The 60,948-nt window shown below is 42.8% G+C and overlaps 1 protein-coding gene across 1 annotated transcript; it reads right to left on the reverse strand.

The window, feature by feature from the left end:
• Nucleotides 1-36,164: 36,164 nt before the first annotated feature.
• On the reverse strand, nt 36,165-43,144 carry LOC129821204 (NADH dehydrogenase [ubiquinone] 1 alpha subcomplex subunit 10, mitochondrial-like). Its single transcript, XM_055878579.1, has 10 exons — nt 42,980-43,144; nt 42,371-42,539; nt 41,960-42,175; nt 41,653-41,739; nt 40,681-40,802; nt 38,806-38,873; nt 38,584-38,638; nt 38,292-38,377; nt 38,044-38,152; nt 36,165-36,472 (listed from the first exon to the last, which is right to left on the reverse strand). The coding sequence occupies exons 1-10, from the start codon at nt 43,052-43,054 to the stop codon at nt 36,404-36,406; spliced, it is 1,056 nt and encodes a 351-aa protein (XP_055734554.1). The 5' UTR covers nt 43,055-43,144; the 3' UTR covers nt 36,165-36,403.
• Between the last annotated feature and the right edge of the window lie 17,804 nt (nt 43,145-60,948).

Below are 60,948 nucleotides of genomic sequence, written 5' to 3' on the forward strand. Positions count from 1 at the left end.
CCTCCACAAGTCTGGTTCATCCTTGGGAGCAATTTCCAAACTCCTGAAGGTACCACGTTCATCTGTACAAACAATAGAATGCAAGTATAAACACCATGGGACCACGTCATAATGCTCAGGAAGGAGACGCGTTCTGTCTTCTAGAGATTAACGTACTTTGGTGCGAAAAGTGCAAATCAATCCCAGAACAACAGCAAAGGACCTTGTGAAGATGCTGGAGGAAACAGGAACAAAATTATCTATATCCACAGTAAAACAAGTCCAAAATCAACATAACCTGAAAGGTTGCTTAGCAAGGAAGAAGCCACTGCTCCAAAACGCCATAAAAAAGCCAGACCACGGTTTGCAACTGCACATGGAGACAATGATCGTACTTTTTGGAGAAATGGCCTCTGGTCTAATGAAACAAAAATAGAACTGTTTGGCCATAATGACCATCATTATGTTTGGAGGAAAAAGGGGGATGCTTGCAAGTCGAAGAACACCATCCCAACCGTGAAGCACGGGGGTGGCAGCATCATGTTGTGGGGGTGCTTTGCTGCAGGAGGGACTGGTGCACTTCACAAAATAGATGGCATCATGAGGGAGGTAAATTATGTGGATATTTTGAAGCAACATCTCAAGACATCAGTCAGGAAGTTAAAGCTTGGTCGCAAATGGGTCTTCCAAATGACCCCAAGCATACTTCCAAAGTTGTGGCAAAATGGCTTAAGGACAGCAAAGTCAAGGTATTGTTGTTGCCATCACAAAGCCCTGACCTCAATCCTATAGAGAATTTGTGGGCAGAACTGAAAAAGTGTGTGCGAGCAAGGAGGCCTACAAACCTGACTCAGTTACACCAGCTCTGTCAGGAGGAATGGAAGGCTACCCGAAACGTTTGACCCAGGTTAAACAATTTAAAGTCAATGCTACCAAACATCAAATGAGTGTATGTAAACTTCTGACCCACTGGGAATGTGATGAAAGAAATAAAAGCTGAAATAAATAATTCTCTCTACTATTATTCTGACATTTCACATTCTTAAAATAAAGTGGTGATCCTAACTGTCCTATCCTATCCTAATTTTTACTAGGATTACATGTCAGGAATTGTGAAAATGTAGAGTTTTAATGTATTTGGCTAAGGTGTATGTAAACTTCCGACTTCAACTGTTGGTACTGCCTATCTACCTAGGCTCATTTGTACGGTCTTATCATTTTGCAAAGGTTAAGGGTTATGCCAAATTTCTTTCTATTAGGCTAGATATTGTTGTAAATTTAATCTCTGTAAAGCCTGCGCACATTGTATGCATGTTCAACTATTCTACCCTAATGTTGATGTCATGCTGGCACAGGTCAACTGTTGTTCAAACTGTACAATAGAGTATACAATACCAGTTAAAAGTTTGGACACACTTACTCATTCAAAGGTTTGTCTTTACTTTTACTATTTTCTACATTGTAATATAATATTGAAGACATCAGAACTGTGAAATAACACATATGTAATCATGTAGTAACCAAAAATGTGTTTAACAAATCAAAAAATAATTTATATTTTAGATTCTTCAAAGTAGCCACACCTTGATGACAGCTTTGCACACTCTTCGCATTTTTTCAAACAGCTTCACCTGGAATGCTTTTCCAACAGTCTTGAAGGAGTTCCCACATATGCTGAGCACTTGTTGGCTGCATTTCCTTCACTCTGCGGTCCAACTCATCTCAAACCATCTCAATTGGGTTGTTGTCGGTTAATTGTGGAGTCCAGGTCATCTGATGCAGCACTCACTCTCCTTCTTGGTCAAATAGCCTTTACACAGCCTGGAGGTGTGTTGCGTCATTTTCCTGTTGAAAAACAAATGATAGTCCACTATGCACAAACCAGATGGCATGGCATATCGCTGCAGAATGCTGTGGTTGCCATGATGTTTAAGTGTGCCTTGAATTCTAAATAAATAATTTACAGTGTCACCAGCAAAGCACCCCCACTTCATCACACCACCTCCTCCATGCTTCACGGTGGGAACCACACATGCGGATATCATCCGTTCAACTACTTCACGTATCACAAATACACGGCCGTTGAAACCAGAAATCTCAAATTTGGACTCGTCAAGACCAAAGGACAGATTTCCACTGGTCTAATATCCATTGCTCATGTTTTTTGGCCCATACTAGTCTCTTCTTATTATTGGTGTCCATTAGTAGAAATGTCTTTGCAGCAATTCAACCATTAAGGCCTGATTCATGTGGTTTCCTCTGAACAGTTGATGTTGAAATGTGTCTGTTACTTGAACTCTGTGAAGCATTTATTTGGGCTGCAATTTCTGAGGTTGGTAAATCTAATGAAATGATCCTCTGCAGCAGAGGTAAACCTGGGTCTTCCTTTCCTGTGGTGGTCCTCATGAGAGAAAGTTTCATCATAGCGCTTGATGGTTTTTGCGACTGCACTTGCAGAAACTTTCGAAGTTCTTGAAATGTTCCAGATTGACTGACCTTCATGTCTTAAAGTAATGATGGACTGTAGTTTCTCTTTGCTTATTTGAGCTGTTCTTGCCATAATATGGACTTGGTCTTTTACCAAAATGGCTATCTTCTGTATACCACCCCTACCTTGTCACAACACAACTGACTGGCTCAAACCCATTAACTTCTTATTGCTGGGGGTGCTATTTTCATGTTCCCGATGAAAAGCGTTCCCAGAGTAAACTGCCTGCTACTCAGGCCCAGAAGCTAAGATATGCATATTATTAGTAGATTTGGGTAGAAAACACTCTGACGTTTCTAAAACTGTTTGAATGATGCCTGTGTGTATAACAGAACTCATATGGCAGGCAAAAACCTGATAAAAAAATCTAACCAGGAAGTGGGAAATCTGAGGTTTGTAGGTTTTCAAGTCTTTGCCTATCCAAGATACAGTGTAAATTTGGTCCGATTGCACTTCCTAAGGCTTCCACTAGATGTCAACAAACTTTAGAACCTTGTTTCAGGCCTCTACTCTGAAGGGGGAGAGAATAAGAGCTGGCAGAATGCCATGAGCTAAGTCAGGCGCGCGGCCGTGAGAGCGAACTCTGTTCCTTTTCATTTTTAAAGACAAAGGAATTGTCCGGTTCAAACATTATTGAAGATTTATGATAAAAACACCCTAAAGATTGATTCTATACATCATTTGACATGTTTCTACAAACTGTAATAGAACTTTTTTGACTTTTCGTCTGGACTTAGTGCTCGCGCCTTGTGCATTTGGATTACTGAACTAAATGCGCGAACATAAAGGAGGTTTTGGACATAAATTATGGACTTTATCGAACAAAACAAACATTTATTGTGGAACTGGGATTTCTGGGAGTGCATTCCGATGAAGATCGTCAAAGGTAAGTGAATATTTATAATGCTATTTCTGACTTTTGTTTACTCCACAACATGGCAGGTATCTGTATGGTGGCTGAGCGCTGTACTCAGATTATCGCATGGTGTGCTTATGCCATAAAGCTTTTTTTAAATCTGACACAGCGGTTGCATCAAGGAGAAGTATATCTTTAATTCTATTCATAACACTTGTATCTTTTATCAACGTTTATGATGAGTATTCCTGTAAATTGAGGTGGCTCTCTGCAAAATCACTGGATGTTTTGGAGGCAAAACATTACTGAACATAACGCGCCAATGTAAACTGAGATATATGGATATAAATATGAACTTTATCGAACAAAACATACATGTATTGTGTAACATGAAGTCCTATGAGTTCCATCTGATGAAGATCATCAAAGGTTAGGTATTAATTTGATCTCTATTTCTGCTTTTTGTGACTCCTCTCTTTGGCTGGAAATTGGCTGTGTTTTTCTGTGACTAGGCGCTGACCTAACATAATCAGATGGTGTGCTTTCGTCGTAAAGCCTTTTTGAAATCGGACACTGTGGTGGGATGAACAACAAGTTATGCAAATGTTGTATAATACTTGTATGTTTGAGGAATTTTAATTATGAGATTTCTGTTGTTTGAATTTGGCGCCCTGCACTTTCACTGGCTGTTGTCAAATAGATCCCGTTAACGGGATTTCAGCCGTAAGAAGTTTTAAGAAGGAAAGAAATTCCACAAATTAACTTTTAACATGGCACACCTGTTAATTGAAACACATTCCAGGTGACCACCTCATGAAGCTATTTGAATGAATGCCAAGAGTGTGCAAAGCTGTCATCAAGGCAAAGGGTGGCTACTTTGAAGAATGTAAAATATATTTTTATCTGTTTAACACTTTTTTGGTTACTACATGATTCCATATGTGTTATTTCATACTTTTAATGTCTTCACTGTTCTTCTAAAATGTAGAAAACATTTTTAATAAAGAAAAACCCTTGAATAAGTAGGTGTCCAAAATGTTTACTGGTACATTATTTTTTAGTTATTTCTTCTTATAGAAAATACTGTGTGGTACCTGGGCTTCTTCCTGGAGTGGATTCTAGATACAGAAACATAATTCCTTTACCTCTGTGTTTCATTGTAGCAAAACTGTATCCTGTGAACTCTATCCCTATCAAGGAATTAGACATTGTGCTAGATTTGAAGAAGATGACTCATGAGGAACTGAAGGGCAGTTTTATCACGACAACACTCCTCCCACAGCTTTACAAGTATTCCCTGAACTTACTGTATGTTTCTTTTGAATGCCAATTTCATTACGACCACCTTTCCCATCTGTTGATCACCAGTTCTCTTAGATACAGATTGTTAGACCAGATAATGTGATTTAACCAAAGATTTTTGGTATCCATTCCTGGGAGTTACAGGATTGGTACTGTATATTGTAGCACAGAGAATTTTCGACAAACCTTAGCGATGCCGTCTTTGTCCTTGATCTGGGGAAACAGGAGTCTCATAAAATGTCTGTGTCCAGTTGCAGGGGGTCAGTTTGAATTTAGAAAATGCTCCGTAATGTAATCCAACAATATGTGCGCTACCATCATGTCTATTTCAAGTCTTCTCACTCATTGATCAAAACAGGTCTCTGTCATCATAACATGCAGCATTTTGGGGTGGACACCCACCTGTCTCGATCAATGAGGGAAGACTTGAAATAGACAAGATGTTGGCAAAAATCTTTGGGTAAATCACATTATCTGGTGTAACAATCTGTAGCTACAGTACTCTGCACTTGTGTGTTTCTACACCTGAGACACACCTGGACACACCGAACTACACTGTTCATACAAAAGAAAAAGATGTTACTTTTACCATATAACATTCTTGTTGAATACTCAGTTCTCTTGAGTTAGCATTAAATAGTTAAATTAAACACAACCCCTGTATTTTAGAATTTTATAAATAAACAAACATTCTTTGGCTATCTGAATGTCTATCATCTGTTTGATGCTACAGAGCCCTGTACAGTTTATATACATATATTCTGTGAATCCACAAGGGCAGACAAATTTCAAAGATTAATAGAAAATATCCATATTTATTTTATGATGGTTCTAAGTCAAGGCTCTCCAAACCTGTTCCCGGAGAGCTATAGTACTGTAGGTTTTCACTCCAACCCTAATCTAGCACACCTGTTTCTAATAATTAGCTGGTTGATAAGCTCAAGCAGGTTAGTTAAAACTGGGGTAGCTCTCCGGGATCAGGGTTGGAGACCCCTGTTCTACCACAGGAGGTTGGTGGCACCTTAATTGGGGAGGATGAGCTCGTGGTAATGGCTAGAGTGGAATAAGTGGAATAGTATCAAATACATCAAACACATGTTTGATGCCGTTCCATTCTCTCCGTTCCGGGCCATTATTATGAACCGTCCTCCTCTCAGCAGCCTCTTCTGGGTTTCTTTATTTAATTTTTTTATTTAACCTTTATGTAACTTCTACATAGTTCTACATGGTCTTATGCTGAGCAACACTGGCTGCGTTACACAGGCAGCCCAATTCTGATAATTTTTTTCACAAATTGGTCTTAATCACATCAGGTCTTTTTCAGAACTGATCTGATTGGTCAAAAGACCAATTAGTGAAAAAAATATCAGAATTGAGCTGCCTGTGTAAATGCAGCCAGAGTCCTTTACTTAAGGATGAACCTATTTTTTTCAATTTTCGCCTAAAATGACATACCCAAATCTAACTGCCTGTAGCTGAGGCTTTGAAACAAGGACATGCATATTCTTGGTACCATTTGAAAGGAAACACTTTGAAGTTATGGAACAGTGAAAGGAATGTAGTATAATATAACACAATAGATCTGGTAAAAGATAATACAAAGAAAAAACTAAACGTTGTTTTTTATTTATTTTGTACCATCATCTTTGGAATGAAAGAAAAAGGCCATAATGTATTATTCCAGCCCAGGTGCAATTTAGATTTTGGCTACTAGATGGCATCAGTGTATGTGCAAAGTTTTAGACTGATCCACTGAAGCATTGTATTTCTGTTCAAAATGTTGTATCAAGACATCCCAAATGTGCCAAATGTATTTATTAATAACTTTTCATGTTCAAATTGTACACTCTCCTCAAACAATAGCATGGTTTTCTTTCACTGTAATAGCTACTGTAAATTGGACTGTGCAGTTAGATTAACAAGAATTTAAGCTTTCTGCCAATATCAGATATGTCTATGTCCTGGGAAATTGTCTTGATACTTACAACCTCATTCTAATCACATTAGCCTATGTTAGGTCAACCGTTCCATGGAAGGGACCTGCTTCGGTACACTGTCAATTGTGTTCGGCTTGGTGTGCTGGGGAAGCTGAGACTCTGTGCTTATGGCGAAGGGCTTGTCCTGTCTGCGATGAACGGCCAGCTGGATGAGACTGACAAAAGTGGTGTAGGGCTTCTTAACCACCAACTGTTTGGTCCTCTTGCAGAAGATTTTCTAGTACTGCACGTCTCCTGGAAAGACATGGTTGTGGGGTTAGCGTTTTACACTTTTTGTGGAAGGAACGTAGGGCAACATGCCTTTCCTTGGTAAAGGTATCAACCGATTGGGACTGGCTAGTGTATTGTTTAGGGACAATGAGGGGACATTGGGAGCGGAAAGATTCGGAGAGGAAAGATGTAGTCGTGTTGTGGTGTCTCTCTTGTCATGATGTGTGTTTTGTCAGACTTTTTTTTTTTTTTCCCATTCCCCATCCTCACAGGATGCCTTTTGCCTCTTGGTAGGCCATCATTGTAAATAAGAATTTGTTCTTAACTGACTTGCCTAGTTAAAAAAAATAAAAAATCAGTCAACAAAGTGAATGGGCTGGGGAGGCTAAAGAAGGTGTCTTAGGAAGGCAGTTCTTACACAGTATGAATTGTTGTGTATGGAAGATTGAGGAAAAATGGCACCTCAATCGCTCTCATACACAACAATACATTTACTGTCTAAGCACAACCCCGCACAACCAAAACCCCCTTCCTCATCTCAAAGTACTGTCTGTAAACCTCCTCCAGCCCATTGACTTTGACAGATTATTCTTGTCAATAATAGCCCTTTGCAGGCGGAACAATGTCTTTGTAATGTGTTTTGAGAATCTACAGGGAAGAATGACGTGGTTGAGGTGGTTGTGTACGTCTTGAGGTGGTTGTGTCAGTCTTGATTTTGTACCTTTCAGTATCCGTTGTTGGTTTCTATACCAGGGACATATTGGAGAGGAAATTATTCTGAAATGACAGCTATTTACCTGGGACACCTTTAAGGGCAATGAGATGCCACATTGTCATATCTCAAAGGATGTCTTCAAAGGATGTCTTCAAGGCTCTGTGACCAATGTTGATTCCACTCGCCTTCATTTCAATACAATGGATCACATTCGCTACAAAGCACTTTTATTTTTCCTGTCACCCACTAACAGGCCATGGCCTTATTATTTGTGTAGATGTACCTTATGCCCCCGCATTGAAGGCAAAGCAAGCAAAGTATGTGGAACTATTATAAGGAATTCAAAGGCAGTGAAATCATTATTTTCGTTAAAAACAATAGGATGCACATTATATGCTACATTTAAGAATAATGCAGGATGGAGAGTCCTTTCTTTTACATGATTCACTCTGCAGCTGAAAAAAATATTACTTCTGTCAGGGGAAGTGGGTAGGCAATACAAAACTACTGCATTTGAATAAAAATTTTGCATCAGCTCTCAAGCCCATCCAAAATATAAATGTATCATGAGTAAACATGACAGACACCAAGATGATTCTCTTTAAGCCGGTCTAAGGCAGGGATGGGGTCAATTCTATTTAAATTCCAGTCAATTCAGGAAGTGAACTGAAATTCCAACTCTCAATGATTTTCAATGAGATAAATGTGGAATTGGAATTTGGTTAACTTCCTGAATTGACTGAAATTGAAAAAGAATCGACCCCAACCCTGGTCTAAGGTATACAAAAACTTTTCCTTATAGTGTCAAAGTCATCTATATTCAATTGACCACAGGATCAGCACTGTTTGACCCAACTTTCCAAGTAGGCTGTTTATAAGATTGTTTCTAGAACAGGGGTGATACATAATGGAATGTATAATGAGCCAGTCGAACAATAACTGTATAGTATATACAGTGATCTCCAAAAGTATTGGGACAGTGACACATTTGTTGTTGTTTTGGCTCTGTACTCCAGAACTTTGGATTTGAAATGATACAATGACTATGAAGTTAAAGTGACTATCCGTAATCATGGTAGCATCCACATTAATGTAGAAGTGTATAGAAACATATTCTATTCTCATTTACAATAACAATGACACCATTCATTTCTGTTGGTGTCACGACTTCCGCCGAAGTCGGCCCTTCTCCTTGTTCGGGTGGTGTTCGGCGGTCGACGTCACCGGCTTTCTAGTCACCATCGATCCATTTTTCAGTTTTGTTTTGTTTTGTCTGTATTATACACACCTGGTTTCAATTCCCCCATGTTCCCTATTTAACCCTCTGGCTTTCATTTCTGTTTTGTCCGTGATTGTTTGTGCGTTAGGTGTTGTAGTTGATACGTGTATGTATCTGTTTATTTTCCATTTGTGGAATTGTGCATTTAATTTGAGTAAAACACTGTGGTTTCGCTCAACACTGTGTCCTGCGTTTGACTCCAAATATTCTCCGCACACAACCCTGACAGAATCACGGACCTTAACTTCAAATGGAGTCAGCAGGCGCAGCCAGCCCTTCTCTCCCAGTAGAGGAGCAGGTTCAACAGCACGCGACCATGGATCGCGTGCTGCAAACTATGGAAAGATGGGAGAGAGGAGGTCTCCCGGTAAATCATAACCCAGCACCAACACCCGCACCTCAACCTACACCACCATCCATCCCTCCACCCTTCGGAACCAGTGGAATTCGGCTCTCGCTCCCGGGAGCGTATGACGGAACAGCAGCCGGGTGTCAGGGTTTCCTCCTACAGCTGGAGCTATACCTGGCATCTGTTCATCCGTCCCCTTCGGGACACGAGAAGGTGGGCGCTCTCATCTCCTGTCTGACTGGTAAAGCCCTGGAGTGGGCCAACGCCATCTGGGGAAGAGAGGGATCTACCCTGGATAATTATGATGACTTCTCTCGCCGCTTCCGGGCAGTCTTTGACCATCCACCTGAAGGGAGAGCGGCGGGAGAGCGATTGTTCCATCTCAGGCAGGGGATGAGGAGCGCTCAAGATTTCGCTTTGGACTTCCGTACTCTGGCCGCTGGTGCGGGATGGAATGAGCGGGCCCTGATCGACCACTACAGGTGTAGTCTACGAGAGGACGTTCGTAGGGAGCTAGCCTGCAGGGACACCACTCTCAACCTGGACCAGCTGGTGGATTTATCTATCCGGCTGGATAACCTGTTGGCCTCCCGCGGGCGTCTAGATCGGGGTCCGCCCATTCCATTACCCAGCTCCTTGGATCCAACCCCTATGGAGTTGGGAGGGGCTGCTAGGAGGGAGAACGGAGGGGGAACCACTCCATGTACCAACTGTGGACGCAGAGGGCACACTGCTGTCTGGTGCTGGGGTGTTTCTCCTGGGAGTCGAGGTAGCAGGCGGAGCACTGGTTGGTCGTCTCAGGTGAGCAGGCACATAACTCACCCAGAGCCTTCTGTTGCACTCATGTGGTTATCTATAGAATTTCCTGGGTTTTCCCCACATTCCCAGCATAAGGCGCTAGTAGATTCAGGCGCAGCTGGGAACTTTATTGACCGCTCTTTGGCTCATAGCTTAGGGATCCCTATTATTCCGGTTGATGTTCAGTTCCCTGTACATGCCCTAGATAGTCGTCCTTTGGGGTCGGGGCTGGTTGGGGAGGTCACAGTGCCCATCGCTATGAGAACGCGGGAGGATCACGAGGAGAGAATTAGTCTCTTCCTGATCGACTCTCCTGCGTTTCCTGTTGTGTTGGGTCTTCCCTGGTTGGCCTCTCATGATCCGATTATTTCGTGGCAACAGAGGGCTCTCAAGGGATGGTCCTGTCAGTGTTCAGGGAGGTGTGTAGGTGTTTCCTTAGGTGCCACTACGGTGGAAAGTCCAAACCAGGTTTCCACCATGCACATTCCTCCCGAATATGCCGATTTGGCACTCGCCTTCTGTAAGAAGAAGGCGTCTCAATTACCACCCCATCGACCGGGGGATTGTGTGATAGATCTCTTGGTAGACGCTAAACTTCCCAGGAGTCACGTGTATCCCCTGTCACAGGAGGAGACGGTGGCTATGGAGACATATGTCACCGAATCTCTGGGACAGGGATACATTCGGCCTTCCATCTCACCTGTCTCCTCGAGTTTCTTTTTTGTGAAGAAGAAGGATGGAGGTTTGCGCCCGTGTATTGATTATCGCGGATTAAATAAGATCACGGTAAAATACAGTTACCCGCTACCACTTATAGTGAGTATGACCGAGTCATTACACGGGGCGCGCTTCTTCACAAAATTGGACCTCAGGAGCGCTTACAACCTGGTGCGTATCAAGGGGGAGATGAGTGGAAGACAGCATTTAGCACCACTTCTGGGCATTATGAGTACCTCGTCATGCAGTATGGGTTAATGAATGCTCCATCAGTCTTCCAATCCTTTGTGGATGAGATCTTTAGGGACCTGCACGGTCAGGGTGTAGTGGTGTATATAGATGACATTCTAATATATTCCGCTACACGCGCCGAGCATGTGTCCCTAGTGCGCAGGTTGCTTGGTCGACTGTTGGAGCATGACCTGTACGTCAAGGCTGAGAACTGTCTGTTCTTCCAACAGTCCATCCCCTTCCTAGGGTACCGCTTTTCAGCGTCAGGGGTAGAGATGGAGAATGACCGCATTTCAGCAGTGCGTAATTGGCCGACTCCAACCACGGTAAAGGAAGTGCAGCGGTTTTTAGGGTTTGCCAACTACTACCGGAGATTTATCCGGGGTTTTGGTCAGGTAGTGGCTCCCATTACCTCACTGCTGAAGGGAGGACCGGTGCGACTGCAGTGGACAGCTGGAGCGGACAGGGCGTTTGGTCACCTGAAGGCTCTGTTTACTTCAGCTCCCGTGCTGGCTCATCCTGATCCTTCCTTAGCATTCATAGTTGAGGTGGACGCGTCCGAGGCAGGGATAGGGGCTGTGCTGTCTCAGCGTTCGGGTATGCCACTAAAGCTCCGCCCCTGTGCATTCTTTTCGAAGAAGCTCAGCCCGGCGGAGCGAAACTATGATGTGGGGGACCGGGAGTTGCTGGCTGTTGTCATGGCTCTGAAAGCGTGGAGACACTGGCTTGAGGGGGCTAGACACCCTTTTCTCATTTGGACTGACCACCGCAATCTGGAGTACATACGGGCAGCGAGGAGAATGAACCCTCGCCAGGCAAGGTGGGCCATGTTTTTCACCCGTTTTGATTTCACCCTTTCCTACAAACCAGGTTCCCAGAACGTTAAGGCAGACGCACTGTCCCGGCTGTATGATACAGAGGAGAGGTCCTCAGATCCCACTCCCATCATTCCAGCCTCTCGCCTGGTGGCACCGGTGGTATGGGAGGTGGACGCGGACATCGAACGGGCGTCACGTTCAGAGCCCATTCCACCTGACTGTCCAGCTGGGCGTATGTACGTTCCGTTTGATGTCCGCGATCGTTTGATCTGTTGGGCTCATACGTCACCCTCCTCTGGTCATCCTGGTATCGGTCGGACGGTGCGCTGCCTTGCTGGGAAGTACTGGTGGCCCACTTTAGCTAAGGACGTGCGGGTTTATGTGTCCTCCTGTTCGGTATGTGCACAGTGCAAGGCACCTAGACATCTGCCCAGAGGGAAATTACAACCCCTTCCCGTTCCACAGCGACCGTGGTCACACCTATCGGTCGATTTTGTGACGGATCTTCCGCCGTCGCAGGGTAACACCACGATCCTGGTCGTTGTGGATCGGTTTTCTAAGTCCTGCCTTCTCCTTCCTTTGCCCGGTCTCCCTACGGCTTTACAAACTGCGGAGGCTCTGTTCACCCACGTATTCCGGCACTACGGGGTGCCTGAGGATATAGTTTCTGATCGGGGTCCCCAATTTACGTCTAGAGTCTGGAGGGCGTTTATGGAACGCCTGGGGATCTCGGTCAGCCTTACCTCAGGTTTCCACCCCGAGAGTAACGGGCAGGTGGAAAGAGTAAACCAGGATGTGGGTAGGTTTCTGAGGTCCTATTGCCAGGACCGGCCGGGGGAGTGGGCAGTTTACATCCCCTGGGCGGAGATGGCCCAAAACTCCCTCCGCCACTCCTCTACCAACCTATCACCGTTTCAGTGTGTGCTAGGTTACCAGCCGGTCCTGGCACCATGGCATCAGAGCCAGATTGAGGCTCCTGCAGTGGATGAATGGTTTCGGCACTCAGAGGAGACTTGGAACGCTGCCCATGTGCGGTTACAACGGGCCATCAGGAGACAAAAGGCGAGTGCCGACCGCCACCGCAGTGAGGCCCCGGTGTATGCACCGGGGGATCGGGTCTGGCTCTCGACCCGAAACCTACCCCTTCACCTGCCCTGCCGGAAGCTGGGTCCGCGGTTTGTGGGGCCATTTAAAGTCCTGAGGAGACTGAACGAGGTTTGTTATAGGTTACAACTCCCCCCTGATTACCGTATTAATCCCTCGTTCCATGCGTCTCTCCTCAGGCCGGTGGTGGCTGGTCCGCTCCAGCAGTCTGAGGTGCGGGAGGTCCCTCCGCCTCCTCTTGACATCGAGGGGGTCCCGGCGTATACCGTAAGGGCCATCATGGATTCTAGACGTCGGGCGAGGGGCCTTCAGTACCTCGTGGAGTGGGAGGGGTACGGTCCGGAGGAGAGATGCTGGGTACCGGTGGAGGACATTCTAGATCCATCCATGTTACAAGAGTTTCACCGTCTCCACCTGGATCGCCCTGCACCTCGCCCTCCGGGTCGTCCCCGAGGCCGGTGTCGTCGCGCTGCTGGAGCCGCGCGTCAGGGGAGCGGTACTGTCACGACTTCCGCCGAAGTCTGCCCTTCTCCTTGTTCGGGTGGTGTTCGGCGGTCGACGTCACCGGCTTTCTAGTCACCATCGATCCATTTTTCAGTTTCGTTTTGTTTTGTCTGTGTTATACACACCTGGTTTCAATTCCCCCATCATGTTCCCTATTTAACGCTCTGGCTTTCATTTCTGTTTTGTCCGTGATTGTTTGTGCGTTAGGTGTTGTAGTTGATACGTGTATGTATCTGTTTATTTTCCATTTGTGGAATTGTGCATTTAATTTGAGTAAAACACTGTGGTTTCGCTCAACACTGTGTCCTGCGTTTGACTCCAAATATTCTCCGCACACAACCCTGACAGTTGGGCACAAAATAATCTGAAACACAACAAAAGCAAACAGAAAATGTGTGTAGTCACAAGCTTGATGTAATCATTGCATGCTAGGAATATGGGACCAAAAACTAAACTTTTAACTACTTTAATACACATATAAGTGAATTTGTCCCAATACTTTTGGTCCCCTAAAATGCAGGAACTATGTACAAAAAGCTATTTAATTTTTAAATGGTTCCCCCGATACGAATGAAAATACCCTCAAATGACATCCGACAGACATGGGAGCTCTGCTTCTAGCTCCTAAGCAACTTCACAGTATTTCGTTTTTTTGTGTGTTATTTCTGACATTATTAGCCCAGAACATTTTTTTTGTTATTACATACAGCTGGAAATAACGTTTGGATATCAGAGTGGATCCTTTGTTCGTACCCCCTAGGGCAATTGAACTTATCCCAGAGACTGCTCCAAGACGCCGCCAGCGGAGAAGAGGTATTTGGAATGGACTTCTAGTCCGACTCAGGAGGCGTGCACACCATCCACCGCTTCTGAGTATATTACTCGCTAATGTTCAGTCTCTGGACAATAAGTAGACGAGCTCAGGGCGAGGATCTCCTTCCAGGAAGACATCAGGGACTGTGAAATATTCTGTTTCACGGAATCATGGCTCTCTTGGGATATACTGTCCCCATCCATAAAGCCAGCTGGGTTCACAGTAAATCTTGCAGGGCGGTGGTGTATGTTTCCTGATTAACTACTAATGGTGGGATTGTGATAACATACAGAAACTCAAGTCATTTTGTTCACCTGACCTAGAGTTCCTCACAATCAAATGCCCACCGTATTACCTCCCAAGAGAATTTTCTTCGGTTATAGTCACAGCCGTGAATATTACCCCTCAAGTCGATGCCAAGACAGTCCTCAAGGAACTACACTGGACTTTATGCAAACTGGAAACCACATATCCTGAGGCCGCATTTATTGTAGCTGGGGATTTTAAAAAAAAAAGCAAATTTGAGGAAAACGCTACAGAAAGTTCTATCAACACATTGACTGTAGTACTCGCTCTGGAAATACACTCGACAACTGCTACTCCCCCTTTTAAGGTGCCTACAAGGCCCTTCCCCGCTCTCTTTTCAGAAAATCAGATCATGAATCCATTTTGCTCCTCCCTTCCTATAGGCAGAAACTGAAACAGGAAGTACCCGTGCTAAGGTCTATTTCTGACCAATCGTAATCCATGCTTCATAATTGTTTTGATCACGTGGACTGGAATATGTTCCGGGTTTCCTCTGAGAATAAGATTGACGTATACACGGACACAGTGACTGAGTTCATCAGGAAGTGCATAGGGGATGTTGTTCACACTGTGACTATTAAAACCTACCCAAACCAGAAACCGTGTATAGATGGCAGCATTTGCGCAAAACTGAAAGAGCGAACCACCTGATTTAACCATGGCAAGGTGACTGGGAATATGGTCGAAATGTGGCAAAATTGTGGCAAAATGGCTTAAGGACAACAAAGTCAAGGTATTGGAGTGGCCATCACAAAGCCCTGACCTCAATCCTATAGAAAATGTGTGGGCAGAACTGAAAAAGCGTGTGCGAGCAAGGAGGCATACAAACCTGATTCAGTTACACCAGCTCTGTCAGGAGGAATGGGCCAAAATTCACCCAACTTATTGTGGGAAGCTTGTGGAAGGCTACCCGAAACATTTGACCCAAGTTAAACAATTTAAAGGCAATGCTACCAAATAGTAATTGAGTGTATGTAAACTTCTTACCCACTGGGAATGTGATGAAAGAAATATAAGAGGAAATAAATCATTCTCTCTACTATTATTCCGACATTTCCCATTGTTAAAATAAAGTGGTGATCCTAATTGACCTAAAACAGGGAATTCTTACTAGGATTAAATGTCAGGAATTGTGAAAAACTGAGTTTAAATGTATTTGGCTAAAGTGTATGTAAACTTACAACTTCAAAATGTACATAGACATGGAATCACTGGACACTTTAATAATGGAACACTAGTCACTTTGAAAATGTGTCACGCCCTGACCTAAGAGAGCCTTTTTATGTCTCTATTTTGTTTGGTCAGGGTGTGATTTGGAGTGGGCATTCTATGCTTTGTTTTCTATGTTTCTTTATTTCTATGTTTTGGCCGGGTATGGTTCTCAAGCAGGGACAGCTGTCTATTGTTGTCTCTGATTGGGAATCATACTTAGGTAGCCCTTTTTCCCTCCTTTCAGTGTGGGTAGTTATCTTTGTTAGTGGCACTATAGCCCTGTAAGCTTCACGGTTGTTTTCTTCGTTTGTTGTTTTGTTGGCGTCATTTTCTATAATAAAAGGAATATGTACGCTCACCACGCTGCACTTTGGTCCACTTCTTTCGACGGCCGTGACAAAATGTGACCTTCTGTATTCTATTCTACTGTATTTTAGTCAATGCCACTCCGACATTGCTTGTCCTAATATTTATATATTTCTTAATTCCATTCTTTTACTTAAATCGTTTTTTTTTGTATTGTTGTGAATTGTTAGATACTACTGCACTGTTGGAACTAGGAACTCAAGCATTTCACTACACCCACAATAACATCTGCTAAATATGTGTATGTGAGCAATACAATTTGATTTGATTTGATAATCATTGTATCATTTCACAAAGTGCTGGAGTATAGAGCCAAAACAAAACACAAAAAAATCCTTGTCCCAATACTTTTGGAGCTCACTGTAGAACTACAGATACAGGAAAGGAGATGTACCCCGGAAATGAGAATAATAGAAGTGACTCCCTGAGGCTCTGTGTGCTGACTCAGTCTCTGATCTAGCACCACTCAAATGTGGTGTGTTTCAGAAGGGCAATTATCCACAAACCATCAATCCCCTGAAGGCACAATTATCAGAAGAAAGATCTGATGTATCATCCTTTATTTGGCATGGTTATTTCACCACAGTTATATCACAACCAGGATCCATTTCAGTTATTTCACAACTAGCACACATTTCAGCTCCAGCTGCTTTCGGTCGGAGAGCAGGGAGCTGTGACTGTGAGGACTTGAAATTATACTAAAATCACAATATTATCTGTTGTTTGCCAAATATCACTAAACAGCTATGAATGTGTTCTTTCTCCTACTGGACAATATTAAACAACAAACAAAATGTTGCAGTTGGTTATTAACTTTCCAGTACACTGAGCATGTTTAATGGTTGGTACTTGGGGATTAATTTATATGATTAATGTTCATATTAATTAAAAAGACACGTCCTTTCACTGTCAACTGCGTTTATTTTCAGAAAACTTAACATGTGTAAATATGTGTATGAACATAACAAGATTCAACAACTGAGACATGAACTGAACAAGTTCCACAGACATGTGACTAACAGAAATGGAGTAATGTGTCCCTGAAAAAAGGGGGGATCAAATCAAAAGTAACAGTCAGTATCTGTTGTGCCAACAAGCTGCATTAAGTACTGCAGTGCATCTCCTCCTCATGGACTGCACCAGATTTGCCAGTTCTTGCTGTGAGATGTTACCCCACTCTTCCATCAAGGCACCTGCAAGCACCCGGACATTTATGTGGGGGAATGGCCCTAGCCCTCACCCTCCGATCCAACAGGTCCCAGATGTGCTCAATGGGATTGAGATCCGGGCTCAATGGGATTGAGATCCGGGCTCCTTGCTGGCCATGGCAGAACGCTGACATTCCTGTCTTGCAGGAATTCACGCACAGAACGAGCAGTATGGCTGGTGGCATTGTCATACTGTAGGGTCATGTCAGGATGAGCCTGCAGGAAGGGTACCACATGAGGGAAGAGGATGTCTTCCATGTAACGCATAGCCTTGAGATTGCCTGCAATGACAACAAGCTCAGTCCGATGATGCTGTGACACACCGCCCCAGACCATGACGGACCCTCCACCTCCAAATCGATCCCGCTCCAGATTACAGGCCTCAGTGTAACGCTCATTCCTTTGACGATAAACGCGAATCCAACCATCACCCCTGGTGAGACAAAACCCTGACTCGTCAGTGAAGAGCACTTTTTGCCAGTCCTGTCTGGTCCAGCAATGGTGAGTTTGTGCCCATAGGCGACATTGTAGCCGGTGATGTCTGGTGAGGACCTGCCTTACAACAGGCCTACGAGCCCTCAGTCCAGCGAGGACCTGCCTTACAACAGGCCTACGAGCCCTCAGTCCAGCCTCTCAGCCTATTGCGGACAGTCTGAGCACTGATGGAGGGATTGTGCGTTCCTGGTGTAACTCGGGCAGTTATTGTTCCCATCCTGTACCTGTCCCACAGGTGTGATGTTCGGATGTACCGATCCTGTGCAGGTGTTGTTACATGTGGTCTGCCACTGCGAGGACGATCAGCTGTCCGTCCTGTCTCCCTGTAGCGCTGTCTTAGGCGTCTCACAGTATGGACATTGCAATTTATTGCCCTGGCCACATCTGCAGTCCTCATGCCACCTTGCAGCATGCCTAAGACACGTTCACACAGATGAGCAGGGACCCTGTGCATCTTTCTTTTGAGTCAGTAGAAAGGCCTCTTTAGTGTCCTAAGTTTTCATAACTGTGACCTTAATTGCCTTTCGTCTGTAAGCTGTTAGTGTCTTAACGACCCTTCCACAGGTGCATGTTCATTAATTGTTTATGCTTCATTGAACACGCATGGGAAACAGTGTTTAAATCCTTTACAATGAAGATCTGTGAAGTTATTTGGATTTTTACGAATTATCTTTCAAAGACAGGGTTTATTACAGTTGGCCATTGGTATTTAGAGGCGTCATGCCCATAGGGGGCACAAGGGCATGGGCCCCTCCTTGTCCTGTATTTTGTTCTTCTTCAGAAGTTCAATTAATTACTCAACTTAATTTTATAAAAAAATATCTGTCAGTGGTATTTTGAGGAGGGGGCACACTGACAGGAACAGGCAATGAGTTATTCTCCCTAGTAAGTGGTTACTTCCAAGGTGCACCACAGAGCAAAGTTATGCTGGGCAGGATGCTAGATACTCGAGTGCGTGCAGACAGTATCGTCAGTGGAGGAGAAGAGAGAGAATGTAGAGTGACCCACGCAGTGCTAGATTTGATTTTAGCTGCCGGTGATGGGAAGGACTCGCAGAAGGTATGTTTGTATATTAATTTGATCAAGCTATGTAGCCTATTGATTCCTTGATGAATAAAAAAACATGTTTGTTGTTTCTCTGTAATACTAGCCACCTAACAATGTTATGAAATTAGCTTTAGCTAGACAGGTTATCAATCTCCCAACCTCATAACTAGCTACCATTTCAGGCTATCAATCAAGTTAAAGTAGCTTGTCTAACTATCTTAGCTGGCATGCCGGCTGGCAAGGTTGGTAGACTTTAGAAAAGCAAGCACTAAATGTTGGCCTACTGAATAAGACTCACATTCCTTTATCCACATTTTAGCATAGATGCAGAGTAGCATATTTAGGGTTAGATACTACTGCATATACCAGTGTGGCAGTTGTACTAAACTCTTAAGGCATACAAGTTCTTTAAAAAATCTATGTACATCATTCATTTAAATGACAATTGAACAGGTAAATAGGTATGCTTAAATAATCTATGCAGAAAAATATAAAACATATTTTTACATAGAATTAGGCATAATGATTAATAGCTCTAGATTGCAAGAGTTTGAAAAATGCTACATTTTCCAACTTCCCAAGAGTAGATCAGCCCCCATCCAGAGCACACCCCCCATCCATCCACACATACTTCGTGCCCCCTCTAAAATAATGACTGTTGGTATTTATTGTGCTCATGCTGAACTCATTGCTGTACATTCACTCATAGTATGTACGGCAAATACCATCCTTACGCCAGACCTCAGAAAAAAACTCAGCAATTAGTGTGTATTCTTCACAAGGTTAACTGCTTTGTAAGTGAAGACATAGATATGTTCACAGTAGTAAAAACAGTGTGCTTCGCTCCAGATGAAGCCTCTGGCAATTACCATTAAGTTGTTAGCCTTGAGGTGTGAATAGACAGCTAGCTACCAAGCTGCGTGCATCAAAATTGACTTTTCTGCCTTAGGGCAATATAGCACTGCAGTTTCCTCTCCTCACCACTAGAGGCCGAGAGTCATAAAATACACACATGAACCCAGAAAGTAATCATGATTCATAATAGATGATCCAGATCTCACAATCAACATCAACACAAGGTCACCTACACAGCATTACAAAATCATTTGAGGATCCTTTCACTCACATTTAGTGAGTCTAGTACTGATCTATAAAGATGAAAAGGGGGAATAAGGATGACAGAACCATAGAACTCTCAGAAAGTGGATAGATAGAGTCGGCAGACGTTAAGAGTAATGTAATGTAGACCTCAGGGCACCGGACATGTCTGAGGCTGATACAACCACTTCAAACACCTCGTCTCATTAACATTCATCGCTGGGCTCTAATTGGTGGAAGGAACGGATGTAAAAGGGAGGAGGAGAGGAAGGGAGAGAGGGAGGGAAGAGCCCAGCTCTGTGGCCATTAGCCAAAATGAATTAGTGTGGCCAAGCCATAAGGGACCGCATGCTGCTTACAGTGGCAAAACTTGGCTTCCGGGTTTTACAGAGATCAATATCAGGGATCATTACACTGTCCTTCCCACAGGCATATAAGGAGATGGTGTGTGTGATGTCCCTCCTCACATAAGAGAGCACTAACTGAAGAAATGTGAGGTCTTCAAGCTACAGTCAACACGTGTCATACTGTAGTATGGTACAGTGGAGTACTATGGGTACTAACCATGTAAAGGATGAGATATTCACAATTTTTAGCACAACCTACCCACACATGTAGAATCATAAAAATAAAATAAATAGAATGGATGTCCCCATTCAAGTCAATAATGGCATAATGGGTGGACTGGCGGCCATTTTGAGTGTACCCATAAGAGCAAAGCAGGAAGGTAAAGCAGGAAGTAAAAGCAGGAAGTGTACCCATCAATCTGTGCTGTGATTTATTTAATAATTTAAACTGACATTACACAAAATATATACCATTGCATGAGCCACATCAGTTAGCAACATTTGAGTGAACTTTCTACATACCATGGAGATCATTGTATCACAATGCCAGGCAGCCATTGCGAGTGTTCCCATGAGTTTGCCAGTCAAATTGTCAGGGTCAGAGGTTTCAAGACTATTCTATTCATTATATTTTCATGTGTAGAATACTAACACTGCACAGATGGTTGACATGTGATTTCATATAGATTGCATGTGTACATTTCTGCCTGTGCCGTGTAGAGAACTCATTTAGATGAGTTGTTATGTAGTCATTTTGAACACAATACAACGCATGACTCAAGATGACAGGAGAACCTACACTCCTAGAACATGGTTAAAGTTGCACATTTACAATTTACAAACAGCAGAGGCCTATTCAAATTCCTTTGCCAACCATACCACGGGGGCAAGGCTGCTTTCCTCTACAGTGCCTTTGGAATGGGATTCTGGGGCTTGTTACAGGCATAAGGGAACATGGCAGATGGAAGCTTCTTAGGCTGGGGAGGGGAAATCACCATCCCTCAGACACCTTGTATTTGTTATCCTGGTGTCTGTCCCTGGAAGTGAGCAAATGTATCAAAGTGGGTGAGGTGTTCCTGGGCATTCTAAAACCATTTACACAGTGATGCTGTACAGCTGGTGGAAAGCGTGCCAAGGAATGAAAGAAAAGGTTCTGCATCTGACTACATAACATTAAGCTTGCATGGTAGCCACTCAGTGGAACTCACACACACCTACAGAAATCGCATACACCTACATACCAGAGGAGGCTGGTGGGAGGAGCTATATGAGGATGGGCTCATTATAATGGCTGGAATGGAATCAATGGAACAGAGTCAAATATGTGGTTTCCATATATGTTTGATACCATTATATTTATTCCATTCCAGCCATTTCAATGAGCCTGTCCTCCTAGAGCTCCTCCCACCAGCCTCCTCTGCTACAGACATGCACACGTGCATGCATGTGCACGCATACACACACACACACACGTGCGCACGCATACACGGGCACACATGTACGAGCAGACACGCACGCACACAGTCACACACATTCAAACACGCCAACTTACAACAGAAGAACAATAATTGACCCTGACCTCTTCCTGTTGCTCTCCATCCGACACAGGTGTTGAATATGAGCCGTTGAATATGCCATCCTGAAGGGTTGTGAAAAGTAATGACATTTAAGAAACAGGGGCATAGAGCTGGGAGGAGATAAGAGGTGAGGAGAGACTCTACAGAGAGACAGGATAGGTTCTGACACTGTGACTAAGTGTGAAATGGTATCCTCTGGGTCTCGGTTATGGAGAGCCTGGGTTTCATTACATTCATTTCTGTGGAAGGTAAACAACAAGAAGGAGAGAGGAGCCAGAAGTGGGCTTTTTGTTCCTGCTCATGAAGGATATCCTTCTTTCAGCAGAGCTACCTTTCAGGTGCACTCATTATCAGTTAAGACAAATAGGCCTTTATGCTGCCGCCCCTCATTTGTTTAAGACAAAGTCATGTAATTAAAATCTAATCAGAGACGGGGCCAGAGTGCCAAAGAATACATGAATAGTTAAATCTGTTTTGCTTCTGAATCCTAATGAAATGGTAATTTATGAAAGCTGCGGGCTTAATTTTGGCCAGGGAGCAAATTAACTGGATTTCAAGAGATTCCCTAAAGTATTTTCCCCTCCCAGCTTTTCCTCCTCAATGTGTGTTACATATGGAAATCGGAATAAAAGTTCTATTTAAAGCTTGCCCGAACAGCTTATCCAACAAATTCATGCAATTTTTTCCCTCCAAAAAATGTAATCAATGTATATTCTCAGAAAAATGATGTTTTCTTGGTGGTGTAGGAGTTGTTGCTATTTAATATTATGGCCAAGAGGGAGGTTCAAATCATGTTTTGAGGCAATGCCGATTTTACACCCTTCAGTGAGTGCCTTAATCTGCGTTGGCTCAGAGTATCTCCAGCTCTATAAATGGAGGAGTTAAAAGTCTTAAGTTATGTAACCATCCCAGGGCAGAGGACTCGGCTGGCCTTGTAAATTATGGAAGATGTTGAAGGGCAACTGCACTTCCTGATTTGGCCTCATTTTTTAAGAAATGCTAGCAGCCATGGCATGAGTTGGTTTTGTGGTGTGGTTTGATGTAGGTGTCTCGTGTGTGTGTGTTCGCAAGTGGGAAGAGTTAGCCAAATTATTTCGCCAATTAGCTTTAGCCGGCTGGTGTATGACAGTGGCAAAATTGGTTTGACTTTGGATAGCCCACTCTGGGGTTAGTTAGGGACCGTCAATAAATTACAGAACGTTAAATAAATGTATTGTGTTACAGGATTCATGATGCTTTTATGTATAATCTGCATAATATTTTTGCAATGTGTCATACGTTTTTATTGTTACTTAGCTGACATCATCATGCCCCGTGTATACAAATGTAAAACAAGCAGGGGTCTAGGACCCTTTGAGGATTTTAGACAGCAGCCAAGGAAATGGGAGAAGGGAAAAAGTCCATTAGACAAAAAAATATGTTAATGTACCTGTGCGGAAGAGAGGCTACGATAGAGTAGCAGAGGCACACAAGTTCTTATCTTATGACATGGAGTCTGAGCTTGCTAAATATATCAAGAATTTCACGAACCAGTTTCATGGGCTTAGTAGCCTCAAATGCAGAGAAGTTGCTTACGAATTGGCACATCGAAACAACATCTCTGTCCTAGACAACTGGTCAAGTAATGGAAGGGTAGGTGATATTTAACAAATATGTCTATATCCGAATGTAGGCGTACATTTAAGATATACAATATATCACACCCCCTTCCATGAATTCAACTTTGACCTACCAGCACCATTGATCACTGTCAATAGACACCATCACCCACTTAACCCAAGGCGGCTCAACTTACCCTGACCCAATGCTCCCATACCTGGAGTAAGTTGTGCCAAGAGACCACCATGTTTAAACAAGCTATGTTTTTAAAACTGTTATGTTTACATTAATTCTGATTAATTCAAGGGATACACAACATCCTGAAATATATGTAGATATCTTTGTTAAAAATAAGATATTTCCCTTGACATAGTATTGCTGAATGTAAAAAGTGTCTCAACTTACCCCTCTCCCCTAAATAGGATAATTGTATTCATAAAGCCAGTCTCGTCAAACCATCTATATACTGTATAAATGCATATAGAAATATTGAAAGCATTTAATGAATGTGCAAGGAGTGAAACAAAAAAGAATGTCTCATTTACATTGTGAAAATCAAAACAAAAAAAAGACCTATCTTTCTTACCACTTTTTCCATGTGATTTTTTTCCTTCGCAGACTAAACATTTGGTCACATGATTCATTTTGTGTATGGTTTCCTTGAAACAATGCCACAATAGGCTGTTTTCTAAATGAGAAGTTGGTTTTAGGGGCACTTACGCTTTAAAACTGGCAGCCTGCACTGTCTCATCGCCATTGGCTTGGCTTTGATCCATTTCTGTGGCATGAGTTGTTGCGTCACATGCATGCATTTCCCGCCAAGTGGCACTGGTGTTGAAAGCAGACTTGTTATTGTGGATAAAATCCCGAGCCATCGCTACATGACCTGGGGGAATATCCCAACTGTTAGGAAGAGACTGAAAATGGATTATGTCTTAATGAAAGGGATTGGGCATCAGTTTGATGTGAAAAGCCATATTGGACATCATCAATGCTCATTGGCCTTTCAACACTGTTTCAACCATGCTTATCAGGCCTATGTTTACACCAAACATAGAGATATAGAGTTTTTAACATAGAGTATATTACACTGTTATTTTTCCTCCTAGAATCACTCCCATTCGGGGACCCAGTCAAATAGCCTTTAGCTCTCCTTTACCAATACAATCCTTTTCACACTAGGAATAGATGCTGAATTGGTTCAGTTCATATAACTAGAGATGATTAAGGAGTCTATGTTTACAGAAATGGCTGAAATGAAACCCTGCACATCTTTCAGTCTAGCCTACTACTGTGTTCCAATTGAGTATTATAGTCTGCACTGAAAGTGTCTGTGAATGTATTCATATTTTATTTTCACAATTTCACATGGGTTCTTGGGTTCAACTTGCAATTTCAAGCTTAATCAACTAAATCTTCATCTCCAGCATGGTGTCCAACCCTAGGCTGCTATACATTCATCTTTAGTTATTCATCACTCAATCGTATACACTGGCTCTACGTACTGGCTTTTTACTGGGTACGCATTGCCTTGGAGGGATGTTTGTGTTTTTCTTTTTAAATGAGGCCATTTTCAAGGCGGCGATAATAGAGGTGTGTATCTAGGGGGAAATGAGAGACAAACGGTTAAATAAACGAGATCTCAAGTGGAAAATGGCATGGTGTTGGACATGATTGCATTTCAAAAGATGTCTTCGAAGAGTCACACATGGCTCAGTGGATTCCACCACTCACGGGCTGTCAAGACATCTCCTTTGCCAAAGCGTTCAGGGGCAAACACTATTTATTGTCAAATATGTTTTTGAAAGCCACTCTTCCTTTTCTAAATGTCTCTTTCAGCTGAAATTACAGCGCAGCTGGTAAGGATGGGACGGAATATTTTCACGGACTGGAGAAATTGCTCGTCACTCTTGCTGAGAGAGTGCATGCATTTCCGCACACATCTTTAGTAGGCGCAATTTGGCATTCTAGATTAATGAGATCTTTTTCTGCTAAAGCTGGCAGTGAAACACACAGGGTGATGAAGCTAAATCTAATCAGACTCCTTCCTCACAGAGAGCGGCTATTAGAGTTTGGAGAAAAACTGAGCTAAAAACAGAGAGGCATCCCAAGTCTTGCAGTATTCCCGCTACACTATGATACAGGTCCCGTATAACACTGATATTAGGATGTACTTTGAGCACCCGAAGGGTGTAGGGGTGGGAACAGCCTGCTTTTGGACCCATTTGGTGGCTAAATGACTCGATACAAGGTTTATTTGGCAGCACTCCACAGAGACTTAATTGACTGCAGCTGCACACCTTACACACCTGGCTGCAATTAGCGGTGCAGAAGCAACACATAGGCCATGCAGTAGCATTCACAGAGAGGATAGAGTTGTGAGGAGAACCTGCCAAAGCTCTGTTGTGGGTGTTGGCCCACCCAGATCAGAACCCCAATATGCACAAGGATTAAGCTCTCTCTGCCCTGGGGTATAAGATTATCTTCCAAAGTATTTAAGTTTACTTGCGTTATTGCCTTAAAGAGCCAGTGTTTGATTTGGAGTGTTTGCCATGCTTTAGTGAGGACTTTATTTTGGGACATTATTCCCCAAGCTGCCTGTTAAGTCTTCTGAGTTAAATCCCCATTTGAGAACTGAATTGTTTTGTCTAACTTTTGGTTTTGCACTACCACACATGTGATGCCTCTCCACCTATGGGTTAGATAGATTACATTGTCATGTTGACAAACTCTAGACAAATGTGTATCTGTCAATGAGTTGAGTAGAACATGTACTCATATTGCCTTAAATCTAACATTATCTATACAAAATGGGACAAAACCAAAGAGAAGAAACTGACAAAAGGACAGAGGCACTTTCACATCCTTCACATGTCTGTGAAATCATATCCTGCAGGCTCAGTGGATAGGTGTCAAGACTGCCTGCTCCTGTAACAAGAACAGGAAGACAAAATAAACGCATAGGCTTAGTGCAGTAAAAAATGTGATTTTCCTGTTTTATAAATGATTCATACCCCTTGACTTATTCCACATTTTGCTGTTACAACCTGAATTCAAATTTATTTTTTCCCCTCTACACCCATCTACACCCCATAATGACAAAATGAAAACATGTTTTTAGATTTGTTTCGGTCTGTTTTAGGTTATTATCTTGCTGAATGGTGAATTCATCTCCAAGTGTCTGGTAGAAAGCAGACTGAAGCAGGTTTTCCTCTAAGATTTTGCATGTGATTAGCTCCATTCCATTTATTTTTTATCCTGAAACTCCAGTCCTTAACAATTACAAGCATACCCATAACATGATGCAGCCACCACTATGCTTGAAGATATTGGAGCGTGATACTCAGTAATGTGTTGCATTATTTGCCCCAATATTTGCCCCATTATTTGTCATGTGTTGCATGGATTTACCCCAAACATAACACTGTATAGAGGACAACATTTTTAGCAGTATTACTTTAGTGCCTTGTTGCAAATAGGATGCATGTTTTGGAATATTTTTATTCTGTACAGGCTTCCTTCTTTTCACTTTGTCTATTAGGTTAGTGTTGTGGAGTAACTACAATGTTGTTGATCCATTAACCGCCTAGAGTCTATTGATGCACCGGTGTGTCAATCTGTGTAACATAATAAAAACATCCCCATCAAAATCTGTCAGTTTAAACTAGAGATAATATTTTTTGCATTGGATGCGTCTCAAGCCATCGCATATGCCGATGTCGCACTTCCGCATATGCGGTGAAAGGTGGCAGAGCTAGAGTGGTGTTTGTCATCCCAAAAATCGGTCTTCTCACCAAAATGTCTGTAGCGTTCAAACGGTTTGACTTAGAAACTATTATGACCCCACTGTGGAAAGCGGAGATTCTCACGAACAAGGAAGTGTGAAGGTAGTTTTGTGCCTAACCAAAAAAGAGATTAAATATGTGTAAAAAAATATATATATATATATATTTCCTGAGCATTCTTATATCTCCTAGATATAGGACAGACACTTCAAAACTATGTTTAATATGTATTTTTTACTGTCTTTTTTTTGCCATTTATGAATGTGTTATTCAACGTGTTTCTCTGGGCTATAGTAGTAAAGGGACTGTATATTTCAATACTAAGGTTAGAATAGTATTGTTAAAATGATGATAATGCCCTTTTAGTGTAAGAACTGTTTGAAAAGACCACCTGATATTTCCTCCTGTTTTGGTGGGGTAGTTTTGTTTGGCCTTCCATGGTGACATCCCCATGCGGTAAAATATACTGAACAAAAATATAAACGCAACATGTAAAGTGTTTGTCCCATGTTTCATGAGCTGAAATACAAGATCCCAGAACACGCACAAAAGCTTCTTTCTCGAAAGTTTTGTGCATAAATTTGTTTGCATCCCTGTTATTGAGCATTTCTCATTTGCCAAGATAATTAATCCACCTGACAGGTGTGGAATATCAAGAAGCTGATTAAACAGCATTATCATTACACAGGTGCACCTTGTGCTGGGGACAATAAAAAGCCACTCTAAAATGTGTAGTTTTGTCACACAACACAAAGAAACAGATGTCTCAAGTTTTGAAGCTAAATGACTTAAATGAAGGAGCATGCAATTGGCATGCTGACTGCAGGAATGTCCACCAGAGCTTTTGCCAGAGAATTTAATGTGAATTTCTCTACCATAAGCTGGCTACAGAGTTGTTTTAGAGAATTTGGCAGTATGTCCAACCGGCCTCACAACCTCAGACTAAGTGTAACCCCGTCAGCCCAGGACCTCACATCTGGCTTCTTCACCTGTGGGACCATCTGACACCAGCCACCAGGACAGCTGATGAAAATATGGGTTTGCACAAACAAAGAATTTCTTCACAAACTGTCAGAAACCATCTCAGTGAAGCTCACCTGCATGCTCGTTGTCTTTACCAGGGTCTTGACCTGACTGCAGTTCGGTGTTGTAACCGACTTAATTAGGCAAATGCTCACCTTTCATGGCCACTGGCACCCTGGAGAGCTGTGCTATTCACGCCATCACCTCATGTTTCAGCATGATAAAGCACAATAATGCAAGGCCCCATGACGCAAGGATCTGTACACAATTAATGGAAGCATGTCACACATTGAGCATGTTTGGGATGCTCTGGATCGACGTGTACGACAGTGTGTTCCAGTTCCCGCCAATATCCATCAACTTCGCCATTGAAGTTGATAGAGAGGAGTTGAGCCATTGAAGAGGAGTGAAACAACATTATACAGGCCACAATCAACAGCCTGATCAACACTATGCAAAGGAGATGTGTCGCGCTACATGAGCCAAATTTTGGTAACACCAGATACTGATTGCTTTTCTGATCCACGCCCCTACCTTTATTTAAGGGATCTGTGACCAACAGATGCATATCTGTATTCCCAGTCATGTGAAATCCATAGATTAGGGCCTGATGAATGTATTTAAATGGACTGTTTTCCTCATATGAACTGTAACTCAGTAACATCTTTGAAATTGTTGCGTGTTGCATCAATATTTTTATTCAGTATAATATCTAATAACTAGGCCTGTTTTACTTCATGGGCAAGGATGTTTCACTCATATTTCAAAGAAATAGCTAATAACTGGGTCTGAATATAAACTCAAAAAAATAAACATCCCTTTTTCAGGACCCTGTCTTTCAAAGATAATTCGTAAAAATCCAAATAACTTCATAGATCTTCAATGTAAGGGGTTTAAACACTGTTTCCCAAGCTTGTTCAATGAACCATAAACAATTAATGAACATGCACCTGTGGAACGGTCGTTAAGACACTAACAGCTTACAGATGGTAGGCAATTAAGATCACAGTTATGAAAACTTAGGACACTAAAGAGACCTTTCTACTGACTCTGAAAAACACCAAAAGAAAGATGCCCAGGGTCCCTGCTCATCTGAGTGAACATGCCTTAGGCATGCTGCAAGGAGGCATGAGGACTGCAGACGTGGCCAGGGCAATAAATTGCAATGTCCATACTGTGAGACGCCTAAGACAGCGCTACAGGGAGACAGGACGGACAGCTGATCGTCCTCGCAGTGGCAGGCCACGTGTAACAACACCTGCACAGGATCGGTACATCCGAACATCACACCTGCGGGACAGGTACAGGATGGACACAATAACTGCTTGAGTTACACCAGGAACGCACAATCCCTCCATCAGTGCTCAGACTATCCGCAATAGGCTGAGAGAGGCTGGACTGAGGGCTTGTAGGCCTGTTGTAAGGCAGGTCCTCACCAGACATCACCGGCAACAACGTCACCTATGGGCACAAACCCACCGTCGCTGGACCAGACATGACTGGCAAAAAGTGCTCTTCACTGACGAGTCGTGGTTTTGTCTCACCATGGGTGATGGTCAGATTCGCGTTTATTGTTGAAGGAATGAGCGTTACACCGAGGCCTGTACTCTGGAGCTGGATCGATTTGGAGATGGAGGGTCCGACATGGTCTGGGGAAGTGTGTCACAGCATCATCATACTGAGCTTGTTGTCATTGCAGGCAATCTCAACGCTGTGCGTTACAGGGAAGACATCCTCCTCCCTCATGTGGTACCCTTCCTGCAGGCTCATCCTAACATTACCTTCCAATATGACAATGCCACCAGCCATACTGCTCGTTCTGTGCGTAATTTCCTGCAAGACAAGAATGTCAGCGTTCTGCCATGGCCAGCAAAGAGCCTGGATCTCAATCCCATTGAGCACGTCTGGGACCTGTTGGATCGGAGTGTGAAGGCTAGAGCCATTTCCCACAGATATGTCTGGGAACTTGCAGGTGCCTTGTTGGAAGAATGGGGTAACATCTCACAGCAAGAACTGGCAAATCTGGTGCAGTCCATGAGGAGGAGATGCACTGCAGTACTTAATGCAGCTGGTGGCCACACCAGATACTGACTGTTACTTTTGATTTCGACACCCCCCCTTTGTTCAGGGACACATCATTCCATTTATGTTAGTCAAATGTCTGTGGAATTTGTTCAGTTTATGTCTCAGTTGTTGAATCTTGTTATGTTCATACAAATATATACACATGTTAAGTTTGCTGAAAATAAACGCAGTTGGCAGTGAGAGGACTTTTTTTTGCTGAGTTTACAATAGCTGTGCTCAAAAGATTGTGCTTGTGTGTGCTTGCCAATCTGTGCATGCATGCCAATGTGTGTAAATGTGAGCTACTCGCAAGCGTGCCGTAAACTTCTCTTTAAGTCTGTATAGACCCCACCTGAATGATGAGTTTGCCTAACGAACAGCGCAGGAGGGCCTGTCAAGGGGGAGAGAACATGTCATTGGGAATGTGGAGTGCTCCTGATTGACTTGTCATTGAGACCTCCCATGTCCCCCGCCCCCACGCTGCAACAGCACTGTTCCTCTGACACTCTGCTACACTGCCGTGTCAGACACTTTGATCTGCTCATTATGTTCTCCAACCGCTTGTGTCTACATCTACCCAGTCCTCTGCCTTCCCAGCATGCCACCTGTCATGGGGCTCGCTCAGTTCCCTTCCCACTGTCCTAGAGGTTGACATAGACTAGAGTCTGTTGGACCTAACTTGGATGTGAGGGAATATGGGGTCTCAGGCAAATAAACTTCCTTGAGATTGACATGGACTGTCACTGTGGTTCTACGTGTTATTTCTAGAGCTTTGGGATGCTGTTTTTAAATCAGGGGGGCTATTGTTGGAAGCACAAATCTGTTGGGAATATTTTATATTTGATGTGATGTAAAGCTTGTGCATGCATTACGAGTGACACATTCTGCCTTACACAACAGACTTTAGCCCATTCAGATTAATCACATTTGTGGATCCCTAGAGAGTTGTAGTATCATGTGTATTCATCCTCAAACTACAACACGTGACCAGAATTGATTTATTGCCATGAATGTAAAAAGATGAAAAGAAGAAAATACTGTTAATTTAAGTGCTCTGGGCAGATGTTCATTAAATAAACATATTACTTTTCAATAAATTACATTGTTTATTTAATTAATTGGTAATTTGTAGTTTCTTATCTCATAAACCTCTGCTTAACAGCCTCGTATTACTAGTAACAGGTGTATTACAGCATTGGCATCCTGAATATTATCTCAAATCAGAGGCTTAAGAACCCTTAACAACAACTGCTGGATAAGACCTTCTGAGGGCATTAAAAATGTATACTCTTAAAATGCTGATGTCAAAATAGAAGCTTCTTAACATCAACTGCACCCAAGACAAAAGCACAAAAAAATCACACACCACAGTGTGCATATCAAAGAGAGAAATACATTTAGTACAGGAAAATGTAATTTTGCAAGGCTGCAATGGCGCAACAGTGCCCCCTTTTGAAACTGAGCCTCCTCTCCTTCAGTGCAACTGCAAACCGTCTCTACTATGGCCATGCTGACATGTCTACTGCACCTACTCTGTTTTGCGCTTCATAATCCTAAATCTCTCACGCAGTCAGTTGAAAAAGGAAGATAAAAGGACAAGAAAAACATGAAAAATGCAGTTCCATGTTTCATAAAACCAAAGAAATTACTGTCATACAAATTTTAAATAGAAACCAATGAAACAAGAGAGCATTGAAGTGTTGAATCTTCACTGATTCAAACTGTTGATTAAACTACACTGAACAAAAATAAACACAACATGCAACAATTTCAAAGACTTGATAGAGTTAGTTCATATACTGAACAAAAATATAAACTCAACATGTAAATTGTTTGTCCAGTGTTTCATGAGCTGAGAAAAAAGGTCCCAGAAATGTTCAAAACGCCCAAAAAGCCTATTTCTCTAAAATGTGCACAAATTTCTTTACATCCCTATTAGTGAGCATTTTACCTTTGGCAAGATAATCCATCCACCTGACAGGTGTGGCATAATAAGAAGCTGATTAAACAGCATGATCATTACACAGGTGCACCCTTGCTGGGGACAATAAAAAGCCACTCTAAAATGTGCAGTTTTGTCACACAACACAATGCCACAGATGTCTCAAGTTTTGAGGGAGTGTGCAATTGGCATGCTGCCTGCAGAAATGTCCACCAGAGCTGTTGCCAGATAATTGTATGTTAATTTCTCTACCATAAGCGCTTCAACATCATTTTAGAGAATTTGACAGTACGTCCAACCGGCCTTACAACCACAGACCGACCACATGTAACCACACCAGCCCAGGACCTCGACATCAGGATTCTTCACCTGCGGGATCATCTGATACCAGACACCAGGACAGCTGATGAAACTGTGGGTTTGCAGAAGTAAAGAATTTCTGCACAAACTGGCAGAAACCGTCTCAGGGAAGCTCATCTGCATGCTCGTCGTTCTCACCAGGGTCTTGACCTGACTGCAGTTTGGCCACTGGGGCAGCGTGCTCTTCACGGATTAATCTCGGTTTCAACTGTACCGGGCAGATAGCGTGTATGGCGACGTGTGGGTGAGTGGGTTTGCTGATGTCAACGTTATGAACAGAGTGCCCCATGGTGGCGGTGGGGTTATGGTATGGGTAGGCATAAGCTACGGACGATGAACACAATTGCATTTTATCGATGGCAAATTGAATACACAGAGATACCGTGACGAGATCTTGAGGACCACTGTCGTGTCATTCATCTGCCGCCATCACCTCATGTTTCAGCATTATAATGCATGGCCCCATGTAGCAAGGATCTGTACACAATTCCTGGGAGCTGAACATTTCCCAATTCTTCCATGGCCTGCATACTCACCAGACATGTCACACATTGAGCATGTTTGGAATGCTCTGGATCGACGTGTACAACAGTGTGTTCCAGTTCCCGCCAATATCCAGCAACTTCGAACGGCCATTGAAAAGGAGTGGGACAACATTCCACAGGCCACAATCAACAACCTTATTAATGCGAAGGAGATGTGTCACGCTGTATGAGGCAAATGGTGGTCACATCAGATACGGACTGATTTTCTGATCCACGCACCTACTTATTTTTTAAGGTATCTGTGAACAACAGATGCATTTTTGTATTTTCAGTCATATGAAATCCATAGATTACAGCCTAATGCATTTATTTCAGTTGACTGATTGCCTTATATAAGCTCTAACTCAGTAAAATCTTTGAAATTGTTGCATGTTCGGTTATATTTCTGTTCCTCTATAAGGGCCACTTGCCCACACGATGCCGTACACTTCTGTCTGCCAACTGCCCGGTACAATTGAAATCGGGATTCATCCATTAAGAGCACACTTCTCCAGTGTGCCAGTGGCCATCAAAGGTGAGCATTTGCCCAATGAAGTCAGTTACGACGCCGGACTGCAGTCAGGTCAAGAACCTGGTGAGGATGACGAGCATGCAGATGAGCTTCCCCGAGACGGTTTCTGTCAGTTTGTGCAGAAATTATTTGGTTGTGAAACCCAAGTTTCATCAGCTGTCTGGGTGGCTGGTGTCAGACCATCCCACAGGTGAAGAAGCAAGGAGTGGAGGTCCTGGGCTGGCGTGGTTACACGTGGTCTGAGGTTGTGAGGCCGTTGGACGTACTGCCAAATTCTCTAAAACGACGTTGGAGGCGGTTTATGGTAGAGAAACTAACATTAAATTATCTGGCAACAAGTCTGTTGGATATTCCTGCAGTCTATATGCCAATTGCCCGGTCCCTCAAAACTTGAGACATCTGTGACATTGTGTTGTGTAACAAAACTGCACATTTTAGATTGGCCTTTTAGTGTCCCCAGCACAAGGTGCACCTGTGTAATGATCATGCTGTTTAACTATCTTATTGATATGCCACACCTCTCAGGTGGATGGATTATATTGGCAAAGGAGCATATAAAGAAAATTGTGCACAACATTTCAGAGAAAAGTTTTTTGTGCGTATGGAACATTTCTTGAACATTTTATTTTAGCTCATGAAACATGGGACCAACACATGTTGTATTTACATATTTTTCAGTGTTTCAATTGGTAGAAAGTATCACATGAAGTCCAAGACACAAGATAGGCTGCTATCATCATTGTGATCTAGCAGCAGGATGTGCGTAATTCGAGAACTCCTGTTGTTTCACTAACACCCTCAGCTATTGAGCCCTTTGTGTGTATCACCACTAGCAATCAAGAGTAGATTAGAACTACGAGACGTTAGCTCCTCCAACTGACAAAAGAAAGAGAAATAAATCACTGCTTCTCTCACAGAGGCATAGCTATTTCTAGAGTTGTGGTCACTGCATTTCAGGCCTAGCCAGCCAAGCCACTGGGAACAAAAATTTAGACCAGACTGGCCAACGACAGCATCGTATGGCAAAACAATAAATCTGAACTACCACATGAACTGTGCTGCTCAGTTTTCAGAGTTGGACTTTTTCAGCTGAATGGTTTATAGCCCAGATAAACTGCACTAAAGAATTGGGTCATAATCTTGTAGAAATCTAACTTTCATATTCATAATGTAGGCTACTCTTTGTCCTCCAGTTGCCCTTTTGAATGTGTTTTCCCATTCTTTCACATGGTTGGGGTCTAGCTTTAGGAAATGATCCGTCTGAGGCCATAAGAGAGTTCTGTAAAACAGATTTCAACTGTGACCGTGACATCCTATTTCAAGTCATGAGACTGACTGCTCATTTCATATAATGCCAATTACAACTCTTCCCTGTCTCATGGGCTGTGAAAATCCCCACTGTCGATAGATTTCAAAGTGGCCCATGTGAAAAGGTAGTCATGGGAGGGAGGCGTTTGTTCATTTCACAGGGTTTCACCTGCTAGATCCATTTGCACAGTAAAGAGCAGCAGCGCTTCAGTCAAGGATCACGCGGACACTTTAAGGTGAGGTCGACAAGGGATCATTTAATCGTACTTAATGCCATGTGTTCGATTAACACTTTGGGAGATGACACCAGCCGGCCAGGTACTATACCCAGCGTCTAATTGCCACAGCCTGCTGCCGCCCTGTTCCTCTCGGTCAGTGTAATAGCTCCGTGTCGTCCATCTTCGCTGAGCTACAGTGGCGTAGGTGTGTAAATGCTGGAGGTGTGTGAGTGAGAAATGCTGAAGAGTCAGCTGGTGGTAAATTAAAAACAACCAGGCTCTTAAAATCACCCTGTGAAAAGAGAGTGTGAAGGGAATTGCACTTCTTTTTTGGTACATGAAGACCTGAAGGTTATGATACAAAGCAGGATCAATGAGTTAGCCAGCTATCTTCGATAAACAACTAAAAATAACTTTCAATTGTCTGGTTCAATAAGAAAGCTAAACTTCAATACGTTCATAGTGATCCATACCACCAGTCTGAAATTAGCAGCACATGAATGATCATCTTTCTCTTTCATGGAAGTAGTATATCTAATCTTGCCCTTAGAACATGTCATAACTGCAGATTTTAGATTTCCTTATTTATTGTGTTTGATATGCCATTATGGAACGGCTGGAAGCCAATCAGTATGAGCCCAGACAGTATCTGCAGACACATATAGTACAACAGGCACACTGAAGGCCTGCCTAATTGGCTACCTGCTTCCATACCTGGAACTGTGGTTTAGAAAAACAGTAAACCCTTACGGGGCTATGTGACACCACACTATGCACTGACAAAGTCACTGTGTGAAGCATCTGCTAAAGAAAAGACTTGCGGATACATTATAATGATACAAGTCAGTAAAGACACTTAACCTTCAAGTTTACTGTCCCAGTTTATAAAAAACATAATATGATTGAGGATAAACTGTAATCTCTCCTCTTAATCCAATTGCCATTATCCCTCTTGAAAAGGCTAGATGCACATTTCACAAAAATAAAATAACAAGTTTTTAGATTTACTTTTAATGCATAATTCATGAACATAATACAATTTCTCCTTGATACAGTCGGACCAGAGAAGAAAATGTTCCAGATTGGATCAAACGGATAATCCCATATTTAGACTTCTCCACCCATAGGGAGGAGTGAACAGGTGTGTGTGGGGGGGGGGGGTTGAGGGAGGGAATGAGGAACGAACTATTCATCTACAGCAATCAGCTCCAGAGTAGTCAGGTCCACTCATTCACTTCAGCCAGATGTTCGTGTCTCCTATGTCTGCGTTATAACCTGCAGCGTACTTCTTTCCCAGGAGCTTTTGGACAGAAAAGAAAAGGACAGTCAATTTAATTAGAGTGAGAGAAGTGATAGGGGATATAGCCTATTATGTTTGCTAAAACATCTGGGATGTATTTGCTGAAACAGTTGCCAAAAATATAGGAGAGCAAATCTTAGTGAAGTTGCAAGTAAAATACAATGTAGTTAAGTTAGGTATAGAACAACTTAATAAATGTTTTGCCTTTTTGGAAATAAATCAAGTTAGTAGCCTAATAGTTATTCTGAGAGTTCTGTAACCCTCTTAGTCTGGGCATACAAGTCATAACCTACACTTTACTGATGAAATCCTTAAAACGAATCCAATGCGAGGGTCAAGGAGTCATCCTTGACTTTAAAAAAAAACATTTGTGGGAATTGCCTGGGTAAAAAGAGACACACGATATTCCACAGGACACTTGGGCAGGTTTAACAGTTCTCCGATTTAAGAAGCCAGGCCTTCTTATTCTCTTAAGCTTTGAAGAACTAGCCACTCAAGACTCATCCATCCTTAGATGTGGGACGACAGCAAAGACTAATGGTATAGCAAAGTGTTTTTGTCACTAGGGGCGACATTGCAGTCCATCACCCCCTAGCCTTAGCAAACAGCACGTTATGAGTTCCTGCTAATGTGAAGCAACGTCAGTGACAGACTGATAGACAGCCAGGCTGCTCTCAGTCACCCAGGCGACACTAGCCCATCAGTCTTGTGAATATGAAACAAAAAAGATAGTCTAGTGTTAAACTAAGGCCTACATTAACACTGCTTCTCTTTCTTTCAACTGTTATCAGTCAGCCAAAGAAGCAGAAAACAGACTTAAATATAAAGACATTTACAGCCTCAAAAACAAAATCAGCCAAGATTGAAGAAGTGGTGTTGGATTGCAAATAGCAACATTGATAGGCATTAAAGTTTTGTTTACCTAGTTTTACATCTAAGGTACAACTTAGCATGAGTTTAAGCTGGTGAAACCAAAATTATAAATCACCCGACAAACCCTTATCTGTTGTTGTTCTTGTCAAACAGTACACACTCTACTGCGGAATCCTAGCTTGCACTTCAGAAGAAGTGAACTTTGTCAAGTAGAAGTATGGATGAGAAAATGCAGACAACCTAAGCCCGCCATAGTTCACATTCCCCAAGCTTGTCCTCCCACTCGTTCCAGTATAATAGCGGGCACCGAGCAAAATGTCAGCTCAAAGAATCCTGTAGCACATTATATACCCCCACATCTCCAGTCAATAAACTTTAAAGGTCAGGACAGAATGTTTTCCTGCAAGACTGATGACACCAATGACTTGGAGAATATTCCACATATGGCATTTCCCTTTTCGTATATCATTTGATATTTCAGCTACCAAAATAGTTATTTAATATGCTGGAGGCAAAACCAAAAGACGGCCACAAAACCCAGAAGAGACAGAGGGAAAATACTATTGAAGGAGGGAGAAAGTTCTCTACCTATGCAGTATGGTACCTATAGCTCATACCCCACTTTATCATAATCTGGTCAAATCAAGTGATCTAGCCACACCACATCATAAGAGAAGTAGAGTGCTTTTCTCCCTTACTGATTTGAAGGCATAGTAGCCTGCGTCATACTCGTGAGCCCCGATGGTGACCTCAGGGAGGAAGTTGGGTACAAGGGTCAGGTCTGCAACCCTCATCTTGTTTTCCACCCTTGGGAGAGAGGAAGGAAAACAGCAGGCTGATGAGAAAGCTTCCAGAGCTCCAATATGAACTATATAGGCCTACCCATGTACGTGATGGAAAAGTAAGGTCTACACGTGTAGGGAACAAATTAAGTGGTTATACTTACAGCATTCTCATGTAGTGGAGTGTGACATCATCCTGCTCTACCCAAGGTCCTTTCTCAAATTTCAAGTACTCAATGTCTTCTGCAATCTAAAGAGAAAAACAAAAAAGTGAAGTCTGTTTGACGAGAGAGTTTTGTGAGAGAATAAGACAGGTTTTCAACAGCAGTCAGTGCATTCCAGTATGATGCATTGGCTAGGCCTAACATATCAACACCATGTTTGTTTTCTCACCAGAAACTACAAGGTTATTATTATAGAATTTGATGCCTCTAGTCATTCACTTCATTTTCTTACCCTCTCCATGTCTTGTGCTTGGGTAGCATCATAAGCGAGCAATTCTGCATTCTCACTGAAATAAAGAAACACTCAACACCTTTCTTGTAAATGGTTGAAGGTCCGATCGGAGTAGTCTTGAAAAATTGCGTTGTTAAAAAACGTTCAAGTTGTTAAAAGACAGGGTCATCTCAGAGATATAATGAATATACGTTTCACTAGAGAGCTTTCTAATCCACTAACCTGATTTTGGGAAGGTAGGTCTTCTTGTAGGCATCCTCAATGCTCTTCAGATAGGGTAGGGGCACATCCTGAGGGTAAGACAGGATAGACGAATAAAGACAGGAACAACACACATCAGAAAATAGACTATTTGAAAAGACAGCTAACACCAGACCCAACACAATTCTCTTGCTCAGTCAAAGTGCCTTAAATGGATTTAACTTAACAAGCGGAACACCCAAAGTGGTAAAGAAGCAGAAGATCTGTTTGGAGCTGTTGAAGCAGATTCTCACCTTCAATGATCTGATCCGTAGAGCGGAAAGGTAATTAAAGCTAACGTAAGAATAATCATGGCACACAAAATCAAATAACTCAGAGGCAACTGATATGAATCTATTTGAAGGGCCATGCTTGAATTCTTATCCAGGCTTCAGCTTGATTTAGTTCCTTTATTGACCAGTATTAAGCCTTTAGAAGTTTGACAGATGGCTTCTTTCCAAAATGCTACCCATCCAATACTATTAGTGATCTAAAAACAGTGCAGCTTTTGGGCATATACAGTACCTTCAGAAAGTATTTTTTTTTTTTGTGTGTATTACCTATTTCCACATTTTGCTGTGTTACACAATCTGAATTTAAAATGGATTTGAGATTTTTTTGTAACTGGCCTACCCCATCATGTCATAGTGGAATTAGGTTTATTGAAATTTTTGTGGCAAACCTAAATAAGTTCAGGAGTAAAGTGTCACTTAACAAGTCATATAAGTTGCACGGACAAACTAAAATTTCAGACAATTGATTGGTCGAAAGAACAGACGACTTTCGGTCCACCGAGATTTAGTTGAGGACAGCCCTAAATAGTTATTTTTTTATATATTTTTTTTACAGAATGTTACCATTTTTCTTCCAGTTCAATATTGCAGAGTATTTTGTGAAGATTGTTGACAGAAAAATGACTATTAAATACATTTTAATCCCACTTTGTAACAAAAAAATGTGGAAAAAGTCATGGGCTGTGAATACTTTCTGAAGGCAATAGCCTAAACAAGACCATCGATGAAAATGGTTATTAAACATGCACCCTAAACATTGCATAGATAAAAAAAGATCCATCATGTTGATCACTGAAAGGATACATCTGGCTTTAAATAAGGGAGTGTGATTCAACACGTTATAAAAACTGAGGTTTAAACATGTAATATATTTAAATCCAATCAGAGATGTGAGAATTACACTTCAGAAAGAAAAGTTTGGAACACTGATTTGAAGTATGAATCAAACTACCTAAGTTGAAAATAGTCTAGACTTTAAGCACCTAGACTTGTCCTAAACACAACTTTTTCTGGTAGAATCTGAGACTGCATATTTATCTCAATTCACACCAAATTCCACCAGTCCTCCATGATTATGTTTAAAGACAGGATTATTGCTGGGGCCACAATTGCATAATGCTAATAACTACCAGGCTTTGTGTGGCCCGCCCGCCTGCCAAATGTGAGAGGTCCTAAATGGGCGTACGTGAAAGCAACAACTAATTTCTATAATTTTTACACATTACCAGAGGCATTTGGCAAAGGAAAGGTTCCAATTAAGAACATTACTTGTTGTTAGCAACAGACTGATAATCGTTTTTTCTGTTTCTAACCTAGCTCATGACCACAGTAGAGACTTTTTGAGGAGTTTAAAATGTGTTTTGTTTAAAGCCCCAAATATGTCAATATTAGAAAAAGTTTACACAATTTAGAATAATTACTGGACAGGACTCAAAATTGGTTGAGTAAAACTTCCATAGGTTCTCTACCAGCTGATAATGGATGGTCATTCAGTCAAACAGACAAACGATATGCCTAGAAAAGTCTAGCATGGATTATAATTTCCTTGATTGTGTCTCACTACTTTGCCTGATGCCTTTAGCTTCTTCTGCACTTCTTCTGCTGGCTTGTCCACATAGATGACCAAGTGAGGGGGCAGGAACTCACAGATGCTGATACCTTTGATTTCATTGTAGTGGTCTACACCTGCATTACAGAACATATGAGATTCAACCACAGCAATGTAATATGCCCCTTTTGTAGTAATGGTGGCATACATAAAAAAGCATCTTCACCCACAGTTTTTATTTAAAACACTAATGACCTTTCAATATCCTGGCTTGTCAGGTTGGTGTTAAACCAGATCTGATTCATCATCTATAAGTCTTTGCTAGGTAAAGCTCTGCCTCATCTCAGCTCACTGGTCACCATAGCAGCACCCACCCGTAGCACGCGATCCAGCAGGTATATTTCACTGGTCACCCCCAAAGCCAATTCCTTCTTTGGCCACCTTTCCTTCCAGTTCTCTGCTGCCAATGACTGGAACGAATTGCAAAAATCACTGAAGCTGGAGACTCATATCTCCCTCACTAACTTTAAGCACCAGCTGTCAGAGCAGCTCACAGATCACTGCACCTGTAAATTGCCCATCCAACTACCTCATCCCCATACTGTTTTTCTCTCTCTCCTTTGCACCCCAGTATCTCTACTTGCACATCTATCACTCCGGTGTTTAATTGCTAAATTGTAAATATTTCACCACTATGGCCTATTAATTGCCTTACCTCACTTATCTTACCTCATTTGCACACACTGTATATAGACTTTTCTATTGTGTTATTGACTGAATGTTTGTTTATTCCATGTGTAACTCTGTGTTGTTGTCTGTGTCGCACTGCTTTGCTTTATCTTGGCCAGGTCTCAGTTGTAAATGAGAACTTGTTCTCAACTGGCCTACCTGGTTAAATAAAGGTGAAATTAAATAAATAAATAAATAACAATGCAATAAGACTATTCAGATCTGTACCACCCTCATTATAGGGATTTCAGTACTTACACTGCCTTCTGATGTAGCCCTGTTTGAACATGGCCTCCACAAACACCATGTCACTGTAGGGCGAGCGCTCCAAGATCACACCTTGGCCTAGAATGGAGAAAGTTTATGAGAAGGACATGACTAAAAACCCAAAATGGACAGAATCATATTTTTGCAAAAAGCCATTTAGAATAACACAAGGCATTAATTTAACTACAGGAATGTAAGCTCAAAAGCTAAATTCTTTGTTTTCCCCGATTCCCTAACACAATCCTGATGTCATTTGTGAGTGATATCTGAGCGCATTCCCATAGCCAGCCAGCCGTACCTGTGGTGAGCAGGTGCTCCATGGCGTCTGACCACTGAAGGAGCCTCATGAGGTACATCCATGCCTGTAGCCGGTAGGAGTTCCCATCAGCAGCCTTGGGGTCTGCATAGAACTTCTCCAAGCTGCAGTTACCGTTGAAGGCGATTGGCAGAGGCTCCTTCTCCGCTGTCATCTTGTCCAAGTAGTGTGTGTTGGGCTCAGGCATGTACAGCATCCCTACAGACATCAGACAAAGTGTTAATGTAGTCAATATACATTAATCTTGTTTTGTACCAGAAGGTAGGAAATATATATATATTTTTTTTTTTGATAATGCAACTGGCATTATAAAACATCTATCTCCCCAAGTTATAAATATGTATAAATAAGTAGTCTAGACTTCAATAACTGCATCGACAACATGATCATTACCCAGCTTATCAGCCAGACTCTTGGCCAGCGCCCCCTTTCCTGAGGCCAGGTTGCCATCAATGGAGATGATCTTGCTGTTCTCTTTGAACCTTGGAGTTGTCCTCTCGCCCAGTGCATATGCCCACCAGCCGTACCGTAGGTTCCTTAATGAACTTGTGTGAATACCAGCCTAAAGATATAAGATGTTGATCAATTAATTCTCAAATCAAATATTAAATTGTATTCAGTATCAATAGAATGAGTATGTGAGTGTCATTCTTCTGACCATCCTACCCACTATGAATTAAGCATGCTTCATTGTAATTGATCAAACTGAAATACTAGCTAGCATGTCAGGAGGATGACAAGAATGGGATAACGGTAACTAGACAATTAGTTCAAATAAGCTAGCTAACAAATGAATGAATATTGCCGCTAATAATACATTGCTACACAATAGTTGTTGACAACCACAGAACACGCAGCTGGTCACGCAAAACACCAATCTGCTATTTAACCTTCTTAGCATTCAAATTCTTGTTATGGTGTCCTTGTATCGAGGGCGGCTTGTGAACTTGATACCTTTCGTTGCGCTAGAGAGCATTTTGGCAATTCTTCTTACAATCTTACCGTCTGAATAAGTGTCCCTGCTTTGAAAACGGATGTCCCCGAGGGGATGACCAAACGGATCACCCGTAACGCCATGATTTTACCACCAGACCCGCAAATCTGACCCCAAAATCACCCTCTATGCAGGTTATTTCGAGGCGCGATAATAACGCGTTGAAATGGTCTTTTTTGCCCGTAGTCGAGTAATATTGACGTCATTAAGTGTGTCCAATTGTATTGCCTGAAAGAAAAAGACAACAATGTCAAATGAGCGCCATGATTAAGGTAAGGGGTAACGTTATGGTTAGGGTTTAGGGTAGGGACGTCCCAAGGATCCGAATAACACGAGATATAAAGATATACATATTATCTACTGTCTCCGCCACAGGAGGTTGGTGGCACCTTAGTTGGGGAAGACAGGCTCATGGTAATGGCTGAAGCAGAATTAGTGAAGTGGCATCAAATCACATTTTATTAGTCACATGCACTGAATACAACAGGTGTAGACTTTACAGTGAAATGCTTACTTACGAGCCCCAAACAACAATGCAGTTTTAAAAAATACGGAAAAGAATAAGAGAGAAAAGTAATAAGTAATTTAAAAGCAGCAGTAAAACAACAATAGCGAGACTATATACCGGTACAGAGTCAATGTGCAAGGGCACCGATTAATTGAGGTAGTATGGACATGTATGTAGGTAGAGTTATTGAAGTGACTATGCATAGATGACAACAAAAGAGAGTAGCAGTGGTGTAAAGGGGGGAGGGGGGCAATGCAAATAGTTTGGGTAGCCATTTGATTAGATGTTCAGGAGACTTATGGCTTGCGGGTAGAAGCTGTTTAGAAGCCTCTTGGACCTATACTTGGCGCTCCGGTAGCGCTTGCCGTGTGGTAGCAGAGACAACACTCTAAGACTATGGTGGCTGGAGTCTTTAGGAATTTTTAGGGCCTTCCTCTGACACCGCCTGATATTGAGGTCCTGGATGGCAGGAAGCTTGGCCCCAGTGATGTAATGGGCCATTCAGACTACCCTCTGTAGTGCCTTGTGGTCGGAGGCCGAGCAGTTGCCATACCAGGCAGTGATGCAACCCGTCAGGATGTTCTCGATGGTGCAGCTGTAGAACATTTTGAGGATCTGAGGACCCATGCCAAATCCTTTCAGTCTTCTGAGGGGGAATAGGTTTTGTTGTGCCCTCTTCATGACTGTCTGGATGTGCTTGGACCATGTTTGTTTGTTGGTGTGCACATCAAGCTCTCAACCTGCTTCACTGCAGCCCCGTCGATGAGAATGGGGGCGTGCTCTGTCCTCTATTTCCTGTAGACCACAATCATCTCCTTTGTCTTGATCACGTTGAGGGAGAGGTTGTTGTCCTGGCACCACATGGCCAGGTCTCTGACCTCCTCCCTATAGGCTGTCTCGTCGTTGTCGGTGATCAGGCCTACCACTGTTGTGTCATCGGCAAATTTAATGATGGTTTTGGAGTCGTGCCTGGCCGTGCAGTCATGAGTGAACAGGGAGTACAGGAGGGGACTGAGCACACACCCCTGAGGGGCCCCCGTGTTGAGGATCAGCATGGTGGATGTGTTGTTACCTAACCTTACCACCTGGGGGCGGGCCCATCAGGAAGTCCAGGATCCAATTGCAGAGGGAGATGTTTAGTCCCAGGGTCCTTAGCTTATTGATGAGCTTTGAGAGCACTATGGTGTTGAACGCTGAGTTAAATTTAATGAATAGCATTCTCAAATACAGTTGAAGTTGGAAGTTTACATACATCATTAAAACTCGTTTTTCAACCACCCCACACATATCTTGTTAACAAACTATAGTTTGGTAAGTCGGTTAGGGCATCTACTTTGTGCACAACACAAGTCATTTTTCCAACAATTGTTTACAGACAGATTATTTCACTTATAATTTACTGTATCAATCAATCAATCAATCAATCAATCAATTTTATTTTATATAGCCCTTCGTACATCAGATAATATCTCGAAGTGCTGTACAGAAACCCAGCCTAAAACCCCAAACAGCTAGAATGCAGGTGTAGAAGCACGGTGGCTAGGAAAAACTCCCTAGAAAGGCCAAAACCTAGGAAGAAACCTAGAGAGGAACCAGGCTATGAGGGGTGGCCAGTCCTCTTCTGGCTGTGCCGGGTGGAGATTATAACAGAACTATGCCAAGATGTTCAAAAATGTTCATAAGTGACAAGCATGGTCAAATAATAATCATGAATAATTTTCAGTTGGCTTTTCATAGCTGATCATTAAGAGTTGAAAAACAACAGGTCTGGGACAGGTGGCGGTTCCATAACCGCAGGCAGAACAGCTGAAACTGGAATAGCAGCAAGGCCAGGCGGACTGGGGACAGCAAGGAGTCACCACGGGCGGCAGTCCCGACGCATGGTCCTAGGGCCCAGGTCCTCCGAGAGAAAGAAAGAGAGAAGGAGAAAATTAGAGAGAGCCAGGATTTTCAAAATGTTCATAAATGACAAGCATGGTCAAATAATAATCAGGAATAAATCTCAGTTGGCTTTTCATAGCCGATCATTAAGAGTTGAAAACAGCAGGTCTGGGACAGGTAGGGGTTCCATAACCGCAGGCAGAAGAGTTGAAACTGGAATAGCAGCAAGGCCAGGCGGACTGGGGGCAGCAAGGAGTCACCACGGCCGGTAGTCCCGACGTATGGTCCTAGGGCTCAGGTCCTCCGAGAGAAAGAGAGAAGGAGAAAATTAGAGAGAGCCAAGATTTTCAAAATGTTCATAAATGACAAGCATGGTCAAATAATAAGGAATAAATCTCAGTTGGCTTTTCATAGCCGATCATTAAGAGTTGAAAACAGCAGGTCTGGGACAGGTAGGGGTTTCGTAACCGCAGGCAGAAACAGTTGAAACTGGAATAGCAGCAAGGCCGGGCGGACTGGGGACAGCAAGGTGTCAGCATGCCCGGTAGTCCTGACGTATGGTCCTAGGGCTCAGGTTCTCAGAGAGAAAGAGAGAACGAGAGAATTAGAGAGCATACTTAAATTCACACAGGACACTGGATAAGACAGGAGAAGTACTCCAGGTATAACCAACTGACCCTAGCCCCCCGACACATAAACTACTGCAGCATAAATACTGGAGGCTGAGACAGGAGCGGTCAGGAGACACTGTGGCCCCATCCGAAGAAACCCCCGGACAGGGCCAAACAGGAAGGATATAACCCCACCCACTCTGCCAAAGCACAGCCCCCACACCACTAGAGGGAAATCCTCAACCACCAACTTACAATCCTGAGACAAGGCCGAGTATAGCCCACAAAGGTCTCCACCACAGCACAACCAAGGGGGGGCGCCAACCCAGACAGGAAGTTCACGTCAGTAACTCAACCCACTCAAGTGACGCACCCCTCCTAGGGACGGCATGAAAGAGCACCAGCAAGCCAGTGACTCAGCCCCAGTAACAGGGTTAGAGGCAGAGAATCCCAGTGGAGAGAGGGGAACCGGCCCTGGAGAGACAGCAAGGGCGGTTCGTTGCTCCAGAGCCTTTCCGTTCACCTTCACACTCCTGGGCCAGACTACACTCAATCATATGACCTACTGAAGAGATAAGTCTTCAGTAAAGACTTAAAGGTTGAGACCGAGTCTGCGTCTCTCACATGGGTAGGCAGACTGTTCCATAAAAATGGAGATCTATAGGAGAAAGCCCTGCCTCCAGCTGTTTGCTTAGAAATTTTAGGGACAATTAGGAGGCCTGCGTCTTGTGACCGTAGCGTACGTGTAGGTATGTACGGCAGGACCAACTCGGAAAGATAGGTAGGAGCAAGCCCATGTAACGCTTTATAGGTTAACAGTAAAACCTTGAAATCAGCCCTTGCCTTAACGGGAAGCCAGTGTAGGGAAGCTAGCACTGGAGTAATATGATCAAATTTCTTGGTTCTAGTCAGGATTCTAGCAGCCGTATTTAGCACTAACTGAAGTTTATTTAGTGCTTTATCCGGGTAGCCGGAAAGTAGAGCATTGCAGTAGTCTAACCTAGAAGTAACAAATGCATGGATTAATTTTTCTGCATCATTTTTGGACAGAAAATTTCTGATTTTTGCAATGTTACGTAGATGGAAAAAAGCTGTCCTTGAAACAGTCTTGATATGTTCGTCAAAAGAGAGATCAGGGTCAAGAGTAACGCCGAGGTCCTTCACAGTTTTATTTGAGACGACTTTACAACCATCAAGATGAATTGTCAGATTTAACAGAAGATCTCTTTGTTTCTTGGGACCTAGAACAAGCATCTCTGTTTTGTCCGAGTTTAAAAGTAGAAAGTTTTCAGCCACAATTCCCGTGGGTCAGAAGTTTACATACACTAAGTTGACTGTGCATTTAAACAACTTGGAAAATTCCAGAAAATTATGTCATGGCTTTAGAAACTTCTGATAGGCTAATTGACATAATTTGAGTCAAATGGAGGTGTACCTGTGTATGTATTTCAAGGCCTACCTTCAAACTCAGTGCCTCTGCTTGACATCATGGGAAAATCAAAAGAAATCAGCCAAGACCTCAGAAAAAACATTGTAGACCTCCACAAGTCTGGTTCATCATGGGGAGCAATTTCCAAACACCTGAAGGTGCCACATTCATCTGTACAAAACAATAGTATGAAAGTATAAACACCGTGGGACCACGCAGCCATCATAACGCTCAGGAAGGAGACGCGTTCTGTCTGCTAGAGATGAACGTACTTGTGTGCAAAAAGTGGCAGAACAACAGCAAAGGACCTTGTAAAGATGCTGGAGGAAACAGATACAAAAGTATCTATATCCACAGTAAAACTAGTCCTATATCGACATAACCTGAAAGGCCGCTCAGCAAGGAAGAAGCCACTTCTCCAAAACCGCCATAAAAAAGCCAGACTACGGTTTGCAAAGATTGTACTTTTTTGGAGAAATTTCCTCTCGTCTGATGAAACACAAATAGAACTGTTTGGCAATAACGACCATTGTTATGTTTGGAGGAAAAAGTGGAGGCTTGCAATCCGAAGAACCCCATCCTAACCGTGAAGCACGGGGGTGGCAGCATCATGTTGTGGGGGTGCTTTGCTGCAGGAGGGCCTGGTGCACTTCACAAAATATATGGCATCATGAGGGAGGAAAAGTATGTGGATATATTGAAGCAGCATCTCAAGACATCAGTCAGGAAGTTAAAGCTTGGTCGCAAATGGGTCTTACAAATGAACAATGACCCCAAGCATACTTCCAAAGTTGTGGCAAAATGGCTTAAGGACAACAAAGTCAAGGTATTGGAGTGGCAATCACAAAGCCCTGCCCTCAATCCTATAGAAAATTTGTGGGCAGAACTGAAAAAGCTTGTGCGAACATGGAGGCCTACAAACCTGACTCAGTTACACCAGCTCTGTCAGAAGGAATGGGCCAAAATTCACCCAACTTATTGTGGGAAGCTTGTGGAAGGCTCCCTGCAACATTTGACCCAAGTTAATCAATTTAAAGGCAATGCTACCAACTACTAATTGAGTGTATGTAAACTTCTGACCCACTGGGAATGTGATGAAAGAAATAAAAGCTGAAATAAATCACTCTCTCAACTATTATTCTGACATTTCACATTCTTAAAATAAAGTGGTGATCCTAACTGACCTAAAACAGGATTTTTACTTGGATTAAATGTCATAAATTGTGAAAAACTGAGATTAAATGTATTTGGCTAAGGTGTATGTAAACTTCCGACTTCAACTGACCATCCTACCAATCCTCGACTTCGGTGATGTCATTTACAAAATAGCCTCCAAAACCCTACTCAATAAATTGGATGCAGTCTATCACAGTGCCATCCGTTTTGTCACCAAAGCCCCATATACTACCCACCACTGCGACCTGTACACTCTCGTTGGCTGGCCCTCGCTTCATACTCGTCGCCAAACCCACTGGTTCCAGGTCATCTACAAGACCCTGCTAGGTAAAGTCCCCCCTTATCTCAGCTCGCTGGTCACCATAGCAGCACCTACCTGTAGCACGCGCTCCAGCAGGTATATCTCTCTAGTCACCCCCAAAACCAATTCTTCCTTTGGACGCCTCTCCTTCCAGTTCTCTGCTGCCAATGACTGGAACGAACTACAAAAATCTCTGAAACTGGAAACACCTATCTCCCTCACTAGCTTTAAGCACCAGCTGTCAGAGCAGCTCATAGATTACTGCACCTGTACATAACCCATCTACAATTTAGCCCAAACAACTACCTCTTTACCTACTGTATTTATTTATTAATTTATTTTGCTCCTTTGCACCGCATTATTTCTGTCTCTACTTTGCACTTTCTTCCAATGCAAACCAACCATTCCAGTGTTTTTTTTAGTTTTTATTTTACTTGCTGTGTTGTACTCACTTCGCCTCCATGGCCTTTTTATATTTTTATTTATTTATACATATATCTGTTTGCCTTCACCTCCCTTATCTCACCTCACTTGCTCACATTGTACATAGACTTATTTTTTTCACTGTATTATTGACTATATGTTTGTTTTACTCCATGTGTAACTATGTGTTGTTGTATGTGTCAAACTGCTTTGCTTTATCTTGGCCAGGTCGCAATTGTAAATGAGAACGTGTTCTCAATTTGCCTACCTGGTTAAATAAAGGTTAAATAAATAAAAAATAAAAAAACTGTAGGTGTTCCTTTTTGTCCAGGTGGGAAAGGGCAGTGTGAAATGCAATAGAGATTGCATCATCTTTGGATCTGTTTGGGCGGTATGCAGATTGGAGTAGGCCTATGGTTTTCTGGGATGATGGTGTTGATGTGAGCCATGACCAGACTTTCAAAGCACTCATGGCTACAGACGTGAGTGCTACGGGTTGGTAGTCATTTAGGCGGGTTACCTTAGTGCTCTTGGGCACATGCACTATGGTGGTCTAGCTTAATACATGTTGGTATTACAGACAAGGACAAGGAGAAGTTGAAAATGTCAGTGAAGACACTTGCCAGTTGGGTCAGCGTGTGCTCACAGTACAATCAGTTTGGCCCTGCGGACTTGTGAATGTTGACCTGTTTAAAGGTCTTACTCACATCGGCTGCGGAGAGCGTGATCACACAGTGTTATTTGCCTCGAAGCGAGCATAGAAGTAGTTTAGCTCTTCTGGTAGGCTCGTGTCATTGGGCAGCTCTCGGCTGTGCTTCCCTTTGTAGTCTGTAATGGTTTGCAAGCCCTGCCACATCCGACGAGCGTCAGAGCCAGTGTAGTACGATTCGATCTTTGTCCTGTATTGAAGCTTTGCCTGTTTGATGGCTCGTCGGAGGCCATAGCAGGATTTCTTATTAGCTTCCGGGTTAGAGTTCCGCTCCTTGAAAGCGGCACCTCTAGCCTTTAGCTCAGTGCTGATGCTGCCTGTAATCCATGGCTTCTGGTAGGGGTATGTACGTACGGTCACTGTGGGGACGACGTCATCAATGCACTTATTGATGAAGCCAATGACTGATGTGGTGTACTTCTCAATGCCATCGGATGAATCCCAGAACATATTCCAGTCTGTGCTAGCAAAACAGTCCTGTAGCTTAGCATCTGCTTCTTCTGACCACTTTTGTTATTGATCTACTCACTGGTTCTTCCTGCTTTAAATGCTGCTTGTAAGCAGGAATCAGGAGGATAGAGTTATGGTCAGATTTGCCAAATGGAGGGCGATGGAGAGCTTTGTATTCGTCTCTGTGTGTGGAGTATAGGTGGTCCAGAGTTTTTTTTCCCCCTTTGGTTGCACATTTAACATGCTGATAGAAATTTGGTAAAACGGATTTAAGTTTCCCTGCATTAAAGTTCCCGGCTACTAGGAGCGCCGCCTCTGGGTGAGCGTTTTCTTGTTTGCTTATGGCAGAATACAGCTCATTCAATGCCGTCTTAGTGCCAGCCTCTGACTGTGGTGGTATGTAAACAGCTACGAAAAATACAGATGATAACTTTCTAGGTAGATAGTGTGGTCTACAGCTTATCATGAGATACTCTACCTCAGACGAGCAATAGCTCGAGACTTCCTTAGATATCTTGCACCAGCTGTTATTTACAAAATACATAGTCCGCCGCTCCTTGTCTTACCAGACACTGCTGTTTTATCCTGCCGGTATAGCGTGTAATCAGCCAGCCCTATGCTGATAGTATCATCGTTCAGCCATGACACCATGAAGCATCAGATGTTACAGTTTTTAATGTCCCGTTGGTAGTTTAATCTTCCGCGTAGCTCGTCGATTTTATTCTCCAAATATTGGACGTTTGCTAGCAGAATGGAGGGAGGTGCGGGTTTATTCGATCCCCTACGAATTCCCAGAAGGCAGCCCGCCCTTTGGCCCCTTTTTCTCCACCTCTTCTTCACACAAATCGCGAGGATCTGGGCCTGTTCCCGAGAAAGCAATATATCCTTCGCGTCGGGCTCATAAGAATTGTGAAAGAAGAAAAGGATGCTGCTAGTCCGTGGTGAGTAATCGCAGTCCTGATGTCTAAAAGTTATTTTCGATCATAAGAGACGGTCGCGGCAACATTATGTACAAAATTTGTAAAAAAATAAGTTCCAAACAACGCAAATAAACAAACAAAAAACACAATAGGTTTGATGCCATTCCATTGGCTCCGTTCCAGCCATTATGAGCCTTTCTCCCCTCAGCACCCTCCACTGGTCTCCACCCTTACTTCACCCATGCACACTAAGCTGTGATAATACAGCTATGTTGGTCTACAAGTAGGCCTAGAACTGTACTTCAAACAGACAACATTTACATTTTAGCAGACGTTCTTATCCAGAGTGCCTTCAACTAGGTAAACCACATATCATAGTCTTCTCAAGTAATACTTTCTCCAATAAAGCCGTTATCAGGGAAAGCAGTGCCAGTAAGAAAAGATGAGTGCTCATGCTAAAAAGACAAGCAAACTATAGCAGTGTTAGTTATTTTGTTTGTTTGTTTCTATTACTGGGGTTCGTTCAACCAAGGTGCTTTTCGTGCTCCTTGAAGAGATCAATTCAAGGAGCAAATCATTATTTTACTTTTAGATTTGTGTGTAATGTTAGATATTACTGTGCTGATGGAGCTAGGAACACAAGCATTTCATTACACCCGCAATAACATCTGCTAAATATGTGTATGCCACCAATAAAAAATGATTTAATTTCATTTGATTTCAACCAGACAGGAAGAAGTGACAACATCTGTCCACCAAAATAAAAACATTTTGGCATTTTTGTATGGAAGTCAATGAGAGCGTGTTGAATTTGGTCAACAAAAATTTGAATTGCTAATTTAAGGAGGCAAGTCAGTTAAGAACAAACTTTAATTTACAAGGCCTACCAGGTTAACTGCCTTGTTCAGGGAGCAGTTTTTATAAATCTTGTCAGCTCAGGGATTCGATCCAGCAAACTTTTGGTTACTTGCCCAACATTCTAACCACTAGCCTAACTGCACCCCAATGAGGCTTAATTGATCGAATATAAGTTTCGTAATTTTTATGAACGCACTGATTTAAGTGGACAGACGTGGCATTTCGGCCAATTTAAAAAAGGTTGTGAGTTGTGCCTGTTGTTCGAACTCGTATCCCCCCTTTCATTGGCTAGAATGGTCCCACCTGATCTCTCCTCCATCTTTGAGGACATGTATTTCCATTGTTAGAACGATCACTCGACTATCTACTATCTGTCATTATAATATAAAATATTTTATTCAACACAGAGCAGATGTAGGCCTGCTCTAAATCCAGTAGATGGTGCTAACTGACCTTGGACTATGCAGCCATGATAACTTCAATATACCTACTGTACTGGATACATTAGGCTGCAGTATATCAACATGGGTTAACGAAAGATATGTTAAGTGTATCTTAGAGTAATAGATTATGTTCATTTGTCTGTTTGCTACTGGTATTTCATTAAAGTGCTAAATATATATTTTTGAAATTCTCAACACATGTAAATAAGAGTTTGTTCTTAACTGACTTGCCTAGTTAAATAAAGGTTAAATAAAAAAATCTAAAATAAATAATGTTCAATGTTACTGTATCCTGGACAGAACATATCTCCTTGGGAGGATGCGCTGGTCAAATATATGAGATTGAAAAACATATATTTTATGTAGATGTTTATTTTTAGATGTGAAGATCTTAACAAACTTAATGTATACATATATTTTCCAGTATTACAAAGATTATTTTGGAAAGATAGTATTAAGCACTATTGTTCACGTAACAGACAATCGCTTACAGAACAACTACTTTCTTTCTGGAAGGAGCAGTCTACATGTTCAGATCCTACAGTTGCTTATCTTGAGATCATCGCCAAGTTATTTTCTCTATTCCCTTCTGACATGCCTCCAACAGTATTTTTTTATTGTAAAACTTTAGTGCATTTCATGCTTGTTCATGGCAAACGTCCATCGGCCTACACCAAGCCAACTAAGCTAAGCAGAAAATGTTTAGTTCTATGACCCGAGAGCATTCCCTTAGAGTAAAATAATATGTATATTTGGTTTTATGGGGTCTTAGATTTAAATGTTGATGTTTCAGCAGCAAGTTTAACCACTGTGGTCCCGAGTAGGAAATGAATCCCTGACCAATGTCAACCACACTAAGTGCCCTTAAGCATTGGTCCTAGACACAGTTTCTCAACCCTAGTATTAACCCAAACCCTAAAACTAAACTGACCTTTAAACTCATTCATTTTAGTGACCTTTTAAAGTCTATCTACACGCTATCATAAATGTAGTGCAATGGCATTGATTTAAGCCCTAAGTAGACCATTGCTGCCTGTATTTGAAGCCTTGAATACAAAAGCTGTATTATTAATGATGTAGACATCTGTTGACCCCTGTCAAGGCTGACTCTAGCCTTTTGGGGGCCCTAAGCGAGATTTGGTTGGGGGCCCCATCACCAAACTGTAAAAATGTTTTAGTGGCCCCTCTCCTGACGGCGGAAAGAAAAAGTTACGTATTAAAGATAATTTTCTGTAATTCTACACGTTTTGCCTTGGGGTGTAGAGTAAATGTTTCAGTTTTAAAGCAAGTTTTCTATAGTTCTACACATTTTTCCAATGGCGGAGAGAATGTTACAATTTTATAACAAATGTCGTGCTATTCTTATTGTACTAATTTTGTCATGGGGAGAGAAAATGTTGCAGTTTTATAGCTAATTTCCTGCAAATCTATCCATTTTGCCATGGGGTGGAGAGACATTTTTGCAGTTTTAAAGCTAATTTCCTGCAATTCTACTTATGCCAAGTTAATGATATCTGAGTGAGAATGACTCACTCAATGGGGGGCACCTGGAGGTCAGAGCCCCTGGGCACCCGGTCGGTATTTGGCCATGATTCTTACAAGTTTTGATAATTGGGGGCCTCCTGTGGCGCAGTGGTCTAAGGCACTGCATTATAGTGCTAGCTGCGCCACTATAAATCCTTGTTAAGTCCAGGCTCTGTCGCAGCCGGCCGCGACCGGGAGACCCATGGGGCGGCACACAATTGGCCCAGCGTTGTCCGGGTTAGTGGAGGGTTTGGCCGGCAGGGATGTTCTTGTCCCATTGCACTCTAGCTACTCCTGTGGCGGGCCGGGCGCAATGCACGCTGACACAGTCGCCAGGTGTACGATGTTTCCTACGACACATTGGTGCGGCTGGCTTCCGGGTTAAGCGGGCAGTGTAGCTTGGCTAGGTTGTGTTTTGGAGGACGTCCGGCTCTTGACTTTGGCCTCTCCCGGGTTCGTACAGGAGTTCCAGTGATGAGATAAGACTGTAACTACCAATTGAATACCACGAAATTGGGGAGTTAAAGGGGTAAAAGTAAAAAAAGTATAATAATAATAAATCAATTGTTTAGATAATTGGCTAAACTAGCTTACCAATCTAAAAATTGTTAGCTGACATGGCTAATTGAGTGACTGTCAGTGACTGATGCACAACCAAATGTAGAACTTTCACCTTGTGTATTCTTCTATTCTAACTCTCAACAGTAAGTTGAGATTCCGACTGAGTTCCAAAAATTAAATACAAATAACCTAACATTTATGTTGCTTACGCCTAGAGCCGTCCCTGACCCCTGTCGCCACACCACTAGCACCTTGGAGAAACACTTGTAGCTCTCTCGGCTTCCTTACTGTCAGCTCCTGAGCGTGACTCGGCGGCTGTTATCCCTGTCGTCCTGGAGACCATGAATGTAAACATGGCCTACTGTCAGCCCCAGTCGTCCATATTTAATTCCTCCGACTTCCAGACAACATTTCTCACCTATTTTCTGCAAGAAAAATCCTCAAAGTGAAAAAAGGTAAACATGTGTGATTACCTGCCAAAACTTGGTTTGAAAAGGTTGGGAAAGATTTCAAGGACACTAAAGAAATCCGGGCACACCTCATCAATTATTGCAGAGATTGAAGACTAATATTTGTTTAGGCCACGCTTTATTAAAGATGGTTTACATAAATGAAGATGGGCAGAGAGTAAATCTTAACACTGTATGACAGTAGAGGCCAACAACTATGCTGTGCAAAAAGGGTCAACTTCAAAACTTCTAGTGTGCAATTTGTGCTGCCCTTGAAAGATAAGCCGCATATGCACATACATGCAAAAGCACATACAATGCAAAGAAACACCCACCCTCTCACTATTACCCCCATCCCCACATAGACACATGCAAGTGCACACAAGTTCACACAACCACACCCACCCATCCACACACACGTATCTACAGGAACCAAGGTAATTGGTAAATAATGTACAGTGCAGTAAAACAACAATATGCCACATTTAGGTCTCACGGCTTAAGCCCTGTGAGGCCAGTTATGGGATTTGGCAATGCGTCTTTGCCAAATTTCCCCTGGTTTATGGCAGGTTTTATTTAACTTTTCTGCAGCTCAGAGTGGCTTTTACAGTGCCAATAGGGAGGCAATTTGCCTGCTTTGTTTATCATTAAACAACTGGAGGCCCATGGCAACAAAAATAGGTTTAAGCGTTCAACCCGGTCCTTTAACTGAAAATAGTTACTTTACGGGAGGGATTTATATTGATTTGCCATATATTGCTGTTCTTATCATCACTCTTTACAGCCCTTATCTAATCTGTGTAACCCAGCTGCATACTTCCATTTCATATTATTAATATTACTGACCTATAATAAGAAAGTCTACAGTACATTTGATAGAGATACCCTTGCTTCTGTGTAATGAAACAGAACGTTATTTTTCACTATTAGAGCATTTTTGTTCTTAATAACAGATTCCAGTCAAGAGGAGAAGGGTGCTAGTAGTTGACAACACAATCTGTTTCTTGTCCATAGGGAGCAGAGGAAGACTCAAACACAAAAGGCAGAAAAAACACAACACATGGGGCAACAATTATGGGCCTCGCTTTCCTCCATGACAGACATTGTGGTTTCTCCCGAACTCAGAACACACAGAAGCATTTGCCATATTTAGCTAATAACATCACCCTTTACAGCTCAACCGCTGCAGTCCAAATCGGCAGAAACCATGACACTCCCTGGATACATTATATGACCTGATGGTAATAGTAGCAGTTTATAGTCTATAGCAGGACTGAGTCAAAAGTTGAGGTGTTATTATAATGCATTTGCAGCCTTCACACGCTACTACCTTCCCACAGGAAAAGCTAGCATCATGTTTTCATATGAGTCTGCAGTGCCCTGCACAGAGGCTGAGGTAAGGATGAGGAGAAAGGACTGCATTTCAAGTTACGATAGCCTAGCTATGTTGCTTATTTTTTGTTTGTCAGAAACACGGTACAGTACATGTATGCATCCTTTACTGATTTAAACAACCAACCATGCTACTGAGCCTTAGTAAACTTTTGGGAAAAATGGTGTTTGACCAGATACAATTCTACATTTTCACAGTAAACAAATTAACAACTGACTTTCAGCACGCTTATAGGGTAGGGCTCTCAACATGTACGGCACTGACACAAATGACTGATAATTGGCTGAAAGAAATTGATATTAAGAAGTCGGGAGCTGTTTTTTTAGACTTCAGTGCAGCTTTTGACATTATCGATCATAGTCTGCTGCTGAAAAAAACGTACAGTGCATTCGGGAAAGTATTCAGACCCCTGGACTTTTTCCACATTTTGTTACATTACAGCCTTATTCTAAAATGGATAAAATAGTTTTTTTCCCCTCATCAATCTACACACAATACCTCATAATGACAAAGCAAAAACTTTTCTTAAAAAAAAAAAATGTTATCAAAAAATACAAATAAATGAAATATCAGATAGTATTCAGGCCCTTTACTCTGTACCTTGTTGAAGCACCTTTGGCAGCGATTACAGCCTCAAGTCTTCTTTGGTATGACGCTACAAGCTTAGCAGACCTGTATTTGGGGGGTTTCTCCCATTCTTCTCTGCAGATTCTCTCAAGTTCTGTCAGGTTGGATGGGGAGCGTCGCTGCACAGCTATTTTCAGGTCTCTCCAGAGATGTTAGATTGGATTCAAGTCCGGGCTCTGGCTGGGCCACTCAAGTACATTCAGAGACTTGTCCCGAAGCCACTCCTGCGCTGTCTTGGCTGTGTGCTTAGGGTCGTTGTCCTGTTGGAAGGTGAACCTTTTGCCCCAGTCTGAGGTCCTGAACTCTCTGGAGCAGGTTTTCGACAATGATCTCTTATTCATCCTTCCTCGATCCTGACTAGTCTCCCAGTTCCTGCCAATGAAAAACATCCCCACAACATGATGTTACCACCATGATGCTTCACCGTAGGGATGGTGATAGGTTTCCTCCAGACGTGACACTTCGCATTCAGGCCAAATAGTTCAATTTTGGATTCATCAGACCAGAGAATCTTGTTTATCATGGTCTGATTGTCCTTTATGTGCCTTTTGGCAAACTCCAAGCGTGCTGTCATGTGCATTTTACTGAGGAGTGGCTTCAGTCTGGCCACTCTACCATAAAGACCTGATTGGTGGAGTGCTGCAGAGATGGTTGTCTTTCTGGAAGTATCTCCCATTTCCAAAGAGGAACTCTGGAGCCCTGACCAAGGCCCTTTTCCCCCTATTGCTCAGTTTTGCTGGGTGGCCAGCTCTAGGAAGAGTCTTGGTGGTTCCAAACTTCTTCCATTTAAGAATGATGGAGGCCACTGTGCTCTTGAGGACCTTCAATGCTGCAGAATTGTTTTGGTACCCTTCCCCAGATCTGTGCCTCGACACAATCCTGTCTCGGAGCTATACGGACAATTCCTTCAACCTCATGGCTTGGTTTTTGCTCTGGCATGCACTGCCAACTGTGGGACCTTATATTGACAGGTGTGTACCTTTCCAAATCATGTCCAATCAATTGAATTTACCAGAGGTGGACTCCAATCAAGTTTAAGAAACATCTCAAGGATGATCAATGGAAACAGGATGCACCTGAGCTCAATTTTGAGTCTCGTAACAAAGGGTCTGAATACTTGTTTTTTTTGTGTAATAAATTTGCTAAAATTTTGAAAAACTTGTTTTCGCTTTGTTTTTATGGGGTATTGTGTGTAGAGTGATGATGAAAAAAATATATTTTATCAATTTTAGAATAAGGCTGTAAAGTAACAAAATGTGGAGAAAGGGAAGAGATCTGAATACTTTACGAAAGCACTGTATATGTGAGGGCTTTACAACCTCTGTCATATCGTGGATTGAGAGTTACCTATCTAACAGAACAAAGAGGCTGTTCTTTAATGGATACCTCTCTAACGTAAACCAGGTAGAGCACATATGTCAGAGTCAAGGCCCGCGGGCCACATCCGGCCCGCGAGAAGGTTTTTTACGGCCCCTGGGATGATCTTGATTTATTATTAGAACCGGCCCGCAGACCGCAGCAAGCCGGCAGCCCGCAGATCTTTTACACGCACCAATACTACATTTCCCACAATGCAACGGTGACGCACCGAGCAGTAGGCTGCTTCATTTCAATATTTATTGGCACAGCAGTCGTCAGCATCACAGTAAAATTAACTTTCAGATACCCATCAAAAATGGCAAAACGGAAGGTGGACACTGAGAACCGGGGGTTTCAAACAAGGTGGGAGTCGGAGTATATGTTCACGGAGGTAGCTGGAAAACCTGTGTGTCTTCTGTGTGGAGAAAGTGTGGCGGTACTGAAAGAGTATAATCTGAGACGACATTATGAAACGAAACACGCGGACAAAAACAAGAATATGGACATGGAACAAAGGCTACAAAAGGCAGAGGAATTAAAACGAGGCCTCAAATCTCGACAGGCTCTGTTCAAAAAAGCCAAATCACAAGGCCAGGCTGCTGTCAAGGCCAGTTTTATTTTGGCAGAAGAGATCGCTAAATCAGCCCGGCCATTTACGGAGGGGGATTTCATCAAAAACTGCATGATTAAAGTTTGTGACGAAGTTTGCCCAGAAAAAAGGCAACTCTTTTTAAATGTGAGTCTGAGCAGAAACACCATTGCCGAGAGAGTAGACCAGTTGTCCATCAATCTAAAAGAGCAGCTTGTGAAAAAGGGAAAAGATTTCATTGCATATTCCTTGGCTGTGGATGAGAGCACCGACATTTCTGACATTGAAATTTGTCTTTTGTGTCTGTTGAAAATTAAAGATTACTGACAGAGCCATAAGAAAATATTGCTTTATTTATCTGATCATATTGGAATATATTTGTTAGGTTTTCAGTAGGTTCAATTAGGTTCACTAGACTATATGCGTCATTTAAAAATTTTTCAATGAACATTCGAACAGTCCGGCCCTCGGCTTGTAGCTAAATTTTTTATTTGGCCCTCCGTCCATTTGACTTTGACACCCCTGAGGTAGAGTATCTGTAGGCAAACCTCAAGGTAGCAGTCTTGGCCCCTTACTTTTAAAAATGTTTACTAATAACCTAGCCTTGAGTAAGGCCAGTGTGTCTATGTACGCTGAAGACATCAGCTAATACAGCAAGTGAAATCACTGAAACACTTAACAAAGAGCTGCAGTTAATTTTAGAATTTTATCAGAACTTAGGATAAGATCCAGATTCAGACAGCTAGAATCACAGACGTTTGTAATGGGTCAGAGTCAGGCAGGTACAGAATGGCAGGCAAGCTCGGGGTCAGCGCAGGCAGAATGCCCAGAACCGGGTAAACTAGGAGACAGAAACTTGAGAAAGCAGGAAGACAGGAAAACACGCTGGTAAGACCTGACAAGGCAAGACAAACTGACAACAGACAAACAGAGAACATGTAACGAAAGTCGTCGGGAGAAGGAGAGGACGACCAAAGTGCGGCGTGGTATGTATCCATAATACTTTTAATCAAAAATGAATACACAAACAAAAACAACAAAACGACCAACAAACAGTTCTGACAGGTGCAACAAACACTAACCAGAAAATAACCACCCACAAACACAAGTGGGAAAACAGGCTACCTAAGTATGGCTCTCAGAGACAAGGATAGACAGCTGCCTCTGATTGAGAACCATACCAGGCCAAACACATAGAAACAGAAAACCTAGACCAACAACATAGAATACCTACCCACATCACACCCTGGCCAAACTAAAAATAGAAACATACAAAGCAATCAATAGGGGAGGGTCTGGGTGGGCATTTCACCGCGGTGACGGCTCTGGTGTGGGACATAGACCCCACTCCACCTTAGTCTTGGCCCCCTTATGCAGCGCCTCTGGAGTGGCGACCCTCGCTGCCGACCCCGGACTGGGAACCCTTACAACGGACCCCGAATAGGAGGGAAACTCTGGCAGCGCCGGACAGGCGGGAGGCTCTGGCAGCGCCGGACAGGCGGGAGGCTCTGGCAGCGCCGGACAGGCGGGAGGCTCTGGCAGCGCCGGACAGGCGGGAGGCTCTGGCAGCGCCGGACAGGCGGGAGGCTCTGGCAGCGCCGGACAGGCGGGAGGCTCTGGCAGCGCCGGACAGGGGGAAAGCTCTGGCTGCTCCGGACAGGAGGGAGGCTCTGGCTGCTCCGGACAGGAGGGAGACTCTGGCTGCTCCGGACTGGAGGGCGTTGCTGGAGGCTCCGGACTGGAGGGCGTCGCTGAAGAGTCCGGAC

This window comes from Salvelinus fontinalis, chromosome 23 (assembly GCF_029448725.1).
Source record: "Salvelinus fontinalis isolate EN_2023a chromosome 23, ASM2944872v1, whole genome shotgun sequence".
Lineage (NCBI taxonomy): Eukaryota > Metazoa > Chordata > Actinopteri > Salmoniformes > Salmonidae > Salvelinus > Salvelinus fontinalis.

Bases quoted from the DNA above. Each gene is read 5' to 3' on its own strand.
- LOC129821204 (XM_055878579.1), bottom strand. From the start codon at position 43,054: ATGGCGTTACGGGTGATCCGTTTGGTCATCCCCTCGGGGACATCCGTT. The intron at 42,176-42,370 runs GTAATGATCATG...TGATGTCTGTAG, and splicing joins GAGTCTGGCTGATAAGCTGG to GGATGCTGTACATGCCTGAG. The intron at 38,153-38,291 runs GTAAGTATAACC...CTCTCTCCCAAG, and splicing joins CTCCACTACATGAGAATGCT to GGTGGAAAACAAGATGAGGG.